This window comes from Medicago sativa, chromosome 8 (genome assembly GCF_051527215.1).
Source record: "Medicago sativa cultivar Bolivia chromosome 8, Bolivia_mono, whole genome shotgun sequence".
Lineage (NCBI taxonomy): Eukaryota > Viridiplantae > Streptophyta > Magnoliopsida > Fabales > Fabaceae > Medicago > Medicago sativa.
In genome coordinates this window covers 12,171,734-12,229,747 of record NC_140756.1, presented here as the reverse complement: position 1 = coordinate 12,229,747, position 58,014 = coordinate 12,171,734, and the positions used below count along the sequence as shown (strand labels likewise).

The window sequence follows — 58,014 nt, the reverse complement described above, 5'->3', positions numbered from 1 at the left end:
CAACGCTAAGGCAATTGAGCCATCATGGAATTTCTCTGAGGGGTAGCAGCTATCTGGTTAAAGCTTTTGGTGGATCCCGCAAAGATGTTCTCGGGGAAGTGGACTTGCCCATTACCATTGGTCCTGAGACCTTTCAAATTACTTTCCAAGTCATGGATATCAACGCCTCTTACAGCTGTCTCCTCGGAAGACCATGGATCCATGACGCTGGAGCAGTAACTTCCACTTTGCATCAGAAGCTCAAGTTCATGAAGAATGGTAAGGTTGTCACTGTATATGGTGAGGAGGCATTTCTGGTTAGCCAAATATCATCGTTCTCTTGTGTTGAAGCAGGGTCCGCTGAAGGGACGTCGTTTCAAGGATTGACTGTTGAGGGTGCAGAGCCCCGGAGGGCTGGTGCTAGCATGGCCTCACTGAAAGATGCCCAGAAGGCTGTTCAAGCAGGACAAGCTACTGGCTGGGGCAAAGTGATTCAGATTCTGGAAAACAAGCGTAAAGAGGGCCTTGGATTCTCCCCAACCTCTGCTGTTTCAAAGGGAACTTTCTACAGTGCTGGGTTCATCAATGCTATTACTGAAGATGCTGCTGAAGGTGGTCACGTGCCTGCATTTGTTATACCAGGAGGCACTGTGAGAAATTGGGAAGCCATTGATGTTCCTTTAGTCATGCATGCTTCCATGTAATGTGCTTTGTTGCTCATGTTTCTTGTTTTCAAAATAACAATCCTTTCGCTCTGCCCAAGGCGAAAGTGATATCTTTGCAAGGGCGTGTTTGTTTCGGCATTGCCGTTAATCAATAAAAAGTTGTCGTCTTTCTCACGACTCTTTGTTTTTTACTTTTTTAGTGCCTTTTTCTTGGAAATAATGGTAATGCCAGAAAAAACCAAAACATCTGTTATTTTCTTATTAATTTTAAAAATCTGCATGAAAAACTTTTTCTAAAAAAATCATCCCAATCATATTATGCAGATTGAACCACAATAAACCCGTTGAACACAGTGACCCTATGGTTCCTCCAAATTTTGAATTCCCTGTATATGAAGCTGAAGATGAGGATGATGATTATGAAGAGATACCGTATGAGATCGCTCGGCTACTTGAGCAAGAAAGAAGAGCCATTCAGCCTCACCAGGAAGAAATTGAGCTTATCAACCTGGGTACTGAAGAGAATAAGTGAGAGATTAAGATTGGTGCCGCACTCGAGCCAGAGGTGAAAAAGAAGATCATTCAGCTTCTCCATGATTATCCAGATGTCTTTGCATGGTCCTATGAAGATATGCCGGGACTAGATCCCAAGATTGTGGAACATCGGATACCGACAAGACCTGAATGTCCTCCTGTCAAACAGAAATTGAGAAGGTCTCGTCCAGACGTGGCTCTTAAGATCAAGGCTGAGGTGCAAAAGCAAATTGATGCGGGTTTCCTCATGACAGCTGAATACCCTGAGTGGATTGCCAACATCGTACCAGTACCAAAGAAAGATGGGAAAGTTCGAATGTGCGTGGATTACAGAGATTTGAATAAAGCTAGTCCAAAAGATAACTTCCCATTGCCTCATATTGACGTGCTTGTTGACAGTACTGCTCAATCTAAAGTGTTCTCTTTCATGGATGGTTTCTCTGGCTATAACCAGATACGAATGTCACCTGAAGATAGAGAAAAGACGTCCTTCATTACTCCGTGGGGCACATTCTGCTATAAAGTGATGCCGTTTGGCTTGATAAATGCTGGTGCTACCTATCAAAGGGGTATGACAACTCTATTTCATGATATGATCCACAAAGAGATTGAAGTATATGTTGACGATATGATTGTAAAGTCAAGTGATGAAGAGCAGCATGTTGTGTATTTGAAAAAGATGTTTGAAAGATTGAGAAAGTACAAGCTGCGGTTGAATCCTAACAAGTGCACATTCGGTGTACGATCCGGAAAGTTGCTAGGCTTCATTGTCAGTCAAAAAGGCATTGAAGTTGATCCTGACAAAGTCCGAGCCATCAGAGAGATGCCGGCCCCTCAAACTGAGAAGCAAGTCAGAGGTTTCCTCGGACGTCTGAATTACGTTTCAAGATTCATATCTCACATGACTACTACCTGTGGACCAATTTTCAAATTGCTCAGAAAAAATCAGCCTGTTGTATGGAATGATGAATGTCAGGAAGCTTTTGATAGCATTAAAGAATACCTGTTGGAGCCACCTATCCTTGTCCCGCCAGTGGAAGGAAGGCCTTTGATTATGTATCTATCAGTGTTAGATGATTCAGTGGGGTGTGTTCTCGGTCAGCAAGATGAGACTGGTAAGAAAGAGCATGCCATCTACTATCTGAGTAAGAAGTTCACCGACTGTGAGACTCGGTATACAATGCTTGAAAAGACTTGTTGTGCCTTAGCCTGGGCTGCCAAACGCCTGCGTCATTATATGGTGAATCATACAACTTGGTTGATATCCCGAATGGATCCAATCAAGTACATTTTTGAAAAGCCTGCTGTTACTGGAAAGATTGCACGTTGGCAAATGTTGTTGTCTGAATATGATATTGTGTACAAAGCTCAGAAAGCCATCAAAGGAAGCGTCCTTGCTGAACATCTTGCTTGCCAGCCTCTTGATGATTACCAGCCGATTAAGTTTGATTTCCCTGATGAGGAGATTATGTATCTGAAGGCAAAAGACTGTGAAGAACCACTGATCAATGAAGGGCCAGATCCCAATAGCAAATGGGGATTGGTGTTTGATGGTGCTGTTAATGCTTACGGTAAAGGAATTGGAGCCATCATTGTAACTCCACAGGGGCACCACATTCCTTTCACCGCTCGAATAACTTTTGAATGCACAAACAACATAGCTGAGTATGAAGCATGCATCTTGGGTATTGAAGAAGCCCTTGACCTGAGAATCAAACACCTTGACATCTATGGAGATTCTGCACTTGCCATCAATCAGATAAAGGGTGAATGGGAGACTCATCATGAGAAGCTGATCCCTTACCGTGACTATGCAAGACGTCTGTTGACATACTTTACCAAGGTTGAGCTGCACCACATCCCTCGGGATGAAAATCAAATGGCTGACGCTCTTGCTACTCTGTCTTCCATGTTTCGTGTCAATCACTGGAATGATGTGCCCGTAATCAAAGTGCAACGTCTTGATAGACCCGCTCATGTGTTCACTATTGAAAATATGCCAGATCAAGCTGATAAAGACGTGAATAATAAAAAGCCTTGGTATTACAATATCAAGCAATTCCTGCAGAATCATGAATATCCACCTGGTGCTTCCAACAGGGATAAAAAGACTCTGAGACGATGGGCTAGCAAATTCCTTCTGGACGGAGAAATCCTATACAAGAGGAACTATGATATGGTCCTGTTGAGATGTGTTGACAAACAAGAAGCTGAGAAGTTGATGCATGATGTACATGATGGTACCTTTGGGACCCATGCTTCGGGTCACACCATGTCAAGAAAGCTGTTAAGAGCCGGCTATTACTGGATCACTATGGAACGTGACTGCAACAGACATGCCAAAAGATGCCACAAATGTCAAGTTTATGCTGACAAGATTCATGTGCCTCCACATGCTCTCAATGTTATCTCTTCCCCATGGCCTTTCTCTATGTGGGGCATTGACATGATCGGAAGAATCGAACCAAAGGCTTCCAATGGACATCGTTTCATTCTAGTGGCAATTGACTACTTCACCAAGTGGGTTGAAGCTGCTTCCTATGCAAATGTGACCAAACAAGTGGTTGTCAAGTTTATCAAGAATAACGTCATCTGTCGATATGGTGTTCCCAACAAAATCATCACTGACAATGGTTCCAATCTGAACAACAGCATGATGCAAGCTTTATGTGAAGAATTCAAAATTGAACATCACAACTCTTCCCCTTATAGACCTCAGATGAATGGTGCAGTTGAGGCCGCTAACAAGAACATCAAGAAGATTGTTCAGAAGATGGTCACTACTTACAAAGACTGGCATGAAATGCTACCTTTTGCCTTGCATGGTTACCGTACTACAGTGCGCAGTTCAACCGGGGCAACTCCCTTCTCTCTTGTATATGGTATGGAAGCAGTTCTCCCTCTGGAAGTGGAGATTCCATCCCTTCGAGTGATCATGGAAGCAAAGTTAACTAAGGCTGAATGGTGTCAAAGTCGGTATGATCAATTGAATCTGATTGAAGAGAAACGTATGGATGCTATGACTCATGGACAGTTGTATCAAGTGCGAATGAAGAATGCTTTTGACAAGAAAGTCCGACCTCGAGAATTCAAGGAAGGCGAACTTGTATTGAAAAGAAGGATAAGTCAGCAACCCGACCCAAGGGGCAAGTGGACACCTAACTACGAAGGTCCTTATGTCGTCAAGAAGGCTTTCTCTGGTGGTGCTTTGATTCTCACACACATGGATGGTGTTGAACTCCCAAATCCTGTTAATGCCGATATAGTCAAGAAATACTTTGTCTAGAAAGAAAAGAACAGCGTGGTAGGTCGAAAACCCGAAAGGGCGGCCTAGGCAAAAATGCGCTTCCCGGTGGATCGAAAACCCGAAAGGGCGATCCAGGCAAAAGTTAGGGACAAAAAATGAATATGAAAGAGCTCGCTGAGATTGTACGCAACTCAGGCAAGAATGGGCGCCTCGATGAGCCGAAAACCCGAAAGGGCGGTTCATGCAAAAATGAGGTTAACAATAAAAGACAAGTAACTATATCTGGCAAATCACCATCACCCCTTGGGGCATCTACAACTGTCAATGATCGTCTTCATCAGAGGCTTCTGTACTTGTGAATTCAAAATTTCTATGAAATGTAGCGGTCATCGTGTTCAATGTATCACCAACCAATAAAATTACCATTTTCCAAGCCTTGTAAATCCATGAAGTCAGGCCTTTGGCTGACTCTCACTCTTTTACATCAATTTGAGCCTTTCTATTGTTTGAAACTCTACTTTTCTTTCTACTTTCAATGCTATATACAAAACATTTTCTTTCTATTTTGATAATGTCAATGTCTGAAACAAACATCTTTGAAAATTGAAAATCTTTTTCTGTCTATTTTGAAAACAAACATGAGCAACAGGGTACATTTCAATGAAACATGCATGAATAAATGAGTGTCAATGTCTATTTCAATACATGTTACAAGCAGGTTACCCCCCCAAGATGATCTGTGGTCAATGGCAAGAATGAAAAAACAGAATGAAAATGAAAAATGAAAAAATGCAAATGAAAAGCTCGCTAAGTTGAAAACCCGAAAGGGCGGCTTAGGCAAAAATGAGCACCCCGCTGATTGACAACCTATGAAGGCAATTCAGGCAAAAATGGGGCAATGAAAAGAATCTAATTCCCCGGTGAATCGAAAACCCGAAAGGGCGGTTCAGGCAAAAGTGGGGTTTGAAAATGAAAAATGAAAAGAATGAAAAAGCATTGACCACAGATGCGAACATCCAATGTTTACCCAGCACTGACACGCCTAGCAACGGCGAACTGTGTCCAAGAACCTTCCGAAGGTCCCTCTTCTACAAGTTTTATTGCCCTCAGCCATGGTTTCGATACGTCTCCCAACGACGGTCTCTCCAAAAGAGGTTTTTCCCCTGTGAATATGTTGCAGCACGAGCCACTACGTGCCCAATCTTCCAATGTTTCATCTGCCTTTGTGAAAATTCTCTGTCAAACTGCCAATCAATCATGCATTTCAAGCATCCATACATGCATAATCATGCATTTTATGTGCTCATGCATCCAATGATCTTGCTATACCATACATACATGTTGCACATCCAACTTTCAACTGCCAAATTCAATGCAAGTTTCAACTCTCCAACTTCAATTCCAATCATGTCAACTGTCAAATTCGAAGCAATTTCCAATCTCCAATGTCAATTCCAATCTCAATTTCAATGTCAAACTGTCAAATTCAACTCAATCTCAATTGTCAAATTCAATGCAATCTCAACTTTCCAATCCCAATTTCAATTTCAAATGTCAAAGTCCGAAGCAATCTCAACGTCCATGACAATTCTAATATTGACATCCAATGACAATGTCAATGTCAATCTTTCAATTCCAATGTTGACATCCAATGACAATGTCAATGTCAATCTCATATTCCAATGTTGACATCCAATGACAATGTCAATGTCAATCTCCAATTCCAATGTTGACATCCAATGACAATGTCAATGTCAATCTCCAATTCCAATTCCTATGCCAATTTCCAACTCCAATGACAATTTCAATGTCAAATTCCAATTTCAATCCAATTCCAATGTCAATTTCCAATTCCAATTCCAATTTCAATGTCAATGTCAATTTTCAATTCAATTTCAATCCAATTTCAATGTCAATTGCAACTCTCCAATCCAATGTCTATGTCTATGTCTCTGCCAATGTCAATTTTCAATTCAAATCAATGTCAATTTACTCTTGGGCCAACAAAAATGGTCATGTCAATTTTTCAACTCAAATCAATGTCAATTTACTCTCAATTTACTCTTGGGCCAACAAAAATGGTCATGTCTATTTCCAAATCAAGTCAATAACAATGTACCCTCAATTGGTATCTTGTTAAGCCAGACTTTCAATTGGTATCTTGTTACTGGTCAAGTGCCAGGTTCAATCAAAAAAAAGAACCACTTGTACCTGCTTATATACCTATGCTTCCGGACAAACGGCAAGTTCGATCTAAAAGAACAGTTTGTACCCAGCTTATGTTTTGTTATCGGTCAAACGGCAAGTTCGATCTAAAAGAACAGTTTGTACCCAGCTTATGCTTTGTTATCGGTCAAACGGCAAGTTCGATAAGAACAGTTTGTACCCAGCTTATGCTTTGTTACCAGTCAGACGGCAAGTTCAATAAGAACAGTTTGTACCCAGCTTATGCTTTGTTACCAGTCAGACGGCAAGTTCAATCTGAAGAACAGTTTGTACCCAGCTTATGCTTTGTTATCGGTCAAACGACAAGTTCGATCTAAGAGAACAGTCTGCACTCTCCCACATGATGTGTTGATAATCCAACAAGCAAGTTCGATCCGAAGAAACAGCTTGTATCAACCCTTTTGTCTATGTCTCCAGCCAAACAGCCAGTTCAATCCAAAAGAACAGTTTGTGTCTGCCTATCTGTTTGTATCTCCAATCAAGTGTCAAGTTCGATCCAAAGAACCACTTGCATCTGCCTATATGTCTATGTTTCCGGTCAAGTGCCAAGTTCAATCCCAAGAACAGCTTGCACCTATCTCTTGTATTGTATCCCCTGGTCAAGTGACTAGTTCGACCCAAAGAACAACTTGCACCTTACCTTCTACTCCCTGGTTTGTCTACCCTGTCAATGTCTATCTGAATCCCCAGTGACATGACAGGTTCCATAGACTCCAGTCGTTTGTCTTGCATTCATAATCAAATATTGCATAGCATTCATAATTTTGAAAACCTGAAAGCGTATTTTTACGTCCAAAAACAGTGCAAATGTTAATATTTAAGTATCTTCGTCCCGTCAACTCTAAGACTTCGTCTCTTGACTCTCCGGACAAAGAAACTTAAATAGGGGCAGCTGTTATACCCTAATTTTGGACCTAAAAATACTAGTCAATTTTTCTTTTCTTGCATTATAAGTCATTTGAATTGTCTCTGATCAATTGCATCTTTCTCTGCATTTTATTTCAATGTTATTTGCAAAATTTACATGCAGGGGTATTTTAGTCATTTCCTATGTCAAAATCTCTTTCAATCTCTAAAAATTTGTTTGAGTCGTTTCAAATAGTGTGAATAAGTCTTCATTTCAATCTCATGTCAAAATCCATTTCCAAAATTGCATTTGGAGTCATTTTGAGTCAGTTTTGCCCCCTAGGGGCATTTTAGTCTTTTCATGTGTTAAAGCCCTGTCTAATTTCTAAAAATTGTCTCTGAGTCTTTTAATTCGCTTGTATAAACTCTTGCTTTAATCCCTTGTTAAAAAATCATTTTAAAATTTCATCTGAGTCATTTTTAGTCGTTTTTAGCCCCTAGGGGCATTTTGGTCATTTCACATAAAATTGCTGATTCATTTTAATCTGCTTTGTTGTTTTTAATCGTCTCGCTTTACGTTAATTTTCAATTTACTTTTTCAATTCAATTTTAGTTTAATTTTCATTTTTTAGTCCGCGCACTTTCGTTATTTGCATTTTAATCCTTTTAAAGTTTGTTAGAGTCAAAGTCAAGGTTTGTTACAAGTCAAGTGCCACGTGGCAGTCCATCATTGGTCCAAGTATTCCCACATCACCTATAAATAGGTCAAAGTCATGGTCAAGGTTCAACAATTTTTCATTTCACAAAAACTCCACAAAAAAAATCACAAAAAGTTCATAATTTATTTTCTCTCTATTTTTTCCCTCTTTTCTAACAACTTTCTCTCTCCTCTAACTAACTTCATCTTCAACCTCTAACCAACCACCATAACAACCTTCCTCCACCACCTTCAACCACCCTAACAACCTCTAACCGCCACTTCCACCACCCTAACCAACTCAATTCTTCACAAAAACGGTCCCAAATTCCAAATCAAAACCAACTATTCTTTAGCTTTCACAAGAACATTTTTACACAAAATTTCCAGCAATATTAGCACCGATCCATGCTCCATCTTCATTCATCTTCAAAATTCAACCCACTACATTCATCATCAATTCATAAAACTCATCAATTTCATCAATTCATACACCAATAACACAATTAAATCAACAAAACTTCCATCAATCCATGTTCATTTTCGGATTCATAATTCAAAGAAGCAGAGAAGCTGAAATCGGATTCAGAGACGGGATCGAAGATGGAAGAAGAGAAGTGAATCGAACGGTACAAAATCGAAGCAAATCCAAGATGAAGAACGAAGAGCTGAATAGATCGAACCAGAGGGAGAGAGTTCAAGCTGTTTCAATCAACGTCAAGGCTGAATCCAAAGGAGAAGAACTCGAAGCTAATCGGAAATTTTCCGTCTTGAACAACCTTTTCTCCGATTTAAACGACGGTAACGCTTTTTGCTTCCCTCCCGTTCTGAGCTGTGTTCGTTCACGTGTTTGTGGTGTTTGTTAAAGATGTTGCTTGAGATAGTTTTGTGGAGAAATGTTGTTGTAACTTGCAGATCTAGGTTTTGTTATTAGATATTTGAGAATTGTGTTTTCGGATTTGAAGAAAGGGAAGAAAAGGATTTCTAAACATGTATTTGCCTTTGAAAATGGTGGAGGTTCGAAGTTCCGACGCGGTGGTGCCACCACCGGCCACCGCGTCGGAAAATTTTTGCTCACCTGAGAAGACAAAGTATATGGGCCAGCCTTCTTTGGCAACGTGAGAGAGAAGAGCAAGTGCTTTAAAATTTTAGTGTTAAACCGTTTTTTTTACAACAAGCAAAATCCATTTATACAATCTTTTTTCTCAAAGCTGGTTCAACCCATGGATCCTTCTCTAGAACCGCTCCAGGCCCATATATTTTTTCTTTTCTATTGTTTCTCTGCAATTTTGCTGAATACACCCTTTGCAATGCTTGCTGCACCTCCCTGCTTGATTGAATCTTGCGCTAGTTTTCTTTCTTAAAAATTGTGATGTTTGTGTCTCGTTAATTCTAATTGTTTTCAGCATTAATACATGATTAATTTGGATCAAAAAAAATATATGAAGATATATTGATTTCTTTGTCAATCCATTGGTTTTCATTTTTGATTAAAGTGTTGGGAAAAAACTCCAAATCAATCATGTTCTTTGCATAGTTTTTCTTGTGTGTGTTTTTTGAATTTGTGCATATTAAATTTTACCTCCAAAGCATGAAAATGTATGTGAGTTTCATTCTTGTTGCTTGTTAAATTTGCACTTGAGTCTTGATAAAAAATGTGGGAATGAATGTGATAACTACGCTTATAGGAATCATTGTGAACTTTGTGAAATATTGGTCCTTTTGATTTTTGTATCATGACTGAAAATTTGGCTATGATCATTGGATTCACATTTCACAAGGTCCATAAATGGTTTATTTTAGGCATGTTATTATGTCGATCCCTTGCACTTTCATCTTTTCAATTGTTCTTGGTAAATTCTTGACTTCAAAGTGTGTCAAAACATATGCTCATAATCTCTTGATTATTTTTATGTCATTACCCTATCTTTTCTATGATCTTTACCCTCTCCAAAACGTCTAAAAAATGTCAAGTCTCTTTTATCATTTTTGGTTAATTTTGCTTGTTACTTCATTTTCAAGTTGCATTTACCTTACTATGCTTTTAGTGTGTTGTTTCTATTTCATTTGTGCTACTAACTCTTTTGTTTCATGTCTCCTATCCCATAGCATCTTGCATATTCACTTTGCATATTTCCCTTTTTTCTTTCTTTCTATATTTCATGGGCAAGCAAATAGAATGTAATAATTAGGAATTCTTGTAAAATTTTACTTTCATGTCATTTTAATTTTCTTGGCAAAGAGGCCATAGAATGTATCTAGGATATGATGTAAAGGACAATGGACTCTAAAAATGTACACCGACACAAGCACCGACACATGCACACACATCACTAAGTAGCTAGAATATGCATGTTTAGATGTATGTTTAGGATTGTATGTTTAGATGAATGCCTAGGACTTATACTTAGAAAAAACCCATTTTTCAAACAAATGTGAACAACTTCACTCAAACCTTTTCCAAATAAACCTTGGGATCCAATATCCCATTGAATTTTCTTTTCCTTTTTCTTAATCAAATTTCAATGAAAATAATCAAACTTTGACTTCTTTTGCAATTCACTAATTCAACCTCACTATTTTCCAATCTCATGCCCTTGAGGCCTCTTTCTATTCTTCAAAATCCATTTTCAAACTTAAAATCAACCAACAAAAACAAAAACATTTTTGAGAGAGAACTACGGTGGATTTGATCCCTTAATCGGGTACGTAGGCAAGGAACAAAATTCCTTCAATTCAACTAAAATAAAAATTCAAACACATTCTTCTCCCTCCAATTCTTCACTTAGTACATTCTTAGGTTTAATAAACATTTTCAAATAGCATTTAAAAATAAAGCGCGCGCGTAGAAATTAAAGACGGTTCCTATAGGTTACTATAGTCGTTATGGGTGCCTAACACCTTCCCGTAGCGAAAACAACTCCCGGACCTCGATTCTCAAGGGTTTTGCTTACTTTTTCCCTTCCCAAGAAAAAATAAGATATCACCGGTTTAAAAGGTTCAAACGTAATCAATGTTTGACACCCGAAAACCAAGATAAAACACACGGCAGAAACTTCTAGTGCATCAGCTCCAAATTTAACTTCAAATATGCTGAACTCTCCTATTTTAGGAGCTTCAGAAACTCCAGTTGAAGGGAGGGCTAGAAGGCCACCAGCGTGGTTAGGTGACTATGTCACAGGTGATGATTTAACCGAGGAAGATGCCGTGAATTTTGCCATGTTTGCAGGTGCAGATCCAGTTACATATAAACAAGCATCCAAAATTCAGCATTGGAAGGAAGCAATGGATGCTGAAATTCAAGCAATTCAAAAGAATGATACATGGGAGCTGATTGATCCACCACCAAATTGCAAAGTTGTGGGAGTCAAGTGGATTTTCAAGACTAAGTTGAAGGAGACGGGGTAGATTGACAAATTCAAGGCTAGACTTGTCGCAAAAGGCTACACTCAAGAGGAAGGCATAGATTACAGTGAGATTTTTTCACCAGTAGCTCGTCTTGAAACAATCAGAACTGTTGTTGCATTGGCAGCCTCAAAGAGATGAAGTATTCGTCAGCTCGACATTAAATCAGCTTTCTTGCATGGAGCAATCAATGAAAATGTCTATCTAGAGCAGCCACCAGGTTATGTATTACAGGGAAGCGAGCATCAAGTATACAAGCTCAAGAAGGCCTTATATGGCCTTAAGCAGGCTCCTAGAGCGTGGTACAGCAAGCTGGAGTCTTACCTTGCAACAAATGATTTTTTGAAATGTCCACATGAACACACGTTGTTTATGAAGAAGAAAGAGAAAGGTGAAATTTTAATTGTGTGTGTTTATGTAGATGATCTTATATATACTGGTAATGATGAAGTCATGTTTCAAGAGTTCAAAACTATGATGATGAAAGAATTTGCAATGACTGATTTAGGCAAGATGAGATATTTTTTGGGCATTGAAGTCTTGCAAGGTTGCAATGGCATTTTCATTGGGCAAAAGAAGTATATTAAGGATATGCTGGAAAAATTTGATATGTCTGATTGTAATCCAGTGAAGACTCCCATAGTTCCAGGCAGCAGATTGCAAAAATCAGACAAAGGAGTGGAAGTTGATAGCACTCTATTTAAGCAGCTAGTGGGAAGTCTCATGTACCTTACAGCTACAAGACCAAATATTGCATATTCTGTCAGCTTGATAAGTCGCTTTATGGAGGATCCAAAGGAGAGTCATTTTTTGGCAGCAAAGCGTATTTTGAGATATTTACAAGGCACTCAAAGTCTGGGCATTTTCTACAAGGCAGGAGGAAATGAAGAATTAGTTGCCTATACGGATAGTGATTACGCAGGAGATCTTGATGACAGGAAGAGCACTTCCGGTTATGCTTTCTTGTTGGGAGGTGGTGTAATTTCTTGGGTGTCAAAGAAACAACCTGTGGTTAGCTTATCCACAACAGAAGCAGAGTTTATAGCAGCTGCGTTATGTGCGTGTCAATGTGTTTGGTTGAGAAGAATTTTGGAGCATTTGAATAACTGTCAAGAAAGAGCTACTGAGGTATTTTGCGATAATGTTTCGACAATTAAATTATTAAAAAATCCAGTTTTGCATGGAAGAAGCAAACATATTGATGTCAGGTTTCATTTTTTGAGAAATTTATGTAACGATGGTGTCATTGAGTTGAATTATTGCAGTACAAAGGATCAGTTAGCAGACATCATGACAAAGCCACTTAAGGTTGAAGAATTCCAACATTTGTTAAGTGCTTTAGGAATGCTTGATGAGTGATAGATCTCTGGCAAGTGCACCAAATACTATCGAAGTAGTAAAAATATCGATCCCACGAGGACTGTTTTTAATCTCAATAATTCAACTACGTTGTATTTTAGGATGTATAAAGGTTATTTTGATTTGCCACTAGGCAGTAGATTGGTTTGATTGCATAAAAAATAATTGCTAAAAATAAATTGGTTTTCAAGAATAAGAGAGAGATGAGTTTAGGTCTTTCGAATCATCTATGTTCCCCTAATTGTTATGTTGCACCTATTCGTATGAATGATCTTCTAATCCCACGATAGTTAACAAAATAGTCCTAATCAATCCCTTGAGTTAGGACCCTCTCCTTAAACTACAGCCCCTAATCCCTTAGGTGGTCTAATAATCTTTGAAGGTTTAAAGCACGTTAACCTAACATCACTAATAAACGATTATCCATTCCTAGACTAACCATGTTTATTAGAACAATTCAATAGGTCTAAGTAGAAAGCTATGGTCAGTAGTCATTCATTCTCACAAAATCATATTTATATTTGATCAGGATATAAAAAGCATTAAGAACAATTGAATTGAATAAAGACTAGAATATCATTCACAATAAATAGAGTTTCACAACATAATATCTCAATTAGGGTTACAACGAATCATCTCAGACCTAACCTCTAATGGATTTAGCTACTCATAATAATGTTTACAAATAACATAATCATTAGAGGTAATAAAACATACACAAAGTGGTTGGAAGATGAAGAAATCGTCCTCCTGGTCCTCCTTGTAGTTGAAAAATCGCACTTGGCTCTCTAGAATTCGTAACCCTTGTTTTTGGAATAGACTTCAGCATAAATAGGCACAGAATATCGCCCAAATCGTGTCACGTTTTAAGTGAATCGTGACACGTTTTTACCTTCTGGAGCAAGAAACTGAATTAGGGTTTCACCAAATCGTGTCACGTTTTACCAATCGTGACACGTTTTCCTAATGTCGAAACAAGGCTTCTTGTGCTTCCCAAATCGTGTCACGTTTGTACCAAATCGTGACACGTTTTATTTCTTTGCGTTTCCTTCAGTTTTTCTGCTCTTTTTGCTGCATAAGTCTTCTGTGAACTCCTTTTTGTGATGAAAATACATATAAAATTACGTAATGACAAGGTGTCATCACAACCCCAAACTTAAACCATTCCTTGTCCTCAAGGAATTTACTTGCAAAGCTGACAATCGACAGTGAAATAACAATTACCTATTCAAGCAGTAGTACCCAAAAGTTCAACACCTTACTAGCTAATGATGAGCTAGTTTGACTTGTATGCATCCACCACTTCACAACTCCACGCAAATATTTGAAATAGGGTTCTACCAGTCGACATGCAGATCTACATATTACCATACGCTTGAAAAGTTTCTAAACATCAATCAAAGTCAATATCATTACACACTTTTGAGGTCTTTAGGGTTATAACGGGGCTTAGGTGAAAGGTGGGACATATTTGGATAAGTAGGCTACACAAAATTAGAGTTAGGCATTCCTACGGAAGTTAAAGAACAAATTCAATCCTACGATCATTCACCTTGTGGAATAACAATCAATGCAAAGGTACTAGAGAATATTTATAACTTTTAGGGACAATCGAGTTTGAAGTTACTCACATGTTTCAAAGTTTGGTCCCTTTTTCATCATTCATTTCATCTTTTTTTTTTTTTCATACATCAATTTTTTGAATGTATTTTTGCCTTTTGCATGACAATTCTTTTTCTTTTTGTTCTCTTATTCTCTAGTACCCCCACCCCAAACTTAATTGGTTGCAAATTCCAATAGCAACCCCAAACTTAATTTTAAGCAACATTCTACAATGCCTAACTCAGAAAAACAATAAGGGACAAGTCCTAAAAGTCTCTAAGTTTGTAATGTAGTTTGTCACCGAACAAAAAGTTCTAATCCTACCGGCTCAAAGGGGCTAAGAAAAGGATAAAGTTTAACAATTATAGTCAGGGTAGGCTTCAAAAGGCTCACAGGACCAAGCACTTTTGCCTCAGTGTGTAATTAACAAAGACCAATCAATAATAGAGAAACAATGCAAGTTCTAGAAATGTAGTTGCATGGAAAACTAAGCTAAATATAAGTAAATTGAAAAACAAAATATGGCAATGAACCTTATGGCTGAGATTTCTGGGAGTATGTGACTACCTAGCAACGCCGTACACTTCGCCTTTGAAAACCAAGTCACTCCTCCTTTTGAACTTTTGGAATACCACTTGAACAACTATTTGTTATCAAACTGTAAAAAGTCAACTAAACAAACAAATTCATCAATAATAAACAAGTGCAGGAATAATTACATAAACGGGGGGAATAAAACCGAGTTAAACTTAATTAAAAGCAATAAAAATTGTTTGAACATAAAATTAAAGTTACATAACCAAAGTGCTGAAACAAAAAACAGAAAAATAAAAATAGGTGGGCCATCAGTAGCCCACTCAATCCTGCATCTGGTCCTCCGGAATCCAAGTGTTGGGGTCCTCCTCTGCATAAGTATCCTCCCCAAAGTGCTGCCTAGACTGAGCTCCACCAGCAGCAAAGTCAGCTCGGATCTCCTGCTCTCTATCCTGAGCTCGACCTCTGGTGACATCAAAGTAGTGGTCCATAGCCTCCTCGGACCCATCAAAGCGCTCGAAAGACCCAGTCATCTTCCTCCTGTTGAGGCAGACCGCCTCAGTGAACTCCTGACCAAACCTCGGACGGTTCCAATACTCCTGATCTGACACCTCATTCATCCAGTTGGCATGGCCGAACATGTAGTCCAGCATCATAGGATGAATAGGTGCATAGGCACCCTGCTGGCTGCTCCCCTCTCCAGCAAAAGTCTGACTCTGAGGTGGTGGCGGTGGCTGTTGTGGTGGTGGCGGCTGTGGCTGTCCTGCTGCTGCTGCCTCGGCACCCATGATAGTCTGCATGCGGTCATGATAATCCTTGACAAAGCCATCCATGTAAGTGTCGGTGATGGGCTTCATCATTGCTGCACTCAAATCATTAGCAAACAAATCGCACTCCTCCTCCTCACAAAGCCAATTGATAAGGCTCAAATGAGGGAGTGCCTTCTTGGTACCTGAAGCAAACATATAGATATTGTCGGCAATTAACTCACCAACATTGATGGGTGTACCATCAAGAATAGCAGACAGCGTCAACAAGCGGGGCAGCGGAATCTCTGAAGTACAAGAGGTGCCCTCAATAGTTTGCACCACAAAAGATGCCCACGCCTTTGCATGGGGCTTGAAGTCAGCCCTCAACAGCATATGTGACCCTCCATGCCACTTAGCACCTTCAACACAAATCTGCATTAGCAACTCCTCCCACCTTTCATCATCCCAATTCTTGCACTCCTCTATCCTCCTCTTCACATCACAAATCTCCGGTGGCACAATCTCCAGCAACTGATTAATCCTTTCCGGGCTATAGTCTATCTCCTTCCCCCTCACATAGGACACATACTTCCTCCCCATATACCTAGCATTAGAATAGAATTCTATCCCAATGGTTTTGTTGGCCTGCTCGAAAATCATACTAACAAGGGACTCCCACCCTCTCTCAGTGATCACTTGATGGAACTCAGGGTTGGAGATGAGTTTGGTGAAATCAAAACCTCTCTCCGGGATCACCCTATAGCCTCGGATGTCCTTGAAACGGTCACGGGCAGCAGTATTATAAAACCGGTGGTTGATGGACGGTGGGGGTGCGGTGTTAGGGCTAGGTTTGACAGGTTGTTTGCGTTTGGGGGCTATTTTGGCCTTTTTGGCTGGTTGGGATGTGGCTTGGGACTTGCCTTTGTTGCGGGTCTCAACCATGGTTAGGGTTAGGATTTAGAGAAGAAACAAAACTGGATATTAGGGTTAGGGTTAAGATGGAGATAATGGGTTTGGTTGTTTGTTGGTGATGATGAAGGTGTATGGTAATGGTTTGGTGATTAGAAGATGAAAAGATGAAGATTTTTGGTAGAAAAGGGTTAGAAAATCGTAGGTTAGGGTTCTGGGAAAATTTTGGCAGAGTTTGGCTACTTTTGGAAGTGAATGGAATGAAAATCGTGTTGGATATATTTATAGGCTGGGAAAATCGTGCCACGTTTTGCCAAAAACGTGTCACGATTTTGTTTTGTAACGGTTAAATTTTTGAAACTGCTACAATCGTGTCACGTTTGGGCTAAACGTGTCACGATTTTTCATTTTTGAAAATTTTCTTGCCCAGAAATCGTGTCACGTTTTGGCCAACGTGTCACGATTTCTAATTGTCGAATGGCACCAATTTGAGACTTAGAAAAATTTTTAGGTGCCAAAATTCGTGTCACGATTTCAGCATCGTGACACGTTTTCTGGAAATGTCGAATGGCACCCTTTTTTTACTTAGAAAAATTTCTGAGAGGAGCTTCAGAGGGGGCAAATCGTGTCACGTTTGGCCCAAAACGTGTCACGATTTGCACAGTATTGGAAAACAACAAATTTTCTTCCTCTGTTCGTTTCAGCAAAAAATCTTTTTGTATTTTTGAATATTTGAAAGCAATAAAAAGGAAATAAGAAATACTACCTGAAATCTAAATGTGGGTTGCCTCCCACCAAGCGCTTCTTTACCGTCACTAGCTTGACTCATGACCATCCCTAAGGATTAGTTGTTTTGGAGTCCTCCTTCACGGTACCGTTTCAGCTTTTGTTCCTTACCCTTGAAAGTTCCTTGTGCACCAGACTTCTTGATGTCTATAGCTTCATCAACAGGCTTGTTTCTTGCCATCCCTTCGTCACAGTACCTCCTAATTCTTTCCAAAGTATCAGAGAGAGTTGAATGCATACACCATCGAAAAGCAGCCGGCCCATTACGCATCCCATAGGGAATCCTTCTATAAGCCAATTTACCACCTGGACCAGTGGTAGTAGTCTTTATTTCATTTTTACCAGTTGTCAATCCCCCATACTTGTTGTCACGGATGTCTCCTGATGATTTTTGGTGCATCTGTTCTTTGCTTACTTCCAGTTGCTTAACACCCTCTATCTTTCCAAGATCTTCAATCACTTCTTGTCTATCTATAGATTCCACACTTTCCACCTCCGTAGATTGAATAGATTGAGATTCAAGTGTTTTATCTTCGACAGTTTCTTCCTCAACATCAATCCGGTAACACTTGGGATTCTCATCTTGGTGTTTCATTGCCTCAAAGATATTGAAGACTACCTGCTCCTTATGGAATCTCAACATTAGCTCTCCACGTTCAACATCAATCAAAGCACGACCAGTTGCAAGGAAAGGTCTTCCTAGAATGAGTGGCATGTCTTCATCTTCAGCCATATCTAGGACCACAAAATCTGCTGGGAACACCAAGTCATTAACCTTGACTAGCACATCTTCAAGTATACCGAAAGGGTAAGAGATTGACCGATCAGCTAAAGTAATGGTCATTCTTGTTGGTTTTGGTTCCCCACACTTAAGCTTCTTCATCATTGAAAGAGGCATCAGATTTATACTTGCTCCCAAGTCACATAAAGCTCTTCCAATGTCTACCGGTCCAATTGAACAAGGGATAGTAAAAGCACCAGGATCCTTCAGCTTAGGTGGCAGCTTCTTTTGAAGAATAGCACTACAATTCTCAGAAAGTGCTATGTTCTCATCATCCTTAGGCTTCCTTCTTTTGGTTAACAAGTCTTTCATGAACTTAGCATACAACGGCATTTGATCAAGAGCTTCACCGAAAGGAATATTCACCTGAAGTTGTGAGAAAAGTTGCATGAACTTCTTGAATTGGCCTTCATCCTTTTCTTTCTTCTTCGAAAGGTGAGGGTATGGAAGCTTCACATATGATGGAATAACCTGTGGTTTGTCTCCATCTTTCAAAATTTGACTCTTCGACTTCCTCAAGATTGAATCTTCATCTATCAATTTCTCACTTTTATCTCCCTCTATTTTTTTTTTCTTTTCATTTTCAACTACATCCTCATCATTTTTTTCAACTACATCGTTCTCCTCCACCTCAACTACTTCATCAACCTTCTTTGGAGCTTTTGGAACTAAAGGAGTCAAAACCTTTTTGCTCCTCAATTCAATAGCATTACAAGACTCATTCTTAGGGTTATCTTTAGTGTTACCTGAGAATCCTCCTTTACTTTGTTCAGCCAATTGCTTAGCTAATTGCCCCAGTTGAGTTTCAAGCATCTTCCTAGAAGCTTCATTGTTCTTTCTTTCAGCTTCTTGACTCTTCTTCATCTCTTCAAAGTTGCCTTGAGTCATCTTCATGAAATTCATCATAGTTTCTTCAAGAGCTGATGGCTTCCTTTGTTGTTGTTGAGGAGGAGTAAGCATTTGAGAATTTAAAGCATTGTTATTTGAGTAGCTTAGATTTGGATGCTTATTAATGCCTGAATTGTAGTATTGATTCTGCCTTTGATAACCTCCCATGAAGTTAGCTTCTTCACTTGATCCTTCCGGAACACATTCACCGTTTGGATGTTCTTCACCACATAAGTCACATTTGATTGCAGCCACTTGTTGTTGCTTATGAGCCAAAGTGAAGCCTTGAAACTCCTTAGTTAGAGCTTCGATTTGTTTGTTCATAGCTGCTTGGTTAGCAAGGATAGCAGTTTGTTCACTCACCCCAAACACTCCTCTTTCTTTCTTTTTAGCTTGATCACGATACTCATTGCCAGCCATGTTTTCAATTAGAGCTTGAACTTCATGATCAGTTTTACTTTTGAGACTACCTCCCGCGGAAGCATCTAAGAACATTCGAGTGTTTGGTGTTACCCCCTCAGTGAAGATTTGGAGGTATTGCTTCTCGGTGAACTCATGATTAGGGCATCTCTTGAGAAGCAAATTGAATCGCTCCCAAGCATCGTACAATGATTCACCTTCTCCTTGCTTGAAGTTAGAGATCTCCATCTTCTTGTCCCAATACTTAGACATAGGGAAGTATTTCTCCAAGAACTTCAGCTCTAACTCTTCCCATGTTTGGACAGTCCCGTTTGGAATTGTTAGCAACCAATCTTTTGCTCTTCCCGTCAAGGTGAAAGGAAATAGCCTTAGCTTCTTTTGTGCTTCAGTCACGGTGGCTGGTTGCACACAAAACTCACAGGTTTCAGCAAAACGGCTCAAGTGTTCATGAGGACTCATAGCTTCAGTCCCATCGAATTGCTTGTCCCTCAAACCATTGAGGACAGTTGTCTTGATGTCGAACGCTACGGGGTTAGCTGGTTGAAAAGTGTGGGTCAGTTGACCGCGATGAGTGGCTAACCCGTAGTCTCCAAGCTTAGGTCTTGGTGGTACAACTCCTTCTCCTTCCATAGTTGCAGATTTAGGAGAAGAGATTGTTTCAGATTCACTTGAGAGTTGCTCCGGTACTTGTTCTCGAACACCCGGTGGAACGGATTGAGCTAACCTTTGCGATCGGACAGCTTTCCGAAGTGCTCTAGCAGTTCTTTCAATCTCCGGATCGTACTCTAGGTCGTCAGAGCTCTGTTTACCTCGCATAAACAGCAAAATACCTTAGTAGCACTGCACAACGCAAAGTAATCAAGTGAATATGAAAACAGAAAAATAAAAAAATAAAAATTAAAAACAGAAAATTAAATTGCAAAAACCCTAAACTATAACGTAATTGCCTTGTTGAAATAATTCAACAGTCCCCGGCAACGGCGCCAAAAACTTGATAGATCTCTGGCAAGTGCACCAAATACTATCGAAGTAGTAAAAATATCGATCCCACGAGGACTGTTTTTAATCTCAATAATTCAACTACGTTGTATTTTAGGATGTATAAAGGTTATTTTGATTTGCCACTAGGCAGTAGATTGGTTTGATTGCATAAAAAATAATTGCTAAAAATAAATTGGTTTTCAAGAATAAGAGAGAGATGAGTTTAGGTCTTTCGAATCATCTATGTTCCCCTAATTGTTATGTTGCACCTATTCGTATGAATGATCTTCTAATCCCACGATAGTTAACAAAATAGTCCTAATCAATCCCTTGAGTTAGGACCCTCTCCTTAAACTACAGCCCCTAATCCCTTAGGTGGTCTAATAATCTTTGAAGGTTTAAAGCACGTTAACCTAACATCACTAATAAACGATTATCCATTCCTAGACTAACCATGTTTATTAGAACAATTCAATAGGTCTAAGTAGAAAGCTATGGTCAGTAGTCATTCATTCTCACAAAATCATATTTATATTTGATCAGGATATAAAAAGCATTAAGAACAATTGAATTGAATAAAGACTAGAATATCATTCACAATAAATAGAGTTTCACAACATAATATCTCAATTAGGGTTACAACGAATCATCTCAGACCTAACCTCTAATGGATTTAGCTACTCATAATAATGTTTACAAATAACATAATCATTAGAGGTAATAAAACATACACAAAGTGGTTGGAAGATGAAGAAATCGTCCTCCTGGTCCTCCTTGTAGTTGAAAAATCGCACTTGGCTCTCTAGAATTCGTAACCCTTGTTTTTGGAATAGACTTCAGCATAAATAGGCACAGAATATCGCCCAAATCGTGTCACGTTTTAAGTGAATCGTGACACGTTTTTACCTTCTGGAGCAAGAAACTGAATTAGGGTTTCACCAAATCGTGTCACGTTTTACCAATCGTGACACGTTTTCCTAATGTCGAAACAAGGCTTCTTGTGCTTCCCAAATCGTGTCACGTTTGTACCAAATCGTGACACGTTTTATTTCTTTGCGTTTCCTTCAGTTTTTCTGCTCTTTTTGCTGCATAAGTCTTCTGTGAACTCCTTTTTGTGATGAAAATACATATAAAATTACGTAATGACAAGGTGTCATCAATGAGTCTGAGATAAACTGTTGCAAGGAGCATGCAGTTTAAGGGAGGGATTGTTGAATGAGTCAATGTTTATTTAGAATAAATAAACATTGACTCATTCAACAATCCCTCCCTTAAACTGCATGCTCCTTGCAACAGTTTATCTCAGACTCATCAAGCATTCCTAAAGCACTTAACAAATGTTGGAATTCTTCAACCGGAAGGCCTAAGAAAACCATTCGAGAAACCATTAGAAAAGATTTAGAGGTCAATGAGTTGGATCCAAATATGGTTTTTGATAGAACGCTCCATTTGATCCATGTAGTCGACCCCACTTAGTGGGATAAGGCTTGGTTGTTGTTGTTGTATGATAATCTGAAGTTTGGTCGTAAGATAAGTATAGTCTGACTAAGAATTGTTATATCTAAAAATCGAATTCGAATTCTTCCCGAACGATTATTAACCATTTAAGCTCAATTACATAGCTCGTTATATGAAATTTTAGTAATTACATAAACATATATATTGAAGGTAATAATTATACCGGATCTTTTTGAGAGGAATTATACCGGATATTTTCTCATTATGAAAATAGCGCATGCATAATAGTTATGGGATTATGTATATACACTTCGCATTCCCTCAAAAAAAAAAATGTATATACACTTCGCATAGTGACACAAAAATCAAACATTTGTGTTTTTACTGGATGAACACGTTTTACTTGAAGTCATTATGATTTTGTTAAAAGAGAAGTATAAAATGAAAATGATACAATGATGCATAAATATACTGTGAGAGGATTACAAAAATTGTAATTAAGCAACAATATATGTGTGGAAGGATCGATGTGAGCATTGACTGGTGTGACAGCCATGGGTTGATACTTTGATACCCCCCATCCCTTCAATTATATATGGCTATAAGAAGCAGTATTTTAATGAAATAAAACTATATCGAATTTTCTGCTTCACTTAGCATGCTTGTAATATGAGCATCTTTTGGAATCGATAAAAGGATTACGGTGCAATTGTCCACTAGTCCATCTCGTTCACATGCTTTATTATTGAAAAATAGGAAAAGGAAAATTAAAATGGACCAGCCAACCATACAATACAAGGTGGTTCACTGAGAGCAAGAGGTGGCCGGCACGATTGCCCTCTCGGCCTACATGAACCATAGAACCAAATTGTCGTAAGAATGTTTGCGAGTTTGTTTTTGGAGGATAGGATTTTAAAGTGTTATACTATTAAGGGCCCGTTTGTTACAGATTAAAATAAAAGTGATTTTGACATAAAATAATTTAGAGATTATATTTTAGAGATTTTGTGAAAAATCAGAATCTATTTTGTGTTTGGTTACCGTGACAAAAATAACTTTTTTTAAACAAATAATCTAGTTTGTTTGGATACAACTATATAAAAGAGATTTTTTGTTACAAAATTAGTTCAATATTTTAAATCATATTTTCTCTCTCCTCTAAAAAAAATCTATTTTTTGAGAAGCTGCTCTTAACAGCTTCTCATTTGAAGCTGTTTTTAGATTTTTTTTAGATTCTGATTTTTTAAAAAATCTGTAACAAACAGATGCAAAACTCTTAAAAGTGATTATTTGTTTAAAAAAAGTGATTTTTTTCTTAAAAAAGCTATAACAAACGGGCTCTAAGTCTATATTTTCATATAAATACTTTATATTAAAAAAAAACTAAAAGAACAACATGATAATATATGGTCATAGTCATGTGTCATGTTGTTCTTTCAATTTATTTATTTTGATATATTTGATATATACCTGTTTTGGAGGATAGATAGAGTTATGAAGTGTGTTAAATCTATATTTTGATATATATTTAATATTTTAAAGAAATACTAGTACTAAACTAGTATTGTAAATATAGTAATTGTGAAGCCATGTAAAAATAAAAGATTGGTATATATACTATACATTTAAGGGATATGAGATTTTGGATCGACTTTTTCATTATTCTAAGTATATTTTTAAACAATTTTTTTTTAGGGAAAATTTTCTTTTATTAATGTAATATTTTAGGTGAGATTAAAAATATAAGAATTTATATTATATTTTTCTAAAAAAAAGAATTTATATTATATTTGATATATTTGTTGAAGTCATTGAAAAAAATATATAGTTTATTGAGATTGTTATAATTTGAAAGTTATAGATATCAATACATAAATTTTTAATCAAAATGTCCCGTGAACATAGCTCAGTTGGTAGGACAATGCATTATTATATGCAGGGGCAGGGGTTCGAACCCCGGACACCCCACTTATTCACCTTATAAGGTGAATTCTAGTCACTAGGCTACCTGACCAAAAAAAAATCACTAGACTACCTGACCAAAAAAAATTAATCAAAATTAAAATTATAGGTAGCTTAACTGGTTTGATGTACTAAAATTAAGGAATTAGAGCTCCACGTAAAAAGATTGGTAAATAAATAAATTGATTTCTTCAAAAAAAAAATTGATTAAAATTAAGATTAAAATTAAAATAAACCGATTTTAGAAGCATATCGAATGGAACGGAGTATACCAAATAAATTGATTTCTTCAAAAAAAAAATTGATTAAAATTAAGATTAAAATTAAAATAAACCGATTTTAGAAGCATATCGAATGGAACGGAGTATACCAAGAATATGCTTATGGGCTGCAAATGCATTTAGTGGTGGAGATGTGCATTTCACACTCATTAATCCTCGTCATCAATCCTCCTTATTCTTCTCATGGCCTAACCATCACACACCCTCCGATCTTCTAAATAACCTAAATTCAAACAGATCCAACGGCCAATATTTAATTTAAAAATACGACAAGGATTATGAGTTATGGTATGTTACGTAATATTCCTCCGAAATAAAATATTCTTTTTAACTTTTAAAACAAAATAAATTACTTGTTTTCCGTTTTGGCTTTTTCAACTTCCCTATATATACCTTTCTCTCTCACTCTATCAACTCCAAACCAAGAAAGAACCAACTTTGAGAGCAGGGAGAGATTTTTTTCAGGTCATTGAATTTTTCACATTCACTTTATCACATCTCAAAGAAAAAAAATGTCTAATAATATTGTTATTATTTTTGACTTTGACAAAACCATCATTGATTGTGATAGTGATAATTGGTTGATTGATGAATTGGGTTTCACTGATTTGTTCAATCAGCTCCTTCCTACAATGCCTTGGAATTCCGTCATGGTATGTTTTTTATTCTCTTCATGTGTTCTATTTTCATTCATTAGAAATTCTGCATGGTATCAATTTGCATAAATATATTATTAACTTGATTCTTTCTTGCTTTGGTTTTGAAATTATAGGACAAAATGATGATGGAATTTCATTCAAATGGTGTAACCATTGAAGACATTGAAAAAGTTCTTCATAGGATTCCAATTCATCATAGAATAATACCTGCTATTAAATCAGCACATGCTTTAGGGTGTGATTTGAGGATTCTGAGTGATGCCAATATGTTTTACATTGAAACTATTTTGAAGCATTTAGGAATAAGTGAATGCTTCTCAGAGATTAACTCTAATCCTGGTTATGTTAATCAAGAAGGAAGGGTTAGAATTTCACCTTACCATGATTTCAACAAGAATTCACATGGTTGCAACAATGTCTGCCCTCCAAACATGTGCAAGGTATATATTTGATTAGTGTGTTTGGTCTCTTCTTGTTTCATATAAAATAAAGAATAATTTGATGTAGGACCACTAGTTTAAATTAATAAAGAAGTTACTCTTTGACTTTATTTTAAAATTTAATTATGATCAAAATATACTACTAATTAAACTTTGTTTAAATAATTTTTTCAGGGTTTAATCATTGATAAAATCAAAAATACAATTTATGATGGGGAGAACAAGAGGTTTATCTACCTTGGTGATGGTGCTGGAGATTATTGCCCTAGCTTGAGGTTTAAAGAGAGAGACTTTGTGATGCCAAGGAAGAATTTTCCAGTGTGGGATTTGATATGCAAAGACCCTTCACTTGTTAAGGCTGAAATTCATGGTTGGTGTGATGGAGAAGAGCTTGAACAAATTTTGATTCAATTGATCAACAAAATTATCATTGAGGAAAACGTTCAATTCATTGCTACTGATTGCAAGCTGCAAACTCTATCTATTCATGTGCTTGAATCCTTGCCTAAAGCTCTCCCAGTTGGACCATAAACTTTTAGTGTACTATCATTGCTATCATTGCAAATGTGTTTAGGTGTGTTTTTTTATCCTTAGATTAAGTTTAATCAAGCTTTTCTTGGAATTCGTCCATGATGGAAACATGCAATGTCTATCTAATACAATGATCAATTTGCCCTACATCATACATGCTGTTTTTTTTTTTTTTTTGACTCAATTTGAAACTTCAGTAACAAAATCTTCATTCTTAAACTTTTTTCGGTTTAACAATCTTCTTCTCAATTTTCCCAAATGAAATCATTTTATCTCTCTTATTTTCAGTCTTTTTTTTTTTTTGAAAGATTATTTTCAGTCATATCATCCTTATACTAGTGTTTTTTTATGGTAAAATATGTTTTTAGTCCCTATAAAATTTTCAAATTTCAAGTTTCAGTCCATATAAAAATTTTCATCAATTTTTGGTCCCTCAAATTTTCTACTACCACTTATGGTCCCTTTTTAAAATAAAATCATGTGTATACTTCACATTTTTTAATAAATTTTTATAGAGATATTTATAATATTATAACAATCTTTTGTACAAAAAATGAGAATTTTTTAACAAGACGTGAATTTTAAGCGCTAAAAACTTAAAAAATTATTTAATTCATCACTTGTTAAAAAAATAAACTTTTGCACAAGAGAGATTTTGATGTCGTACTAGACATGACCACAAAATAATAATACAAATTTTCAAATGATACACATGATTTTGCTTAAATGAAAATAGATGAAAATATTTATAGGGACCAAAAGTTGTGACGGGAAATTTTTTAGGGACCAAAAATTGATGAAATATTTATAGGGACTAAAATTTGAAATTTGAAAATTTTATAGTGACAAAAAAACTTATTTAACCTATTTTTTATGAGATTAATTTTTATACATTGAACAGTGTGAAACTTTTTACACAAACATCCAATCAAGTTATATATGTAAATCTTTGAAGCGATATTTAAGAATTATCCTAATAAAGGGGACCATAACATGGTTTGATTCTATGCATAAATGCATGTGTAAAGAATATCATTATACTTTTTTTTGGTACAAAGAATATCATTATACTTATATTCTGATAAATATTTTTTTATCAAAAAATATTATGATAAATGTTTATAGCTTTTATATTAAATCAAATCAATATTAACTTTTTCTTAATTAAAATATGGTTTAATTCTAATAAGTTAAGCCGAAATTCTAATATTATGCTTTTCGACTTTAGCATGTGGTAGTACAATATTTCCCAGAAACATCTTGGACTTGGATGGCCATCAGTGGCAGAAGTTAGTAAACATCTTGAAATACAATGTTTTACTATGATGTATGGCCATATATAGATTGGGAACATAGGTGAGCATCTGAATATTTTTTATGCCATAAACAAAGTTATGATAGATTCTTAGATTTGTAAAATTCTAGGTGTCTTAACAGATCCATGATCTATTTGCATGTTATATATGGGTTCATGCAAATAGGTCATCACCACTTGTTTTCCTTTTTAAGGTAAGTTGTAGTGTTGTACTTTCCGTCGTTGCCACTTTAGTTTTTAATTATAAAGGTTGTACATATTTGTTTGTTGTCATTTACAAACAGCAGAAGAAAAAGACTTAGCAATCCGGAGTTCGACCTTTAGGTAGAGATAGTCAGATCAAGAATTGTTTCGCCTAAAATTCAAATACAGGTTCTCCCGAATGATTCATCTTTGGTGAAACTCATTTACCATTTGAATTCAATTGTTTGGTTTATTTACTTACAAGTCTTACATAAGACTTTGAATAAAATGGACCAATACAAAAGTTGGTGTAAATTGACCAACAAAAAAAGATTAATGTTATTTGAACAACCATTCTGTGAAACAAGCAAAATATACAAAGAAAATTAGCACAAAAATCAAAACAATAAAGAGTGAAAGTGATTATAAGTGAAAACACTTGTGGTTGTTCAAATATCATTTTCTAATAAAAAAAATTGATCCATGATACAACATAAGTTTTTACGTTCAAATTCATCTTTTCTTCACTAACATACATTGTATCTGATGTATAGAGTTCACTCATCTTCTCTTCCAAATATGCATTCTTCGAAATCTGCACTTGTCAATCTCAACAATTCTAACCATCTCACCCACGAAATTGTCTTTGTAGTCTCTTTAACAAAATTTTTCATTATTTTATCCTTTCCTATCACATTTTCCCTCTTTAATTGCTCTTCAATTGGACGACACCGTCTCAAAAGCTAGAAACAAACAAACAAACCTTGGTTGCCCCATGACCTATAATAATGGTCAGAAACAAATTTTCACATTCAATGTTTAGAATATAAGGTTTGTTATATGCAAAATTTGAGTAATTGTTTCTAGTTAGCCAATAGATCGATCATATAGAGAATTTCCATGGCGTGTTCCTTAAAGGATCACATTTGAGAAAAAGAGTGATGGTTCAAATTGTCTTCAACATTCAAAAATCATTTGGAGCATTTCCTCGAAAATTGATATTCAATACAAACCCTCTTATCAAAGGACAAAAATAAAAGAAACATGTAACACAAAAACTAAGAATTTAAGGCAATGACTGGTGAACGGGAACAAATAGAGTTTGTAGCTAGCTTGCAGTCAGATGCAATGAATTGAACATGTTCCTCCATCACAATTTTGTTGATCAACATCATCAAAGTTTGTTCCAATTCTTCTCCATCACTCCACCCATGAATTTCGGCTTTGACAAGTGAAGTATCTTTGCATATCAAATCCCACACTGGAAAATTCTTCCTTGGCATCACAAAGTCTCTTTCTCTAAGCCTCAAGCTAGGGCAATAGTCTCCAGCACCATCACCAAGGTAGATAAACCTCTTTTTATCCACTTCAGAAATTGAATTTTGGATTTTATCAATGATTAAACCCTGAAATAATAAATAATTTAAAAAAAGTTTAAGTATATTTAATCATAAATTTGAAACTAAATACAAAGAGAGAATAATAACTTCTATATCAATTTAAAGCAGTGATTAGTAAAATAAAAAGTTGTATTATACCTTGCACATGTTTGGGGGACAAAGAGTGCAACCATGAGAAGCTTTGTTGAAATCATGATAAGGCATAACTTTTAATCTTCCTTCTTGATTAACATAACCAGGATTAGTGTTAATCTCAGAAAAGCATTCACTTATTCCCAAATGCTTCAAAATTGTGTCGATGAAAACCGTATTAGCATCACTAACAATCCTCAAATCACACCCTAAAGCATAAGCTGATTTAATAGCAGATATTATTCTGTGATTAATTGGGATCCTTTGAAGAACTTTTTCAATATCTTCAGTGGTTACACCATTTGAATGAAGCTCCATCATCATTCTATCCTGTATTTCAAAAACCAAAACACAAGTTAATTTTCAGAATATCGATAGAATGAAAAACAGAGTATTTAAAAAAACAGAGCATATGAGAAGAGTGAAAACCATACCATTAGAGAATTGAAAGGCATAGTGGGAAGGAGTTGATTGAACAAATCGGTGAAACCTAATTCATCGACAACCCAATTATCGCTATCACAATCAATTATGGTTTTATCAAAGTCGAAAACTATCACAATATTATTAGACATTTTTTTCTTTGAGTGGTGAGAAAGTGAATGTGAAAAATTTCAATGACCGAGAATGAAAAAACACGTTCACAAGAAATAGAAGACAAATGGGTTTCTCTCAGTGCTCTCAAAATTGGTTCTTGGCTTGAATTTGATACACAGAGAAAAAGGTATTTATAGCGGAAAAATATGATGTGAAACGGTGCAACGAAAACAGGGGAATTTAGGTTTTTTCCTTAAAAATCAGAGAGAATATTTGATTTCAAAGGAATATTACATGGCATCTTCTAAGTTCGTTACTCCCATTTTGGCGTAAAAAGAAAAAGGGAAAATTATACTTACCTCCCTTAAAATCTCTCTAAATGGCACAAACACCCCCTCTAGTTTTAAAATCTATACTAACCTCCCCTAAGTTCTCACCAAATAGACAAAGACATCCCTTCTTTGTTAACACCGTTAATTTGTCCATTAAAAAAAAAAGAGCTTTTTGTAAAAGCATAAATTTCATTTTATTTTTAAGGCAATTTCAATTTCTAAAATGCTGCTATAAACCGAAAGCATGTCATTCATAATTTGGCAATTGATAACACTCAATTTGCAACCCAAAATACTTCTCCAGATCCACATACAATGACATCTTTATTGGCAGTAGCTATTTTAGCAGCAAAAATTTGTTTTCAAACATGGTAACTATAAACCTCTTAATTTTGGGACAAATAAACCAATGGAAGTATGGCAAAATAAACTACAAAACCAATGCCATTGTTTTGTCAAGAATAAAGGGTTGATGATCGTGCCTTTAATTACCCCTCACCATGTATATATCATCGAGATTGGGTTGGTGTTAAGTATACTTAAGCCCTTGTTTTTCATTCTCTCTCCAAAACTGGACAAAATTCTCCACTGCGTCTCCAACTAGTAATTAAGTCAATAAATATTCTTTGGGCTTAGGCAGCAATTTTTGTTGATATGAATCAAATCGAATTAAGAAGCTTATCAATCAGAGGATAACACATTGAGTGATTAATTTGACTTTCTGCTATGACAATCACAAATTTTCCATGATTTATTAATAGTTGCAACATTTCTTTCTAGCAATACATGCAAATTGGAGCTTCGTGAGAAATAGAATTAAGGGGATGAGATAGGGTTGGAATGGAGTAATTTGCCTGCTAACGACAATTTTGACGGAAAGAAACAGAAGGGAGGTTTTTTTATGTTTAGGAAAATAGAGGGGTGGTCAATTGTATTTAGATAGAACTAAGGGGAGGTTGTTATAATTTTCCCAAAGAAAAAAGTTACTCGCTTTATTATTTCTAGAACTAATTGAATTTATCAAAAGTTGTAATCCGTGTGAAAATTCAAGTTTAATTTAAGCCCTTGGATCTGTTGAGATTTGGGTTTGTTAGAAGATCGGAGGGTGTGGCATGCTTAGGCTATGAGAACTAAACGGGGGATTAATTGAAGACACGAGGATTATGAGCTGGTGTGAGTTGTGAATGTTACATGCACTTGGTGTAAATCCCACAAGAATATTCCTGGTAGTTTAATTTTCTACGCTGCTCCTCAAAAAAAATATATATATATATCTACACTTAATTAATAAACGTACTTTTTTTTTTGACAAAAATTAATAAAAGTATTATTTACCCATCCTTTCTTTGACTTATTTTTTAAGTTATAAATCAAGTAACCCTTAAAAAAAATTAAAGTTGTACATCAATTTTGAAAAATTAAATTATTATCTAAAGGAATTTTTATCTAAAGGAATTTAAAGTAAAAACAATGGAAAATTAAGCAACTTGTTGACCAAACACTCTAGAGTAGCCTACCAATAAGATAAAATTTAATTGCAAAGGAGGGAACAACCATATCGTTACTACCATCGTATTTAGCCAACTAAGCAACGCACTATTGTCTCCTCTCGGTATGTGGGAAAAGGAAACTAATCAAAGAAGGGAGGGAGTTTTCTAATGAGCAAAAGAATAGTCGCATTAGGATGAAATTGACTATGATCATCATCAACAATCAAATTCCATAGTAATAAAGTGATAACCAAGACCCCAAACCATTTGAAGGTCTCACCAGATTGTTGAGAGCTCGACAAACAAATAAGATACTCTTCTACAATAAAATATAAAAACCTTGAATCCAAACACCACTATTATTTCTTAAAAGGATGTCAAAATCTGGATTACTTGATTTGTCCGCCGAAGGAGGAACCATCCACGTTAACTTTGATATAACCATCTGCAAGGGATGTCAACGAACTTCCCGATGGATAGGATGTCCGTCCGAGTGACCAATAACACGAACCACATAAGAGTGACAAGAGAAAATACTATTAACAGAAACCCAAACACTTATCTTAACATGTTAAAAAAATCTCTTCATTCTATTTCTTCAAATCTCCCGACAAGTAACCGTGAAAAGAGGTCATGCCTTAAGCATGACATGATGCTTAAACCAAATTTGACAATCAATCATAAAAATATCATTCATACATATGGAACAAAAATAACCCCCAAGCAGACATTGCTCTAGTGTTACTTGCAAAACTATCATTAGTCATGGTAGCCATCTGCTTGGACAATTGTCCAATACGAGTCTCAAAGTTCTTTATAGAACCTTCATTGTTCTATTGGCGCTCTCTTGACTCTTTGCCAAGGCTTTGAAGTTGCTTTGTGATACCTTAATAAATTGGGAAAGAGTTTCTTTAAGGCTCTGCTTCGTAGGCTGTATTTGAGGAGTACTTTAGGGGGGCTTAAAACCTTGATCTCCCTTCCAAAAAAAAATGTTGGGATGATCCTTCCCCCATAATTGTAGGAGTTAAGATATGGATTTCATAAGAAAATTAAATAAAAGCGCAGATTAGAATGATTACGGGCTATTAGAATTGTTCAAATCCCATATATGTTCTTATTTGGTGATTCGAGGCCCTAAAAAATAACAATTTGATACTTATGTTCATGTCAATTAACAAAATAGATCAAAAGACCAATTAGATGTCTTGTTTATTTAACATAGAAATCCAATGTCTTATGTGAAAGTGTTATTATCAAAAGCTTGATTGAGTGTTTAAACTATTAGTCACACTAATTAATTTCCTATGTCTAGATAAATTAATTAGAGAATACTATGCCTAGTTCATGTTACAAAACGTAGTGTGGATAGTGAATTATATCATAAAATATGCTGAATGTTGATCCCACAGCAAAAAAAATTAAACACCAGATGTAATGAATAAACATAATGTTTAAAGTGCGTTAATAAATGACTCGTAGATTACATGAGTAGAACAATAACATAGAGGTTCGTCATTCACTCCTAATATATTGAGTTTAGCTACTTGTGATAGTAATAAAAAATATATTCAATAGGTTAAATAACAATGCATTCAACAAAGGTGTTAAAAGGCCTTTGATCTTGTTGCCATGGCTTGAAATCGCTGTTTATGGTATCTTGAATCTCACAAAGCACATTTTTATCAAGTTTTACGATATTCATGTCTTGACCGTGATTAGTCTTCATATTTTCACAATATTTTTTGATCGAATCAACCCACTAGTTTATACCAAAAATACTATGACACCCTGTAGAGTTAAAGCGTAAAAAGTCTTTTAAAATCTCACAAAGTCAATATAATACCACAAAGTCTTTTAAAATCCTAAAAGAATTTTTTTACCAAAATTAATTTTTAAAATCATAATTCAATACACTCTTTTATCTATTTTGGATAGTTGGGTAATTCAACTTATTTAACTTAAGTAGCGGCGTTCACAGGTTGGGTTGGGTCACTTTTGTCCAAACTCGTTATCCAATCAAAATATTTGGTTTGGGTTGGTCAAGAGACTCCCATTTTATATGTCAAACTCGAGTCGACCCAAATTAATATTGAGCAGGTTGATTTGGATCGGGTTAATGTAACACCCCGTTTTCCCAACGTAAAAATTTCATAAATAAATCAGAGTTTTTCAACTTTAAACGGAATGCTACACTTCTTAAAAATTCATAAACTGAATAAATAACAATTTATTCTTCAAAATCATTTAACATAAGTAATTCAAAACTTTGCAGCGGAAATTAGTTCAACAATAAAAATAATATTTGGCACGCAGGCCTCAACATAAAAATCTCATAAGTCTTGTTCAACATTTATTCATAAAAATCCATAAGTAATACGTAAGGAATAGAAATAGAAGACATAATCCCATCCCGTTACGTATCAGAGCACCTAAGACACACTTGTGAGGAGTCCACTCACGACCGCAACTAATCCTGGTTACCTGCAAGTTACCCATACGAAGAGCAACATTTCCAAGCAGAGTGGTGAGATTTCTCAAACAATAATATTAAACATATAAATCATATAAAGTACATTCAACAACTTAAACATCTTATAATTCATTAATCATATCTAACAACTTAAACTTTCTTAACTAGTGTCATTATTCTTCCTACATTAGTCATATACTTCATCAAATAACCTCAATTATTAATCATAAAACATCATCACATGTCATCAAATAATAGTCACAAACACCTTATCATAAATCACATAACATCTTATCATAAATCACAAAACATCTAACATCAATAATAATCATAAGCATCAACATCTAACATCAAATATAATCATAAGCATCATCATGTAATTCACATAAGTATCATTATCAAAACATAGCATTATCGAAAACAACTTCATAATCAAATTCATCATCAACTTCATAAACAAACATCATCATTAAATCATAATCATCGAATCACAATCAAACTTCATAATCAAACCTCACTTAACTTGACAATGCGACTCAACTCGACTATGTAACTCTTAACATCTCAAATCATCTTAGCATCTTGACAACTTAACAACTTGACAACTCGACAACTTCACATCTTAAATCATCTTAAAACTTCTTGATATGCAAATGCATTTGGTAACAATACAGAGCATCAAGCTCCCAACCAACTTATATGAGCGTAAATAGGCTCTTCAGAGCATCAAGCTCCCAACCAATCGTGTGAATGACTAAGCATTCCAGAGCATCAAGCCCCCAACCAACGTATATGAGTATGCAATGGACTCAACTTCCTACAACTTAGACAACTTCATGAACATCTATGACATCCTAACATCTTGATATCTTGACAACATAACATCTTAATAACTTGATGACTTCATAACGACTTGACGACTTAACAACTCTTATCATCTTAACGTCTTAACATCTTGACAACATATGGATCACATAAATAATTCATGTCATATCATAATATAACAATATCAAATGATAATAAACAACATCTTAAAACATCATATTCATCAATCATAAACAACTTCATATAACATCGTATTAAAACATCAACAATAATTCACTATGTATCTTTGTAAAAACATAATAAATTATCCACAACATATTTTCATGTCAAACCAAAGCTATTGGAAAGATATCACAAATATCAACAACTTTCATGTTTACAACAAAGATCAATTCAAAATAGAAACATATGAACAAAACACAAAAAAACATGAAACAGAGAAGGCTGTCACCGTACAATTTCGCTAAGACCTCCCTGTAGTATTTTCATCATAACTCAAAGACCAAACATCACTTTCACGTCAAACCAAAGCCACTGGAAAGCTAACAAAATTATCTAAAACTTTCATGTTTACGCCTAAGACCAATTCTGTACCGATCAGTACCAGCTTTTATTTTAAATTCGGAAAAGTTGTGCTGAAAGTCCATAAAAATTCACTGCGACCTACGTGCAGTAATTTGACCATAACTCAAGTTCTATAAATCCTATTGATGTGAGACCAACGACATTAGAAAGTTAACATCCATACCTACAACTTTCGTGTTCACACCTAAACCCAGTTCGGAACTTAAACTTGTCAAACTGAGACAATAAAAACGCGTTTTGCACATTGACAGCAAAATCGCAGTTCAGCTGCGATTTCGCTTTGTGGAAATCTTTTCCACTTCGTATTCGATCCAATACTCTCTAAACTTGACCCTAATCATTACCCTATGATTACCCTATCATTAGAACACTAATTATTCATCAACTTACTATATGCAAATTCAAAGGGTTCTCAAATCTATTAACAATCTATTACAATTATTAAACCCTAATTCTTAAACTCACCAACATCTCATCCAAATTCATGGTTCTAACCTCAAAACTACATCCAATAATCATCCTATGGGTTATCTAAGGACTGTATACAATTTCTACATCAATTCAACAAGTTTTCATCATCTAATCATCAAATCTCTCTCAAAACCCTAATTCTCAAATTCTCACAAACTTTCCCCAACTTGTTAGATGCAATCTAATGATTTAACAACTTAATATTAATGCAAGATAGTCTCACCCTCACCTTAGATTAATTCCTGAATCAGCAGTAGCGTTCTTCTTTCCTAAGGTATTCTCCTCTTCTCTTGACTTTTCTCTTCTCTTCTCTTCTCTTCTTTCTTGTTCTCCTCTTTTCCAAAAAAGCGGTTCTAGGGTAAACTCTTTCTAACATAAGCTTCTCTATTTATAATACTAAAATATTCTTCCCAAATCTATTTAGGCCCAACAACTTATTCTTCTTTCTATTCTAACCTCCAATTTTACTTACACTAATAATCCTCATATTCTAATAATTAATATTTCTCTACTAAATATATAATAATACACCAAATAACAAATATATATCTATAAAAATTAACAAATATATTATGCTAGTAAATACCAACATATAACATAACAAAATATCACTCAACAAAATATATTAACTAAATTATAAAAAGACACTAACCTCAACAAATCATATATCCCTCATATACATATAAATATATAAATATATTCTAAAACAAATTAAAATAATTAAATAAAAAGGAGGGCGTTACAACTCTCCCCAACTTAAAAGAATTTCGTCCTCGAAATTCAAGCACAATAGAAAATAAATTTAGTCGTTACTTCTTCAAACAAAACACAAAAACCACATCAAGTTAGTCAGTTAAACATGATCACATAAAAAATATAACTACTAACTAGAAAACATGACGCCACGACACAACGACTCATCTACTTGGCCGGACGGGCCGACCTGCTCTGATACCAATTGTAACACCCCGTTTTCCCAACGTAAAAATTTCATAAATAAATCAGAGTTTTTCAACTTTAAACGGAATGCTACACTTCTTAAAAATTCATAAACTGAATAAATAACAATTTATTCTTCAAAATCATTTAACATAAGTAATTCAAAACTTTGCAGCGGAAATTAGTTCAACAATAAAAATAATATTTGGCACGCATGCCTCAACATAAAAATCTCATAAGTCTTGTTCAACATTTATTCATAAAAATCCATAAGTAATACGTAAGGAATAGAAATAGAAGACATAATCCCATCCCGTTACGTATCAGAGCACCTAAGACACACTTGTGAGGAGTCCACTCACGACCGCAACTAATCCTGGTTACCTGCAAGTTACCCATACGAAGAGCAACATTTCCAAGCAGAGTGGTGAGATTTCTCAAACAATAATATTAAACATATAAATCATATAAAGTACATTCAACAACTTAAACATCTTATAATTCATTAATCATATCTAACAACTTAAACTTTCTTAACTAGTGTCATTATTCTTCCTACATTAGTCATATACTTCATCAAATAACCTCAATTATTAATCATAAAACATCATCACATGTCATCAAATAATAGTCACAAACACCTTATCATAAATCACATAACATCTTATCATAAATCACAAAACATCTAACATCAATAATAATCATAAGCATCAACATCTAACATCAAATATAATCATAAGCATCATCATGTAATTCACATAAGTATCATTATCAAAACATAGCATTATCGAAAACAACTTCATAATCAAATTCATCATCAACTTCATAAACAAACATCATCATTAAATCATAATCCTCGAATCACAATCAAACTTCATAATCAAACCTCACTTAACTTGACAATGCGACTCAACTCGACTATGTAACTCTTAACATCTCAAATCATCTTAGCATCTTGACAACTTAACAACTTGACAACTCGACAACTTCACATCTTAAATCATCTTAAAACTTCTTGATATGCAAATGCATTTGGTAACAATACAGAGCATCAAGCTCCCAACCAACTTATATGAGCGTAAATAGGCTCTTCAGAGCATCAAGCTCCCAACCAATCGTGTGAATGACTAAGCATTCCAGAGCATCAAGCCCCCAACCAACGTATATGAGTATGCAATGGACTCAACTTCCTACAACTTAGACAACTTCATGAACATCTATGACATCCTAACATCTTGATATCTTGACAACATAACATCTTAATAACTTGATGACTTCATAACGACTTGACGACTTAACAACTCTTATCATCTTAACGTCTTAACATCTTGACAACATATGGATCACATAAATAATTCATGTCATATCATAATATAACAATATCAAATGATAATAAACAACATCTTAAAACATCATATTCATCAATCATAAACAACTTCATATAACATCGTATTAAAACATCAACAATAATTCACTATGTATCTTTGTAAAAACATAATAAATTATCCACAACATATTTTCATGTCAAACCAAAGCTATTGGAAAGATATCACAAATATCAACAACTTTCATGTTTACAACAAAGATCAATTCAAAACAGAAACATATGAACAAAACACAAAAAAACATGAAACAGAGAAGGCTGTCACCGTACAATTTCGCTAAGACCTCCCTGTAGTATTTTCATCATAACTCAAAGACCAAACATCACTTTCACGTCAAACCAAAGCCACTGGAAAGCTAACAAAATTATCTAAAACTTTCATGTTTACGCCTAAGACCAATTCTGTACCGATCAGTACCAGCTTTTATTTTAAATTCGGAAAAGTTGTGCTGAAAGTCCATAAAAATTCACTGCGACCTACGTGCAGTAATTTGACCATAACTCAAGTTCTATAAATCCTATTGACGTGAGACCAACGACATTAGAAAGTTAACATCCATACCTACAACTTTCGTGTTCACACCTAAACCCAGTTCGGAACTTAAACTTGTCAAACTGAGACAATAAAAACGCGTTTTGCACATTGACAGCAAAATCGCAGTTCAGCTGCGATTTCGCTTTGTGGAAATCTTTTCCACTTCGTATTCGATCCAATACTCTCTAAACTTGACCCTAATCATTACCCTATGATTACCCTATCATTAGAACACTAATTATTCATCAACTTACTATATGCAAATTCAAAGGGTTCTCAAATCTATTAACAATCTATTACAATTATTAAACCCTAATTCTTAAACTCACCAACATCTCATCCAAATTCATGGTTCTAACCTCAAAACTACATCCAATAATCATCCTATGGGTTATCTAAGGACTGTATACAATTTCTACATCAATTCAACAAGTTTTCATCATCTAATCATCAAATCTCTCTCAAAACCCTAATTCTCAAATTCTCACAAACTTTCCCCAACTTGTTAGATGCAATCTAATGATTTAACAACTTAATATTAATGCAAGATAGTCTCACCCTCACCTTAGATTAATTCCTGAATCAGCAGTAGCGTTCTTCTTTCCTAAGGTATTCTCCTCTTCTCTTGACTTTTCTCTTCTCTTCTCTTCTCTTCTTTCTTGTTCTCCTCTTTTCCAAAAAAGCGGTTCTAGGGTAAACTCTTTCTAACATAAGCTTCTCTATTTATAATACTAAAATATTCTTCCCAAATCTATTTAGGCCCAACAACTTATTCTTCTTTCTATTCTAACCTCCAATTTTACTTACACTAATAATCCTCATATTCTAATAATTAATATTTCTCTACTAAATATATAATAATACACCAAATAACAAATATATATCTATAAAAATTAACAAATATATTATGCTAGTAAATACCAACATATAACATTACAAAATATCACTCAACAAAATATATTAACTAAATTATAAAAAGACACTAACCTCAACAAATCATATATCCCTCATATACATATAAATATATAAATATATTCTAAAACAAATTAAAATAATTAAATAAAAAGGAGGGCGTTACAGTTAACATGTTCATTAAACATACTTTTAAAAAGAAATTGGAAAAATATAATAAAATGACATTCTATTTCATGAAATTATAACATTTGAATTAAATTTAAGTATTTAAAATGATGTCACTTGAAGCACTTCAAGATTAACGTATAAAAGTCTTAAATTGTATTATAAAAATAAAAATAAATTGATTTTTTTAACCGATTGGGTTTGCGGGTTTGAAACGATAAATCCATTTTCTGAACTAAACTACTTCGGGTTTGAATGTGTTGGTTCGGATTGAACCCAAACTTAAATAGATTCGGGTGAAATGCGGATTGGTTTGGGTTGAGTGACTAGGTTTATTGGGTCACTCGTGAACACCTCTAGACTTAAGTCATACAAATTTGAAAAAACTGAATTGGTTCGAGTTTAGCTAACATTTGCCATAAAAAAAGGTAAATAGTCATTTTCGTCTCTGAATGTATAATGAGTAGCTCCAAGAGTCTCTTATTGTATTAAAATTTAAACATAATAATTGATTGTGCAGTTTGTTAGTCAAAATAGTCATTGAAGTTTTTTTTTTAAAGAAAAATAATTATTGAAGTTAAAATGTTGTGATAATACTATCGTATTTGTCCTTTAATATATTTTAATTTTTTTTTTTAAGAAATCAAAATGATATATTACCACAAAACAACGGACTATATAGACGGCACAAGGTGTACCATCTACAATCATATCAGTTGTATTCTTTCAAAAAAATCATATCAATTGTATATGTATTTACGCGAAAATAGTTACTTTCAACATTGAGACTAATTTTGATTAACTGATAAAAATTATTTTTAATTAAAATTTCAATGGATTGAGTGACTAGCGTGATTATCTTAATATATATAATAATTTTGATTAACTGATAAAAATTATTTTTAATTAAAATTTCAATGGATTGAGTGACTAGCGTGATTATCTTAATATATATAAATGTTAACTTAATTAATTAAAATTTCAATGGATTGAGTGACTAGCGTGATTGATTATCTTAATATATATAAATGTTAACTTAATATATATAAATGTTAAACAGTTCTGAAATGTTTGCCCTAATTCTGATCCCGCCTTTTTCGGTGGGTCTGAGTAATTGGGTCTGAGTAATTTTTATGATTTTATGAAAAAAAGAGTTTGCAAGGAATCGAACCAGGTACCATATTATGCTTACATTTTACAAGTATAGCCACTATGTCATTTCTCTTTTTGTTGAAATATTGTTGCTTCCAAAAATAAAATACATGACTAAAATATTTTTTTTAAAGCCCCAACCGCCCTAGCGGTTACCTCTCTCATAGCAGTTATTTTTTAGTAATTTTATTGATAGTAGTTCTTTTTCATATTTTTTTTGGTGTACGCTAACTACGTGTTACGATATTAAAGTTGCATCTTTAAAATTGTAGATAATTTGACTGATCCATATGATAAAATTTTTCATTAGAAACTTCACTTTTTCCTGCATTATATTACATGAAGTTTTTGTTCAGAATTTTTATTTGCAAAAATCACTACGGTAGACTATAACATTACTTTGTTTTGGCAAAGTAATGACTTTGATTTTAAATAAATTTTTGTTGATTTCCATATTCATTTTTGTTGATGCAAACTAAATGTTGTTAATTTGCTTCTTTGAGATTGTGCATGTCGATCACTTTCAATTGTCACTTAGTTTGATTGTTTCTGAGTTTAAATGTAACTCTACGATTAATAGTATAGCCAATTTGATATTTTATATATGAAACTCTACAAAAACCCGTGCATCGCATGTTGACCACCAAGCCATGTTGGTTACAACAAAGCATTTTGACCACCAAGCCACTTGCTGATTGTGTTATCATTTGTCTTCCACTACATGATATCCAATATTAAACTTCCTTTTGAAATTTTTTTTTTCCTTTCTTTCCAAACGGTTTTGAACCATTTCTTCCCCTTTATACAGTAACTTTTTTTTCCTTTGATATGTATTTTGAACTATTTAATTTGCTCATTGTAGTCTTTATTGAAATGTTATACATAATAATATAATCTTTGCTAAAAAACTAATAATATAATCAATCTGATGTTTATATATGAAAATCGAAATAAACACGTGCATCGCACGGGTCAGGGTCTAGTTTGTTAAACAAGACGAAAATGACTATTAAAAATAGATTTAATTCCCCTTAAAAAAATAGATTTAATTATTTATTTATACATTATTATTTTGACATAAGTCATAACATAACAAACAACTTTCACTCAATCTCTCTCTCAAAAAAACTCTCACTCAATCTCGCCAGTATCTCTACCGTCGCCGCTGAAAACCGGACCGACCCATACGCAACGACGCTGAAAGCAAGTAGTATTGTAATCTGCAATGGAGGAGGAACAAACTCTAACCCTAACTTCAGAAGCAGAACGAGAGCCAGAGAAAGACGAAGCAACAGCCATGTCTGATTCCTCCAACGATTCCGATTCCGATTCCGACGACGAAGCTCAGCAGAACATCCAACTTCAATCTCTCCAAACCGAGCTTGCCGCCAATCCCGCCAACTACGATGCTCATTTGCAAGTAATTCCTATTTCTTTACTTTTCTTTTCATGCTTCTGAGCTTAGCAATTTCGACATTTTTGTCAGTTGAGTTAGGTTTTATGAACGCATTTCTTTACCATTCAATCAAATTATTCTTACACTCGTTCGCTTCTTAATTCATCTTCATTTCATTTTCAGTATATAACGCTTCTGAGGAAAACTGGTGATGTTGATAAACTGAGAATAGCGAGGGAAGCTATGACTGAAATCTTTCCATTGACCCCTTCCTTGTGGCAGCAGTGGATTAAAGATGAGCTTTCTCTCAACACCGCCAAGAATGACGCTTTCTCTACCGTTGTTAAGCTTTATGAACGTGCGGTGTTTGATTATCTCGTAAGTACGTTCTACATTTGTTAGGATATTAGTTGTTTTGAGTTTACATTGTTGATTATATTTCCTGTTGATGCACATTAGATAATAGGTTATTGAGCCTTTTGTTATAATTGAGTTAAGATTGCGTTTGATTTGCTAAAAAATAAGGGGATTAAACTCGACAACTTTTTTTGTTACCTGTTTGATTTAGAATATTAGTTTATATTATTGAGTAGTAGCCGAAAGACGAGTGCCTGTTTGTCCGCTTTTTTAATTCTCTTAATGCATTTTTTTTTTTGTATTTCGTTGTACATATATTTTGTTATAAAATATTTTCTTTATTTTTTAATTCAATTTATGTGTTTTCAAATTTAAATAAGATTAGATTATTAGGGTGCCAATTTGTAGCAAAAAAACCTTATATGCTAATATCAGCTAGTTTTCAGATTTCCTAGAACTTTGGAGTAGATTTATATTTAAATTTAAATTAAATAAAATTGAGTTTATAAGAGTTATTTTGTCCAGAAAAAGGTTCGACCAGAAAGTAGTTAATTGGTACTATTTAACTTTGGAATTGCCTTTATATAATGGTATAGATGTTTTCATTTTTTGTTTGACAAACTTTGGATGCTTCCTGTTGATGCATCATGAGTTTGAGGAGAGGTGTTAGATAATCGGTTATTGGGGATTTTGTTATAATGGAGCTAAGTGTAGTTTAGTGTATTTATATTTCACTATATATTCTTAGAGTAACGTTTGTATTTCGAAGCTTTGCTCTTCTAAAAAACACTAGCCGCCTTTATTAGCCTCCTTTATTATTCTCTCTGATTCTCTATATTGTTAACACTGTTCTGCCTTCACATTCTACTTTTCACTTTGAAACAGTAGCTCTTTTACTCAACTGCTGCATTATCCTTCATTTCAGTCTGTCTCTCTATGGTGTGACTACCTCCAATTTGTCCAAGATTTTGATCCAATGCTACAACAATCTTCACCCACTGCTATTTCCAAGGCAAGGGATCTCTTTGAAAGGGCCCTTACTGCTGCTGGTTTGCATGTTGCTCAAGGCAGCAAGATATGGGAAGCATTTAGGCAATATGAGCAGGCTATACTTCTGACCATTGATGAATCTGATACACAGGTTACAAATAATATTTCTCTTTACTTTAATATACATCTATCTTGATGCTGTTTGTTACAAATATGCTATGTTGCACTTATGCAATCACTTTGGAATGATGTTGGTTTTTAATGTATGTTTTGCTGAAGACTTGTAACTTTTTCTTCCTTGTTATGAATGTTGTTGATTTTGAGTTATTTGTTTAATGTTACATTAACTATATGTTTACAGTATTATTCATGTAATTTGTCCAAAAAATGATAAAATAAGAGCCCACCTGCTACACACTGTCATGCTATCCTACTTTTGGGGTAGGCCGCTATCCGGAACTGACAGCTGAGTTTATGACAATGCTTAAAAACTTGCCGATAGTAGCTGGGCTCTAGGTAAATTATACATGTCAATGCAATGGTTTTATTTTCTGTTCCAGGCATTGCTTTGGTTACATAATTATCTACTGAAGAAAGGGTTAATGTTGATTACTTGGGTAAATGTTTTATATACACTACGCATTACTGTCTTAGACAAAGTCGAAGAATTTTTCATCAATTATAAACTAATGGTATTACTTGTCAGATATAATTAAAGACAAAGCAAGGTAGTTGCAGCTCTAAAAAAATATTACATAATTATCTGCTGAAGAAAGGGTTAATGTTGATTAATTAGGCAAATGTTTTATATACACTACACATTACTGTCTTAGACAAAGTCAAAGAATTTTTCATCAATTATAAATAATGGTATTACTTGTCAGATATAATTAAAGACAAAGCAAGGTAGTTGCAGCTCTACAAAAATATTATTGCTGTGGCAGTGCCTTGAATGCTCCAAAGCATCCCAAGCTAAATGTAAAAATTCAATCGAATGCATTGTTTAAGGGTGCAAAATCAGAAAGGGGGAAAACTATGGGGTGCAAAATCGCTCGTTTGAAACAATGGGGTGCAAAATCGCACAATTGGCAAAATATAGGGTGCAAAATCGCTCGTTTGAAACAATGGGGTGCAAAATCGCACAATTGGCAAAATATAGGGTGCAAAATCGCTCGTTTGAAACAATGGGGTGCAAAATCGCACAATTGGCAAAATATAGGGGGTAAAAGTGCAATTAAGCCTTGTTTAATTTTGGTTAGTGCCTTGAATGCACAAATGCGGCCAAAGCTAAATGTAAGAAAATTTAATTATGAACATTGTTAAATTTTGGTTTGTTTAAGAGAGATTAAGAACAAAGAAAACTCAGCAACCCAAGACAACCGTTTGGTTACATGCTAACTGTTGTAGTATTTTGCAGCATTATAGATTGTTCCAGCTGAAGAAGTAAGTTATATTCTTGTGTTGCAGGCAAAAGAAAAGCAAGTTCAACACATTCGAAGTTTATTCCATCGCCAGCTGTCTATCCCCCTTGCTGACATGAATTCCGCACTTATTGCCTATAAGACTTGGGAGGTGGAACAGGGAAATTTTCATGATGTATCCATTGACCTGATTGATCGTTATCCTCACGTTGCATCAGCATACCAGAAGGCCTTGGAGATGTATAATGCTCGCGTTCATCTTGAAGAACAGATTTCTAGCCAAGATATTTCTGATTCAGAAAGACTACAACAATACATGGTATGTCTCTAAGTCTAAATACAACTATTTAATTGTAGGAGATAGAATTAACAAATTTGTTTATTTATTGTTCATTTTAATTGAGACAATTTTATTGCAGAACTATTTGAAATTTGAGCAGTCTTCAGGAACACCAGCCCGAATTCAAGTTCTATACGAGCGGGCTATTACCGACTTTCCATTATCGCCTGATCTCTGGCTTGATTATACACGCTATTTGGACAAAACTTTGAAGGTTTCGGTTCCCCTCCTTGCTGTCATTGTTGTCAATTCACAATATCCATTTTCTAGACCAAGATTATAATCTGAATTTATACCCCCCTTTTCTTTCTTTCCAGGTTGGTAAGATTGTTTGTGATGTATATTCTAGGGCCACTAAGAACTGCCCATGGGTCGGAGAACTTTGGGTTCGGTATATGCTTTGTTTGGAGCGCGGTCATGCTTCAGAGAAAGACTTGGCTGCAGTAAGATTTCAGATACAACTCTCCTTCATAGATTTTTTCTTTCTTTCTTTTTAATGCATATAATCCTCTTACCCTAAACCGATATGACAGATGGCATAATGATTGCTAGATTTTAGCCAGCAATTGATATTTAGTATCAAGTACATGCATACAAAGGAGTATGATAGCTGACCCCCCAATCAAGAGAGTCTATGTGATAGGAACCCAAATTAAAGAGAATCAAAAGAAATAGTATTATTGATTGAAAAGAAAATATTACAGAAGATTATCCCTCTGTAATCCCAGAGCAAAAGCTCCTCAAAGAAGAGACATTTCTCTCTCTGCCCAAAACCAATAAGGTTCCTAATTGAACAATTTTGAATTTCCCCTACTGTTGTGGCCAAATGGCCTTATTTATACAAACAAAGGGCATAAACCGCCTGTAACCGCTCCTAATCAATACAAATTACTGCATAAACTGCCTAACTGCTTCTAATCAACACAAATACTGCATATTATACAAAATGCTAACTGCTCCTAAATAACTATATATTAAAATAACTGACTGCATCAGCAGTTACCCTATCAATACCACCAGATACCTAACACTATGTTAGGTAGAGTCGAAGTGTTAGTAGGGGGTTAGTATTCAACTTTGATGATAACAGAATAACTACATGTATTTTGTCATAGAAGGAAACTGGAAGTGAGAATAGGGCCTGTTCAATGCTTGGGAGTTAGAGAGAGGGGCATTGTTTGGGATCTCTGGTTTTATATTACTTATACTAATTAGAGTGGCTTTTGCACATAGGTTTGTTTAAATTTATATATGGACCGGTGGTCCACACGATATTAAAAAAAAAAAAAAAATTGAGGGGGAGAGTCCACTACAGTAGCTTGCTACTAGATCTCTCACGCGTTGCTTTTACGTGGCACTATAGCAATTGCCTGTCGAACCCCACCTAAAAGAAGGAAAACAAAAGACAAACAGTTCTATCAATCAATATTAAATATCCCAAATCCATGGATCTGTTGATGGTTTGATAAAAAATGGAGGTGTGCATGGAGGCTTCAAGGAAAGGTTTGAAAGCTGGAAAACAGTACGTAAAAGTGGAATCTCCAAAACACTGATGAGAGTGGTTTGTTCGGAAAGTTTAATTTGTTTCTCGTCTAGTCTAGTTCATCCAGAATGCAAAGTGGAAGAAAACAAATCATCTATAATTACAGATTAAATTAAAGAGACATTAGAGCGGGTGCATTTAGGGTAGGAAAGTAACGATTTTCCAACCATGGGAAAGTTCATGTTTCAACCATAGATTTATTGTTTAAATATTCAATGGTTCAGATCTATTACCAATTACCTTTTATTACTTTTTGTTACACAAAAAATGAGACCCCACTTACTATAAAAAAATACATATTAACTGTTTTATTTGTTTGGATAATATGAAAGTTGGTCTGGGCTGCAGTAAAATTATATTGTTTGAACCCAGTATTTTGTTGGCATGTTTGAAATAAGATAAGATATAATACACTGTTTTATTTGTGGTTTTTACATTTCTATATATATTGTTTACTATTTTATAAAACCGTGGCTTTTACATAGATTTTTTTTACATCATTGCATAGATGTTCTTTTTACATTTTTTTTTTTAAAAATTGTGGCTTTTACATATCTAAAATCATTTTTAGAGGATTTCTAAAAACATTTGTTTACGTTAAAAAAATCTATAAATATTTAAGACATTTTACATTTAATATCTTTATACATTTTTTATCTTTTTTTCAGGCCCAGTTTATATTTTCAATATTTTAATAATACAAATTGTTAATAATTTTATCAAAATGACAATAAAATTAAATTCAAAGTTTCATTTTGTAACATTCTTTTGAGTGGAGTAGCTTTCTTTTTTAAAGGGGAAAAAAATATGAGAAAAAAGGGCAGAAAGATGAGTAAAAGAGAGAGGTATAGATGCATGTCGGTGAGTGGATCAAATGGGAGGTGCAGAAAGGAAATTCCAGTTTAATATTATAATAAATGATATAGAAGTTAATATAATTATAGTTACACGTGGAAACTGGTAGCTGGCAGTAAGAATTCAACTTGTGCATGGTGGGAAAATCTTTTGCTTTCCCACCCTAAATGCACCCCATTAGAGCGGGGGTCTGTTCTCTGTCAAAATAATGTGAAAGAACGATGATTAGAGGAAGAAGATAGATGAAACTTTTCAGACAGAGTACTTGAGTCGACAGACTCTACGAAGGAAGAGCCTTAACATTGTTGGGTTTAGTACTTTACGAGACTGCGTTGTGCATTGAGTCGGGAGTTAGGAGTGAGTATTGTTAAGGAGTGTTTTTCTCTTAATTAGCTTTTATATTTTGAAACAGAGAACTGAGGACACATTTCTGTCCAAGAATAAGAATCCCAATAGCTCGATGTTGGGAACGATGGAAGTAATGAGAGAAAGTTCTATGTAAGAACCATTTCATCTTCATGGCGAATGCTACGGATAGTTGTCATAAAGCTGCTATCCATATACATGGTTGGTGTCATAGCATTGACATGTTGAAGATGCATGCCATCCTGTCATCGGGGCTGCTAATGACAAACCTGCATATATGTATAATGCCCCGTGCCATCCTCTTAAATATGTGTTGTGTATGTAATGCGATAATATGTCTGCAATAAACATATTTTCCTATTGTATGCAGCTATGTCTTTTACAGAGATTATGTTAATGCTTGAGTTTAATTGTTTAAGTTATCTCTTCTGTTTTTCTCAAAGAGTGGCAAAGTTGCCTCCTTTCAACATTGACATGCATGCAATTTCCATTTTGTTTCTCATATTACCTTTCTATTTCCTGTCCCAGATCAAGGATCTTGGTTGACTCTTTTAATGAATTGAATTAGAAGGAAATTCTTTTGGCATATAAATTATTAATTGCTAGACTTGTTTGTGAAACGAATTTTTCATATTTTAATGCGTTGTTTAGACAATTTTGCTACTGATTTCAGATCTTTGAGAAGTCCTTGCAATGCACCTTTTCTACGTTAGATGAGGTATGACTGATATTTAGTTTAGTTTGTTTGCTTCATTCTTTATACTTGTAATTTTGCCTTTCTCTAATTCAATTGCATGCTTCTCTAAAATTCCATAAATATCTAGAATATATTGCATTTGTAAACTCTTTAATATAAATTTTTGTTTCAGTATCTTGATTTGTTTCTCACCCGGGTAGATGGCTTAAGGCGAAGAATGACATTCACCGATGGAGAGGATCCATTGGAATATAAAATAATAAGGGAGACCTTCCAGGTTAGTTATATGTATTTTGAGACCTGTAAACCGTGTACATCTTTACCAAAATTAGTGTTGTCTTTTGCATAAAAAATATTCTAGTAATGATAAGTTGGAATTGAAAATGAAAATGGTCTTGTTGATATTCTACTCCATCTTTTTTTTATTTCTCGCTTAGTTCTTCATGTGTTAACTCTGTCTCTGGTTATTCAACTAAGGCAATTTGGCCGTGTAAGAAAACCCATAGAATCCAAGAAGTTACTTGATTCACGACAAAATAGTTTGAGGTAAAGGGAAGCCACGAAGAACTCCCAGAGACGATCAAAATGGACCAAAATCGAATGGACTTTTTGAAAACTTGGTTCATGACAAAATATGTTGTTGTTGTTTACATTACTAGCTATCCCGTCACGCGTATTGCCTTATTGGGAAATGTCTTTTGTAGTAGTTGGTTGTTGGTACTCGGTACTCCCACTTCGATTAGTTTCCAAAGAGACATTTAAGCATCTCTATCAAGCTAAATTTGTAGCAAGTCATTAATTGTTCTTGTTACCGAGGCTATCAAACTCGAGATCTCATCTAAGATCATTGGAGGAGTTGTATCTAATTGACTGATACTAGTCAGTCAACTTAGAGTAGCAACCTGCTACTGCTGGTCCAGTGCAGAAGTCTATAAATAAACAATTAGAGCTTGTTATCATTTTTGATCAATCATTCAACACAATTCTGTTAGAGATACCTAATGAGCTCTAAGAGAATCTATGCCTAGTTTACATAATCTTAATAGAGTGTATTGAGAAAAACCAAATTCCCACATAGATATAGGGAGTCGTTTTTAGATCCAGGTAGATATCGAATGTTGGGTAGGGGGCTGATCTATCTTACTACGATTAGACCTGACATAACCTTTTCTATTAGTGCTGTAAGTCAATTTTTTATTTATTCTTGCGATTGTCATTGAAATGTAGTGGTTTGAATCATGGGATATATAAAGGTGTCCCAAGAAAGAGAGTTAGTTTATGAGAGCAAAGGTCTTGCTAACCTGTTGTACATTCATATGCAGACTGGGTTGGATATTTGGTGGAATGTTACTTTTTGGAAAAGAAAAAAAACGTAGCATTGCTAAATTTGATAGAGACTGAATATTGAGCTACGACTCTCACTACATGTGAACATATTTGGTTGAAACAACTTCTTGATGAGTTAGAGTTCTTCATAGCTAATTCAGCGAGTCTTATTTGTGATAAATAATCAAGCAACTTTACATATCACATTCAATAAAGTCTTCTTGAGCAAACTAAGCACATAAAGATTGATTGCCACTTATTTTGTGAGAAAACTCTTCATGGCTAGATTTTTACATCCTTTGTGAACTTCAATGATTAGTTGGCTGATATAACAAGTTTCTCAGAGGTTGAAGGATATCTTGCTTGTATATGAATCATACTTGATGCATATGGTAGAAATGTTTAAACTAGTCTAGGGCTAGCTAGACGAATACAATGCTAGTACCACCATTAACTAAAATTTAGCATTTAGCAAGCAAATTCACATAATGGCTTGATGACATGAATATTTTCGACAACCTAAAATTGAGCTTGTTACAACAGACAGGGTTTTCAGTTTTCACCAACTAATCAATTTGTATGCTGTTGTAAAATGTTTTCTTTTGAAATTTGTGTATTATTTGTCAATAGAACTATATATACTTACTATTTGCCTTTTCCAGCGTGCATCAGATTACTTGTCACCATACATGAAGAATACAGATGGTTTGTTACAAATACATGCTTATTGGGCCCATTTAGAAACAAAACTTGGAAAAGATATAACTGCAGCTCGTGGAGTTTGGGAGAATTTTCTTAAGATCTGGTCTGATAATGCTCAATTAAATCCTTTCATAATTAAATGCTTTTTTTATGTGTTATTTATCCTATTCAAATCTACATACCTTTTGACTTGCTTTATGCAGTGGTTCAATGCTGGCCGCATGGACTGGTTATATAGCCATGGAAGTTGAATTGGGTCACATAAATGAAGCAAGGTCCATATACAAGAGATGCTACAGTAAAAGGTTTTATGGGACCGGTTCAGAGGTATACCAAGCTTCTCTTATTTCTATAAACATTGCCACTTTATTCTATAATGTCAAATGCAACGCTTTTGTGTTTGATCACAAACTTGTGGCGCGATGAGGAGCTTGGTTGCAACACAATAGTTTGGTGAGAGAGTTCACATGCAATCCAAAACAGATCAGAACACAACATGACGAGGGAAGTTTATATGCACAAAAAATTGACCGACTTTCCACAAAAGACGTGTTTAAAACTTGTTCAAGGATTTTCTAATCCCAAAAGGCGTGTTAAGGAGCCGGGTTCCCGATTCACAAATCCAACTCTAAGAAACCCAAAAATGGAATTGACAAAGTGGCACGATACCACCATTTTCTCGATTTTGCGCGGATATCACAGCCGTGACCACCAGATTGCAATTCCATCCATGCCCAAACACGCCCAAACCCATCAAGATCGCAGACTTGCATGATTTCATGTGATTGTTTGCGATCTTGACTACCATGCCCCTTGGCAATTACTTTTCTTACACAGTAGTCCTTCCAAAAATGGTAGACCTAATGGCTCGTCCGTGCCTTATTCCACCTTATAGCTGTATCAAATTCAATACCCAATACCATGCCCAGTGCTCTACTGCTAAATAGAGACATAGATGAACCTTATTTGCATAAGAAAACTTTATAGATTTTTAGCATTTGAATTTGAATATTCCTAGAGCAAACTTTGAAATGATTTTTACTTACATTGATCTTGTCTAGTCAAAGTATGAATTCTTTGATTTACACTACTGCTGAAAAAGAAGTTACTCGAGGGTTATATAGAAAGATAGATTAAAAGGGGAGCTTCGTGCGCTTTATAGGGTCTTGAGCCTGTGCTATTGTACTTTGCAAGCAATGTGTCTTTCGCATGAGCAATGACTTGAACACGTGATATTTTCACCAGCATCATTGCTTGAGGGACATCACATTATTTTTTATTTTTTTCCTTGAGAGAATTATAAAAGGATTGCGATTTTTCGTATGTATACAATATTTACGGGTTAGATTTTATTTGCTTTTTAATACTGTTTGGATTAGATGATACCTTCCCTTCCTAAAACACAGAATCATTCAGGACATTTGCAACTCATGGTTACGCTTTGAGAGGGAGTTTGGCAAGCTGGAAGATTTTGATCTTGCTTTGCAAAAGGTATATTCGTTCCTCTTCAATGTATGTCTTTTAAAAAATGTAAGTTTGTAATCAATAGGAAAATGTGATAAATGGTGAGAAGAGAAGGTGAGAAAATGATTGAAAATATGCAAAGGAAAAATTGAGAGAACTATAGTGTAATAAGTTGTTGGAAGTATCATATAATTAATGTTCCTATTGTCAATTACAATTAGAATTATAATATCATAGGGTTCATTGCATTCTGCATTCTTAGATTCTTTGTACCTTAGAAGTTAATGCTAGTTATAGTTCTCTTGTAAATTGTAATTGTCATGTATATAAATAGATGCTCTTGTTGAGTGTTACTCAAGCATTCAGAAATCTCTATCGTATTTTAATAGTGGTTACTTTGGTTATCCCTTGTCATTTATTAAGGAAATTAACGATTTGACTAACCCTACTCCATGAACTTGAATATCAATTTGATGAGAAAAAGACATTTAACAAACAATAGGTTTGGTATGCTGATTTGTTTTTGTGCTGTCTTTCCACAGGTTAATCCACGTCTGGAAGAGCTACGTTTATTTAGGTTGCAGCAGGAATCCAAGTCAGCAGAGGAAAGTGAAAATAATCCAAGGAAAAATGTAGGTGAAAAAAGAAAGCCGGGGGCAGATATAGCCGATGTTCAGTCGCCAGCAAAGCGAAAGAAAGATGCTGGTAAAAAAATACAAAAAGCACCCAAGGATAATATAGATCAAGTGCAGAGCTCTACTCAGGTGACAAAAGTGGAAGGTTCCAATCACAAAAATAACAAATCGGATGACAGCCAAAAGCAACAGCTTACCCGTGGAAAACACCGGGCATACTCTGACCAGTGCACTGCTTTTTTATCAAATCTTAACCCTACGGTAAATAGAGCTCTTAGCCTGTCTTTCGTCTGTGTGTGCATGTTTGGGACAGAGAGACTAATGAGTTGTGTTATTGCAGGCAAATGATGGGCATATTCGTGATTTCTTCAGTGATATTGGTGGAATTGTAGCCATCCGCATCCTACACGACAAGTTCACTGGAAAGTCCAGGGTACTAAATTAATAGTTCTTTATCTTTCTTATTTATTTTACTTCTTTTTTATGCCTTAATTGGTTTTGAAAGTAAACTGGCCTGTTGACTAAAATTTTAAAGTGGACTTCATTTTGGAGAAAGTCCCCCTTCCTGAGTTTATTTAGTCGAGTGCATGAGGCGGGGTTCGGGAAGGTTCGGTGCCTTCAATTTGAAACCATGCTATTTTAGGGATTTTTACTTACCTTTTTACATTCATCTTGTTGAGAATTTAATTCTATTAGGTTGGGGAACACAACTGTAAAATTAAGCCTTCCTCCATGAGCTAGGCGAGGAACTACACTTTACGCACCTTAATCGAAAACCTTAAGGCTCGGTTCACAAGAGTTTCCAAATTTGTGGTTATTGCCCTCACTTAGTTCATTTATTCTGATGCGGGACTTTCTTATATAGATACACGAATTTCTGACAAATACTATATGACGTTAATCACTTGCTTAGCTAAATCTGGGAGTATATTTAAGTAGTATGAGAGAACTAAAACATGCTTTGCTGTGCTCCTTTGATTTTTATTTTTTATTTTAATCGTAAGGGCCGCCTTACATTTCGAGAAGTGAATGGTATATAATTGTTAACTTGATATTGATTTAGGGACTAGCTTATGTGGACTTTTTGGATGACGAGCACCTTGTTGCAGCAGTAGCTAAGAACAAGAACACCTTACTTGGGAAAAAGCTAAGTATTGCTCGATCTAATCCTAAGCGAGGTGGAAAGGAAACTTGTAATCAAAAAAACGCAGAACATGGTAAGTGAACTTTGAATATATTTTTACTTTATACTAGCACTTACATGAATATACATTTGACACTCCTTGCTACTGATCTTTCATGTGTGCATAATACCTTACATAGATATGTTGAAAGCTGTTACGTAACTCCATTTGTCAGATAACTCGTGATCACTTGAATTTAGGGAATATCTGAAATTGTTTTTGAAAGACTTGAGAGATTGAGCTGACATGTTTATTTATAAAAATGTATTAATTACAAGCATTCATTTATAATTCTCTACAAACTTATTCTCTTAAAAGGGATGGAAGATTTCCATATCTTTCCCTCTAATCCCCTCTGCCCAAAGTCCATCCCTCCCCTCCAATCTCCCAAACAGACCCTAAAGTTAAATTGGGAAATGACAAACACCACTTATAAAATTTAAAATTGCATAAATCACAGGTTGGGCATTACAACAATTCCTAACCATTTAGTGGTGGCAAGTGGGCTACCTCCAAAATCCGTACACTCAGCTAAGATCACGGTAAAACTAGACAATTAAGTATATATAATTATCCGTTAGAGAAAAACCTTATCCGTTAAAGAAAAACCAAACAGTTGAAAATCTAACAATAAGAAGCTTTAATATTTTTGTAAGTCACATGCATTATTGTTCTTTTGGTATCCTCCACCTCTAATTTTTTTGCTAATCCTACCTCTCCTCTTCTGGTTAATTTAAGAATTAACTGCTAGTTTTGTTTGTGTTGATTACAGAACATGACATTGATCATTCTGATAAAAAAGGTTCAGTATCAAAAGAAACTGATGATACTTCCAAGAAGGATGTAAAAGATGGGAAGTTCTCTTCTAGAAAGCCAGGAAGTGACAACATTCAGTTTAAAGGGAAGAATACTTTTGCCGTGCCTAGAAATGTCAGAGCACTTGGTTCCGCTGAAAATAAACCAAAAGCAGAAGTGGGTGATGAACAGCCAAAATCCAATGAAGAATTCAGAAAGATGTTCATTCAACGATAAGGGTTCCCCAGCAGCATTAATTTGCAACTACGAAGGAAGTAGCTCATTTTCACAACAATGGACAGTATAAGATTTACTTTTGAGTACGAGTCACTTTGTTCTACAAGTGATTTGTTGAAAATATAATACGGCTCTATCAGACTTGAAAAATATATTTTGTTGTTGTTAGTGGGACCTCTTCCCGGACCATGCGTATCCAAGAGCGTTAGTGCATTGAACTACCTTTTATTTTTATTTTTATTAGGGTCTTATATCGAGTCTTACTCATCTTTAAAAATTTAACTTGTAAGGTGAAGGGTACCACTTTTTATAAGTTCTTTTAGACTTTATTTCCTTTCCTATGGGATTTGAGCTTTTTCCAATATCAAGCCTAACACTATTGGACTTGTGTATGAATATAAATGACCTGAATAGATAAACTTTGAAACGATATTATGCTTTATGTCAGATTTAACTCATTCCTATAAAAAAAACCGGTTTATATCACTTTTTATAAATTCATTTAAGGCATTTTCTTTATTATAGGCGGGACTTATAAGGTTTTCTCAATTTCAGTTGATGGTATTAGCAACAACATATGTATGTATGAGATCAACTGAAATCGAGAATATGGCTCGTCTAACTAGTCTCCACATACCCTCTTTGTTCTTTGGAACTGAGCACCACACGCGTCTTTCATATTTGGGTCCCAGATATTAGTCTTGCAAAGTTAGATTTTGACGGTAGCACCCGCTCCATCGAATTGAGTCTCACAAAACTAAAAAAAAAAAAAATATATATATATATATATATATATATATATATATATATATATATATATATATATATATATATATATATATATATATAACTAAAACTGGATAACACCCATAAATTGGCTCTTAGCACTGGTCCTGATATTATGACAATTCGAATCATGAATATATTATACGAACCCATTATCTTTAATAACACTTGCAGAAATATGTCAATGTATTCGTTTACTACCTATTTATTTGTTTTTCTACAGCAATTAACTGAATATAGAAAGAGAATTTCTCCGTGAGCATTATGATATGCATGAGCCGTGGATAAACCAAGATTCCTTATTTATTCACTTTAAAGGTGAAATTTTAGCCACTAAACCACTTGACCCAAAAAAAAAAATCAATTCTAGTATTTATTATTATAAAATATTTATGAAAAAAATATTAAAATAAGCTTATTTTATAGTATTTAATATTATTTCTATTTTAGTGGGGTGGTTAATATTTTAATGAGATTTTCTTTTAAAAAAATATTTTAATGAGATTTAACATTTTTTTTAGTTAAATAATATTATATAATGGATAAAATAGTTTAAATGAAAGGTAAAAATGAAAGAAAAAATCATAGGTATGAGTTGTTGTATTACTAGAGATGACAAGCTGCTAGAATAATTAACGAGCACCATCAAGGAAAATTCTATCTTTGCATATGATAAGATACTTATCCATCCCGGACCAATTCCAGGATTAGCAACATTAGAAAATGTAGATTATATTAAATCAAAACACAAAAGAAAAACCTAGTATTTTATGATACATTTGCAATTATTGTAAACTATAAATCTATGGTCTAGCTGAGAGAGGTTTAGGCAATGATTCATGCACATGAATTGATAGAGTTTTTAACATATAGTCACTTGAAATGAATTGAGCATTTTTCTCTATGATAATTTTGTTGATCAATTGTATCAAAACTTGTCCTAGCTCTTCTCCAAGTCTCCAACCATGAATTACATCCTTAATTTGAAGGATCTTTGTATATCAAATCCCACACTGGAAAATTGTTCCTTGGCATCATGAAATCTCTCTCTTTAAGCCTCAAGCTGGGAGAGTAATCTCCAACACCATCACCAAGGTAGATAAACCTCTCGTTATCCACTTCAGAAAATTAATTTTGGATTCTATCAATGATTAAAGAGACAAGTATATCAAAATTATATTTTATTTAGAAAATTGGTGTCTTAAAATAAATAAAAAATCTTTATTTTATATTTGCACTCAATCTAGTGGCCTCAAATAAGAGACAAAAAACCACTTAAAATGGGTGGTGTAGACTTTAGTCAAGCATAATATTTTAAGGTTAGAAAATTAACAGACGACAATATTCCAGCCTTATAGGATCAAGATCATGTAAACAGATCGAGTCTCGTAAGCATCTATCATAAAAATTCTCTAGAATATAAAGCCAGTTAAGAAACTTTGAAAGGAATATTAAGAGCCCTTTTGTTATAGTTTTTATTTTTTATATTTTTTAAATAAATCGGTTTTAGTAGTATTGTACTTGTTTGTTACAATTTTTTATAAAAATCAGAATTTAAAAAAAAAATCAGAAAACTTCCAAAGAGGTTGTAATGAGTAACTTCCAAAAAATAAGATTTTTTTAGAGGAGAGAAAAAAATAAGATAGAGGTATTTTCAGATACAAGATATCTTTAAAAAACTACTATTTCAATTTTATCTTTATGTTTTTCTATTTTTAATGTCCGTCACAGTAATTTTATGATGTGAAACGATAAAACTAAAATAGGGTGAATTCATCTTTTTCTTTAAAAAAGGTAGAGAATAGTAGTATTTGATTTAAAAGGAATATTACATAGCATCTTATAAGTTACTTCCTTTGTTTTAGTTAGATTAGAAGATAAAGAGAGTTAGTTAGAAGATTGTAGGGTGTGCCATGCGTAAGTTATGAGAACAACGTGGGATTAATTAAAGACGAGGATTATTAGTTTGTTGTGAGTGTTACATGCATTTCGTATGAATCACACCTAAAACAAGGAAAAAGAACCCTAAAAATAAGGAAAAAATGAAGGAACGTCTTCATTCACATGTTACTATTAAAAAAGGAAAATTCTTCCTTTGTTGAGAACACTGAAATACATGCTATGACAAGTAGTCATATACAAATATCTATA

General features: G+C 34.7%; 2 protein-coding genes, 1 non-coding gene and 1 pseudogene across 4 annotated transcripts; 3 read left to right on the top strand and 1 right to left on the bottom strand.

Annotated features, from left to right (window-relative positions):
* Positions 1-19,757: 19,757 nt before the first annotated feature.
* On the top strand, positions 19,758-19,864 carry LOC146897015 (small nucleolar RNA R71). Its single transcript, XR_015024415.1, has one exon. It is a non-coding gene; the product is annotated as a small nucleolar RNA R71 (small nucleolar RNA).
* A 4,861-nt stretch (positions 19,865-24,725) lies between these two features.
* Positions 24,726-26,086, top strand: LOC146897014 (inorganic pyrophosphatase 2-like). The gene is made up of 3 exons (XM_085735598.1): positions 24,726-24,962; positions 25,082-25,408; positions 25,583-26,086. The coding sequence occupies exons 1-3, from the start codon at positions 24,822-24,824 to the stop codon at positions 25,937-25,939; spliced, it is 825 nt and encodes a 274-aa protein (XP_085591724.1). The 5' UTR covers positions 24,726-24,821; the 3' UTR covers positions 25,940-26,086.
* A 2,334-nt stretch (positions 26,087-28,420) lies between these two features.
* On the bottom strand, positions 28,421-29,660 carry LOC146897013 (inorganic pyrophosphatase 2-like; annotated as a pseudogene). The gene is made up of 3 exons (XR_015022781.1): positions 29,404-29,660; positions 28,976-29,299; positions 28,421-28,843 (listed from the first exon to the last, which is right to left on the bottom strand). The product of XR_015022781.1 is annotated as an inorganic pyrophosphatase 2-like (transcript).
* A 12,198-nt stretch (positions 29,661-41,858) lies between these two features.
* Positions 41,859-55,418, top strand: EMB140 (EMBRYO DEFECTIVE 140). Its single transcript, XM_085735597.1, has 15 exons — positions 41,859-42,189; positions 42,349-42,543; positions 43,448-43,663; positions 44,980-45,252; positions 45,353-45,487; positions 45,591-45,716; positions 48,711-48,755; positions 48,907-49,011; positions 50,723-50,865; positions 50,966-51,089; positions 52,179-52,253; positions 52,769-53,122; positions 53,202-53,294; positions 53,925-54,078; positions 54,818-55,418. The coding sequence occupies exons 1-15, from the start codon at positions 41,995-41,997 to the stop codon at positions 55,075-55,077; spliced, it is 2,493 nt and encodes an 830-aa protein (XP_085591723.1). The 5' UTR covers positions 41,859-41,994; the 3' UTR covers positions 55,078-55,418.
* The last annotated feature ends 2,596 nt before the right edge of the window (positions 55,419-58,014 follow it).

Coding starts and splice junctions, on each gene's coding strand:
- LOC146897014 (XM_085735598.1), top strand. CDS start 24,822: ATGTCTAATAATATTGTTATTATTTTTGACTTTGACAAAACCATCATT. Junction 24,963..25,081: donor TGCCTTGGAATTCCGTCATG/GTATGTTTTTTA, acceptor TTGAAATTATAG/GACAAAATGATGATGGAATT. Junction 25,409..25,582: donor GCCCTCCAAACATGTGCAAG/GTATATATTTGA, acceptor TAATTTTTTCAG/GGTTTAATCATTGATAAAAT.
- EMB140 (XM_085735597.1), top strand. CDS start 41,995: ATGGAGGAGGAACAAACTCTAACCCTAACTTCAGAAGCAGAACGAGAG. Junction 42,544..43,447: donor GTGCGGTGTTTGATTATCTC/GTAAGTACGTTC, acceptor CCTTCATTTCAG/TCTGTCTCTCTATGGTGTGA. Junction 45,717..48,710: donor CAGAGAAAGACTTGGCTGCA/GTAAGATTTCAG, acceptor TACTGATTTCAG/ATCTTTGAGAAGTCCTTGCA.